We start from the raw sequence: 72089 nt of genomic DNA, 5'->3' as shown, positions 1-72089 counted from the left end.
TTCCCATTCTTGGGTCCTTCGAGGGAGGCGCTCAACACAACGAACAAGGCAATTGGACTATAATGCTTGAACACTCTCACTTAGCCATAGAATTCTATAATTTTAAATTTCGGCGAAGCCCCTAGTGTTCAGAAGACCGAGTTCGGGGCGCTATCCACGCCTAGGCCGGACAAAGCCGACTCCTCGCTCTAAGCGGCATAAGTCTTTAGGGACTCGAAAACCCCTCGAACAGCGACCAGCTCTCGCCTCATCATGACGGTCAGTTTTAGCTTTCTCTACTGAGGTGCTTAGCTCAGCTCAACCGGGGCACAATCGCAGTAGTTCTCCTAGTGCTACCTTAGCCGATATAGCGGAACATAAGGTACCAAAACATAGGAGCCGGGCAAACCCAACTATTGACCCAAGACATGATTCAGAGCCGATGCATATAATGCTATAAGTTCGGGGTGCTGCACTTGTGAAAGTGTTCGGACTTCTCACACCATACTGTGGGGTACTTAAGCCCCTGGCGTATTGGCCGTACCAAAGTGTACGGGTGCAACATGTCATTAATGAACATATATTCGTAAAAGAGATTAATGTGATAATAGACAAAAGCTATGAATTGTTTATTTGAGAAGGCTGCGATCAAAGCAGAACGATACAAATAGTGCGATAAAAGAAAGGTGGGACTATTTAACATGTCCTTTCCAGGGGCAGGCTGTGGAATGGTATGCGAAACAGGTATACTGCTCGTTATAGAGACCACCTGGGAGTTCCATAATGCGGCGTAGCTTTCTTCTTCCCTGGTTCTTGCATCGTTTGTGCGGCAATTGTACTGCCGGGTAGGCCTTCCCAAGAATGGAGTCCTAAAAGTAAGAGAAAATTAAGAAATCGGCAGCCCCTAGTTTGGTTTAAGGCGTGTTTTCGGGCGTGTTGTGATGGTGCCCCTCCCCCTGTGCCCATGGTATTTCCAGAGCGTAGTTATGTACGTGCAGCACTGGTTTTGCAATTTCGCGAGGGTTGCGGTTGGGGCCGCATTGCTACGCTTGCTCGGAACATGCCAGGCGGTCTTGTTGTGGGTTACTCCGGGTGCGCTTGAAGGTGTCCGGACGTTTACTAGCCGGACTGGAGAATTGCCTTGAAAGGCTGCTTTGCACTTCTGCTGTGAGAGCCGCCGTATGCTCCTCCATTCGGAGAGAGCGTTCGGTGTTTCCATTGACCGTAATGACTCCTCGAGGGCCTGGCATCTTGAGCTTGAGGTATGCATAGTGCGGCACCGCATTGAACTTCGCGAATGCGGTTCGTCCGAGCAGTGCATGATAGCCGCTACAGAACGGGACTATGTCGAAGATTAACTCCTCGCTCTGGAAATTATCCGGGGATCCGAAGACCATTTCAAGTGTAACTAAGCCTGTACAGTTGGCCTCTACACCTGATATGACGCCTTTAAAGGTCGTTTTAGTGGGCTTAATCCTTGAGGGATCTATGCCCATTTTCCGCACTGTATCCTGATAAAGCAGGTTCAGGCAGCTGCCGCCGTCCATACAGACTCTAGTGAGGTGAAATCCGTCAATGATTGGGTCTAGAACCAATGCAGTGAATCCGCCATGACGGATGCAAGTGGGCTGGTCCCTTCGATCAAAGGTGATCGGGCAGGAGGACCATGGGTTGAACTTTGGGGCGACTGGCTCCATCGCGTATACGTCCCTTAGCACACGCTTCTGCTCCCTCTTGGGGATGTGGGTTGCGTATATCATGTTCACCTTCCGCACTTGTGGGGGGAAGCCCTTCTGTCCACTATTGTTCGGCGGTCGGGGCTCCTCCTCGTCGTCGCTATGTAGTCCCTTGTCTCTGTTTTCGGCATTTAACTTGCCAGCCTGCTTGAACACCCAACAATCCCTGTTGGTGTGATTGGCTGGCTTTTCGGGGTGCCATGTATCTGGCACGAGCGGTCGAGTATTCAATCCAGACTGGACGGGCCCGAAGTGTTTCTTTTGAATGGCTTTTTCCGCTGACCGGATTTAGAGCCTCTGAATCCGGCATTAACTGCCGTATCCTCAGTATTGTCGCCGTTAATGCGGTGCTTTTGCTTGTTGCGACGCGACCTGCCACTGTTGTCCTTGGTATCCGAATTACCAGGGCTCTTGGTCATGTTATTGCTACGAGCCAGCCAGCTGTCTTCTCCCGCACAAAAGCGGGTCATGAGTGTCGTTAGGGTTGCCATAGATTTCGGTTTTTCCTGTCCTAGGTGCCGGGCAAGCCACTCGTCAAGGATGTTATGCTTGAAGGCTGCTAGGGCCTCTGCGTCTGGACAGTCGACGATTTGATTTTTCTTGGTTAGGAACCGTGTCCAGAATTGTCTGGCCGATTCCTCTGGCAGCTGAATTATGTGGCTTAGGTCATCGGCATCTGGTGGTCGCACATAGGTGCCCTGGAAATTGTCGAGGAATGCGGCTTCCAGATCCTCCCAACAACTAATTGATTCTGCTGGCAAGCTGTTAAGCCAATGCGGAGCTGGTCCTTTAAGTTTGAGTGGGAGGTATTTGATGGCATGTAGATCATCGCCGCGGTCCATGTGGATATGAAGGAGATAATCCTCGATCCATACCGCAGGATCTGTTGTGCCATCGTATGACTCGATGTTTATGGGTTTGAAACCCTCGGGGATTTGATGATCCATTACTTCATCTGTGAAGCATAGTGGGTGTGCGGCGCCTCTGTACTGGGCTATATCACGACGTAGCTCAAATGAGCTTTGTCTATTGTGTTCGGCCCAGCCGGATTTACTGTATCCGGCGTGACGATTATCGTCTCGTGCCATGGGGCGCCCACGTGATCCGTAGATTGATCTTGTTTGCTTTGCCTTGTCCTCCAATATATCTCGCAGGTCTGACGCATTTCCCCATGCCTTGGTATTTTTTGAGTGGCGCCGGGGTGCGGCTTGAGTGGAGGGCCGAAAGGCCTCTCTGTCGCGGCCACAAGGTGGCCGGTCGGCCGCATCATGCGTTGGTGATGTGGGTGCTTCCTCCTCTGATCGGGGTAGCAACCTGCGCTTTGGGTAGCTCTTGGAGGGGCGTTCGATTTCATACTCTTCGGCCGCAAGGACTTCAGTCCATCTGTCGGCTAGCAAATCTTGATTAGCTCTAAGCTGCTGATGTTTTTTCTTGAGGCTACTCTCCATGGCCATAAGCATGCGCTTGAAGCGCTCCTGTTCGACGGGATCCTCAGGCACGACAAATTCGTCGTCGTCAAGGCTTGCCTCGTCATCGGAGGGAGGCATGTGATTATCGTCCTCGACCTCTCTGTCTGCCGCTCTCTCATGAGGGCTGGCATCTCCATCCTCCTGTGATGAATCTTGCTGGAGGTGGTTTTCTTTGGCACTGTCCGGAGTGTTATTATCTCCTGTACCGGAATCACCGTTTTTTCTTTGGCGGGATTTAGAGCGGCGCCGCTGACGCCGGCGCTTAGGCTGTTTCTTGGAGGGGTCATCCTCCGCTGTTCCATCGCCATCGCCTTCTTTTGGGGTGTCCACCATGTATATGTCATATGACGAGGTGGCTTTCCAGTGCCCTATAGGCGCTGGTTCCTGGTCGTCTCCTGCATCGGCGTCCATACCGTCGATGTCTTCAGAGTCGAAATCTAGCATGTCGGTTAAATCATCGACAGTGGCTACGAAGTGGGTGGTGGGTGGGCGTCGAATTTCTTCATCGTCTGTATCCCAACCTTGCTGACCATAGTCCAGCCAGGACTCTCCTGATAAAGAGAGAGACTTTAGTGAATTCAGAATATCGCCGAAGGGCGAGTGCTGAAAGATGTCCGCGGCAGTGAACTCCATGATCGGCGCCCAATCGGATTCGATTGGTAGGGGCGCGGAGGGCTCGGAGTCCGGAGAGGAGTCCGGCTCCATGGAGTCACGGGCTTCGCAGTGGATAGGGCTGGTGTTCGGCTCGATCGCCATAGAGATCGCAGCCCCCGAGGCGGTGTCCAACCACCCGTTCTCGATCGGCGCAGTTGGCTCCGAACTAAGGGTCGGAGCTGATGCGGGTGCGGCCTCTAGGGCACTGTTCGGCGACAGAGCTAGATCATGCCTATCGTGACAGTGTGGCGTGCTCGGCTGTGGCTCGAATCCGTTGAAGATCAAGTCTCCATGGATGTCAGCCATGTAGTTCAGAATTCCAAATCTGACCTGATGGACAGGGGCGTAGCTTTCGATCTCCTCCAGATGGACAAGCGAATTGTCCCGCAGTGCGAAGTCGCCGAATACGAAGATTTGTCCGGGGAGAAAAGTCTCACCCTGGACCATGTCGTTGTTGATGATCAGAGGAACCATCGAGCCTAAAAAGTGACGACATAGAGGAACTCTCAATGAAAGCACCAATGTCGGTGTCAAAACCGGCGGATCTCGGGTAGGGGGTCCCGAAGTGTGCGTCTAAGCGGATGGTAACAGCAGACAAGGGGCACGATGTTTTTACCCAGGTTCGGGCCCTCTCGATGGAGGTAAAACCCTACTCCTGCTTGATTAATATTGATGATATGGGTAGTACAAGAGTAGATCTACCACGAGATCAAGGAGGCTAAACCCTAGAAGCTAGCCTATGGTATGATTGTTGTTCTATCCTACAGACTAAAACCCTCCGGTTTATATAGACACCGGAGAGGGCTAGGGTTACACAGAGTCGGTTACAATGGTAGGAGATCTACATATCCGTATCGCCAAGCTTGCCTTCCACGCCAAGGAAAGTCCCTTCCGGACACGGGACAAAGTCTTCAATCTTGTATCTTCATAGTCCAAGAGTCCGGCCGAAGGTATAGTCCGGCTATCCGGACACCCCCTAATCCAGGACTCCCTCAACGACCAACAAGGTGATCACGCAAGCCGATTTACGCCGATTGGGACGATGGCGTTGGCTTACCGAAGAGACCATGTGACGCAGTCGAAGTCAATTACATGCACATGTAAAATAGTGCAGGCTAAAGATCCTCACGTAATTAATTTATGAAAGATAATTTATTTAAAGATATGTGGCCTGGCGCCGAACTCAATGTAGATGCAGGGCGTCGGCGTGATGCGGTAAAGGCATGGCAAAGCCCGAATTCACAGGTCGGTCCGAGTTCCGGATGCGGCATTCGCCGAACTATGTACGGAAACTGACCGAACCACCACGCGACCGTCGTTAATGCGGCCGCTGTTTGATAGACCTGTGTACAGATGATGGGACAAACCAGAGTAATAATTCCTTGGGAAAGATAAACCCAAACAAGCAAAAATTGCTAGGATTAATAGCACCTGGTTTATTGGTTGTAGCAGTCCGAAGAAAGGTGACTCCCAAAATTGGGACTCGATCCGCACATCCATTGCCTGATGGGCGGTGAAGCAACGGCATGGCGATGCTGGTAAAGGTTGGCTCACCGAGGCAAAGCCTCCGGTCTAGCTAACGTGACAAAGCTGGTCGGCTGACGACACCGACGTCTCCAGAGTAGGTTGATGAAGGGATGGCGAAGCCCCCGGTTCAGACGAGGTGATGGAGTAGGTCGGTAAGGACGTTGCAGCTACAATGTCAGCTGAGCTGTTGAAGTAGTTCGGCGTGATGAACATCGGCTTGAAGAAGCAACGGTGCGGCCATGCCGATGCAGGTCATAACTCATGACGCGGTCAATGTCGTATTGACGAAGTGACCGTGCGGCGATGCCGATGTGCCCGCTCTGTGTGATCCGTGGGGCGGAGAGGTTGGTGATGATTTATCCATCGCGATGCCGAACTCATGTTTGGCTTGCCGAGCCATTGATCCGAAGAAGTTGAGCTCGGCTCAACAAAGCGACGACGTGTCTAGCGCGGGTCGGCAGCCGTGGAGCAACGTTGTCGGGCTGGTTTAACACCGACACGATGGTGAAGATCATATTGGAAAAGACTTTAAAATTAGTGGGATCGTGTTTGGGAACAAACAAAATACCCCATACAAAACTTCCTTCAAAAAGCATGTCCAAAATCCCGTTCATAAAAAACACGAACTCGGGTCGGATTCATTCTCGCGCAAAAAAACAGATCTTATAAGTGCTGCACTAATTGGAAGGTTCCCGGAGTTTGGAAGGTCGGATCGAGCTGAAATTTTGAGGGGTGATAGATATAGGAATTACGCAGCCGATCAACGGTTGTATTTTCCAAAGGACGTCCGAGCTATGTCCTGGACATGACGCTCCAAACTCGTCCAGATTCCCATCCAGATTCGACGGGGCTCTCGTATACCGGAGACCGGCGGAGATTGCTCCATCGGAACGCGACGAAATTTTGTAGTGTTGTTGTAGAATTAATTCCGCACATCTCCATCGAAGGAATCGTCAAAGAGATGCTCGAGGAGGTGGTGGTGGTGGATACAGATTCACTGTTCGAAAAAACAGCACGGTCGCCCGAGGGCAATGTTGACGTTGAGCCCCCGAGCTCCATGGATGATTCCTCCATGATCTTGATAGAGATCGGAGTTGATGTTGATGAAGTCCCTCATCCGAACATGATACTTGGAGGTAGGGCACAGTCCTCGGTCAAGCCAAAGTGACCAGTCGAGGCGGCGATGAAGACGCCGACGTGGCAGTTGATCTGCAGGCGAGCCATTGATCCTTTTGCTGATCACACTGCGAAATTCTCAATGAAAGCACTAATGTCGGTGTCAAAACCGGTGGATCTCGGGTAGGGGTCCCGAACTGTGCGTCTAAGGTCGATGGTAACAGGAGACAGGGGACACGATGTTTACCCAGGTTTGGTCCCTCTCTATGGAGGCAATACCCTACTTCCTGCTTGATTGATCTTGATAAATATGAGTATTACAAGAGTTGATCTACCATGAGATCGTAATGGCTAAAACCTTAGAAGTCTAGCCTGTATGATTGTGATTTTCTATCAACTAGCCTGGCCTCAGCTTATATAATGTACCAGAGGCCTAGGATAACAAGAGTCAAAGTCGAATACGCCGGTAGAGAGGAGTCCTTGTCTTGATCACCAAGTCTTGTGGAATCTTCCTCGTGTATACATCGGTTGTCCGAACTGGCCCATGAGAAAACGGCCATGGGGGTCCTCGGCCCAATCCAACTGATCGGGAGACGACGTGGTGAGTACCCCCTAGTCCAGGACACCGTCAGTGACCAACCAAGAAACGAATAATCTCATAAGCAAGCATTAAGCATAATTAACACCGAATAACACACCACAAGTAGGATGTAATTTCATTGCATAACTATTGACTTTCGTTCTTGCATAGGGAGTCACAAACCTTAACACCAATATTCTTACTAGATCATAATTACTCATCAACATGACTCACATATCACATCATTATATCTCAAAACTATTACAAGGAATCAAGTTTATTTTGTCCAATGATCTTCATGAAAGTTTTTATTATATCCTTCTTGGATATCTATCACGTTGGGACTAATTTTCATGTGTTGCTTTTGATAAGCTCAGACAAATATAAGCGAAGATCATGAGCATAAAAAGTTTTCTTTCTCTCAAAATAATTTAAGTGAATCAAGAGAGAATTTCTTCAAAAATACTAAAGCAACCCGTGCGCAAAAAGAACTTCATTGATAGGATGTGAGTGCCGCTTACCTAGCCTCTCTCACAACTATTTGAGGACTATATTTTATTTAAAAACATTCAGATATAAGTATTTTATTAAAACAGCAAGCAAAACAAAATAAAGTGACATTCCAAGGATAGAATACATCATGTGAAGAAGCAAAAACTTAGGCTTAACCGATACTAACCGATAATTGTTGAAGAAGAATGGTGGGATGCCTACCGGGGCATCCCCAGGCTTAGATGCTTGAGACTTGTTGAAATATTAACTTTTGGTGCCTTGGGCATCCCCAAGCTTGAGCTTGTGTGTCTCCTTAATTCCTCTCATATCACGGTTTTCGTAAATCTCAAAAACTTCATCCACACAAAACTCAACAAGAACTCGTGAGATAAGTTAGTATAAATCAATGCAAAAACCTTATCATTATCTATTGTAGCAAATAACAAAAATTATTATTCAACATCGAGTACTAAATGCCTCTGCATATTTAATAGTCCTATCCTCAAATAGTGTTGGGTAATGCAGTAATTTCAAAATTTTCCTATGCACACGCAAGATCATGGTGATGCATAGCAATGAGAGGGGAGAGTGTTGTCCATGTACCCTCGTAGACCGAAAGCGGAAGCGTTATGACAACGCGGTTGATGTAGTCATATGTCTTCATGGTCAACCGATCCTAGTACCGAACGTACGACACCTCTGCGATCTGCACACATTCAGCTCGGTGACGTCCCACGAACTCATGATCCAGCAGAGTGTCGAGGGAGAGCTTCGTCAGCACGACAGCATGATGACGGTGGTGATGAAGCTACCGGCGCAGGGCTTCACCTAAGCACTACGACGATATGACCGAGGTGGATTATGGTGGAGGGGGGCACCACACACGGCTAAGAGATCAATGGTCAACTTGTGTGTCTATGGGGTGCCCCCTGGCCACGTATATAAAAGATGGAGGGAGGAGGAGGCCGGCTGTCGGTGTCAAAACCGGCGGATCTCGGGTAGGGGGTCCCGAACTGTGCGTCTAGGCGGATGGTAACAGGAGACGGGGGACATGATGTTTTTACCTAGGTTCGGGCCCTCTCGATGGAGGTAAAACCCTACTCCTGCTTGATTGATCTTGATGATATGAGTATTGCAAGAGTTGATCTACCACGAGATCGAAGAGGCTAAACCCTAGAAGCTAGCCTATGGTATGATTGTTGTCCTTGGTCCTACGGACTAAACCCTCCGGTTTATATAGACACCGGAAGGGGCTAGGGTTACACAGAGTCTGTTACAAGGAAGGAGATCTACATATCCATATTGCCAAGCTTGCCTTCCACACCAAGGAGAGTCCCATCCGGACACGGGACAAAGTCTTCAATCTTGTATCTTCATAGTCCAATAGTCCGGCCAAAGCATATAGTCCGGCTGTCCGGATACCCCCTAATCCAGGACTCCCTCAGTAGCCCCCGAACCAGGCTTCAATGGCGATGAGTCCGGCGCGTAGATTGTCTTCGGCATTGCAAGGCAGGTTCTTCTTCAAACTCTGAGTACCTGTTAAATAGTGTCCAGCTTCTCATAAATGTTGCGCCTCTCGGCTTCTGTGTCCAATTATGGCCATCTTTCACGTGTCAAGCGAATGTGAGGAGCCAGGGCGTTTTTATATTTACCACCCTAGCTATGTGAATGAACTGTCTATTTAAAGAGACGAGGATTCTCATATCCAAACCACACCATCCTCCCTCAGCGAGCATTCATCGGAGCGCGCCCGCAAAAAATCCATTCTAGCATGGCCGGCCAGCGCAGCTCCTCCTCTCGCCCCCGCAGCCCCAAGCCGGAGATTGGGAGAGGTGTTTCGTCCCGCACAGCCAATTAGTGAAGCTACAGACCCAGGGATTTCTCCCCCCAGCGTATATGGTCCCGGTTCGAGCCGGGCTCGCCACCTATAATGGCGGGGAGCAAGCGGAGAGCTTTCCCAACCCCTCTAAGGGAGAGGGGGTACGCTTGTCCCTTATTTGTTAAGGGGCTTCGGATTTCCAATCCATCCGTTTCTCCGAGGGCTCCTGGAGTTCTACGGCCTCCAGTTGCACAACCTCACCCCTGCCTGCATATTGCATATCACTGGCTACGTAGCCCTTTGCGAACTGTTTCTGGGATGCGAAGTTCATTTCGCGCTGTGGAAGAAGTTGTTCTGCCTTGTGCCCCGTACATAGAGGGGATCAATATATCAAGTGGGCGGAGCCGAAGTATGGCGCATCGCCGGGACCGGATACCTATCCGGTACCCCAAAGAAGACGTCCGAAGACTGGCTTTCAGAGTGGTTTAATATGGAGGACGTCCCCCTTCCGGATCCTATTCAGATCGGCCTTCCCGAGTATGATAATGCTCCTTTGAAGAAGCGCCTGAGCTGGCGACCACGGAGCCCTCAGGAGGAAGATGATAGAGACGTTCTTTACCTGATGGGCCGGATAAAGATATTGGCTCAATCAGGACTGACCATAACCGAGGTTATGTCAATATGCATTATGCGGGGGGTGCAGCCGCTCCAATATCGAGGCCACCCTATGTGGGATTTCAACGGGGAAGATGATGCCACCCGCTGCGGCCGTAAGGGGCCGGACTCTATTGCTGCCCTAGCAAAAATCATGTCCGGTTTGTACAAGGGAGAGGAAGAGGATTCCTCTGCATCAAGCCGCGGGATGGATTCTCCATGTACAACCCTCCGAGCTGGGTAAGCTGCCAATTTTTACATCCACCCCTTCCGCATTTTTGCCGCAAATATTTTATCTCGTCATTTCATCGCAGGAACTGCGTAAGGCTGTAAGGGAGATCCACAGCCCACCTCCAAAACCCGAGGATCCTGAACGGTCCCTCGACCCCGGCCCTAAAGAGGATCCGGACATATTCGTGGAGCTGATTGACAGGGTATTCTACCAATTGAGCTGCGATGACGCCATGGTGGCCATTATAGCCGACTACCCCGGGCTACTCCCAGCTTCGCAGGTAAATGAGACCGAAGTCCCAACCTTTGAAAAGGATTTCCTTTTATGCACTTCACCTACCATATACAAACGAGGTTTTATAGGGAAGGCCCTCGGGACGCCAACAAGGGGCTCCGAGGCCGGACAGGCTAAAAAGGAAAGCGTTCCGGACAGAGACGCCGGCGCAGAGGTATGATGCAACACCTCACTCCGTGGTTGTCGTCTTAAAAACATAATAACACCCATGTTTCCTAAAAGGAAGAACGCTCGACGGACTATATCCGGAGAGGTTGCCGATCACGCTTCTACCAGTCGGGCTCCAGGGCCGGACACAGAAGTGGAAGCTAACACGAGGCAAACGATGGATGCTCCTTTTACAGAGGATGCGGATAAGATATCCGCTACGAATTCCGAAGTGGAGAGCGCCATGAAACATAGGCGTCGCCGAGCCGTACTCCGTGACGCTTGTTTCTCCCAAGAGGCGTTTGATGCCTTCAACTCAGGAGATGCATATATCCGTGCAGCTCAAAATGGTCTAGCTAGAGCCACGGACCAGTATGTAAAGGATATACGGGTAAGAAAATTTGATGATTATATATAGCAGTAGCCCCTGGGACTTGAAACAATTAGAATAACTGATTTAAGGATCATTTATTGTGCAGGTTCTTACAGAGAAGAATACCCAATTGTCTCATGAGCTTGAAGAGTGCAAGGCCCAGCTACAGGCCGCAGTTGCCGCATTGAAGGAGTCCGAGAAGGCCTCCTCTGGTAACACTTGTTTCAAAGAATGATAGATACCATATAGAGTGCGGTATCCCTGCAAATCTGACAATAAATATTGCAGATGACGCCGGAGTGAATCCGGATGAGCAACATGTCGGACGTCAGCTAAAGGCTGGCGAGAACGTGCTTACAAAAGTTAGGCAGGAGAAAAACGATCTCCAGGATGCCAATACCCAGCTGAGTGTGGAACTAAAGGATGTTCGTGCCCAGCTATCGGACTCTGTGAAGGAGAATAAGCGTCTTCGACGCGGCATTTTCAGTAAGTGCTTGAGCGAACTTGTTAAAAAGAGTTCGGCGAAGAAGCCAGCTAACAGAGTTATGTCTGTAGGTATGCTGACGGGTCGTCCCGCGGATGAGATGCCCGGGTCTGCGGGTGATCTTCTACCAGAGCTCTCACAACTGCACGAACAAGTTCGGCAGGTGATGCAAGGCATTGCCTAGGCCTTATGGCCATCCGTCTCCCTGCCCGAAGGCCTTGGAGAGCTTGCGGAGAAGCTCAAGGGAGCGCGGCGGCGCTTCCAATTATGGAAGATATCGGCCTGCCTTCAAGGTGCCATGGAAGCCTGGGCCATGGTGAAGACGCGGTATACCAAGGCTGACCCAAACAACATGGCCGAGGTTAGACCTGTGGGGCCTGATGGGAAAGAGATCCCTTTTAGCTTAGTGTATGTGCAAGTAGAATTAGCCACAAAGTATTCTCAACAGGATTGTAGGCTAGACAGCCTGTTGGATGGTATAGAAGAGGAATTTAGTCAGTCTAAGTGACTATGTAATGAAAGTGACATGTATAATGCCTTCTAGCCGGATTGTAAATCATTTGTCATGGCAGACCTTTTCGCTTTAACCTCGGGACCCGATAGTCCGGAGTGTATCCGAATACCCACTCAGTTATATAAGAACCGGGGCATGCGTGGAAACTAGGCGTAGGGGTCATTAGTGCTAGACAAGTATCCAACTATTTATGTTATATTACATGGGTAGTAAGAAACATCTTCCAGGGAGAATAGTTCCGTTAAGGGTTCCTTTCCCTGGGTACGCATGCCCTAAAGTGCATGTCCGGACTGCAAAAAGAGATGCAAGGAAAAAACATCTGCGGGCACATATGGAAAATAAATAAAAATCATCTTTTCTTCACCGACCGAATATTCCCTTAAGAACGCTAGCTTTCGGCTTCACCCAGTCTGAGGTACACATCTGGCTGACCCGGCAGTAACAACCGCAGAGGTGCTCCCCTTATGCCCTAACCGAATTAACGGGAACGTAGGGAATAAATACAAGAGCCAGGCAACCCAGCTTGGCCAAAACTTAAGTCATATCGATGCATATAATGGCAAAGAAAAGGTACATGCGGAAGAATAACACATGTGCGGGGCATGAAGCCCAGATAAATAATTAAGCTTCTGTGTAAGAAGCTCCCAGGTATAATGAGCGCGGTTAGCGCGTCAATAGTGTGCAAGAAAGGCACAAGTTGGCCTTTGAAGGCCTATAGAAAGAAAATAAGAGAAAGAGAGAAAGAAAAAACAAATAATTTATATGCAAAAAATGGACAGAGGAAGGAGACAAACATAGAGTCCGGCACTAGGTGTAGAATCTTCGGAGCCTCGCTGCGTTCCATGGGTTCGTCTCAAGTCGGTTATCCGATGCATCCCGCAGACGGTACGCTCCACCGGTCAGAACTTGGTCAATAATGAAGGGACCTTCCCATTTGGGCTCGAGCTTGGTCTTTTTCTTCTCCGGCGGGCGTAGAACTAGCTCGCCAACGTTATAAGTTTTGGCCCGTACTTCTCTGCTTTGGTATCTTCGAGCCTGTTGCTGATAGAATGCGGAACGGGCTTTTGCCACGTGGCGCTCCTCCTCCAAGGTGTCCAGACTGTCCTGCCGATCGAGTTCGGCTTCTCTTTCTTCGTACATGCGCACTCGAGGTGAGTCATGAATTAAGTCGCAGGGCAGAACCGCCTCTGCGCCGTACACCATAAAGAAGGGTGTGTATCCGGTAGTATGATTCGGCGTGGTCCGCAGCCCCTAGAGTACGGAGTCGAGCTCCTCTACCCAGTGCGTGTTAGATTCCTTTAAGGACCGCACTAATCTGGGTTTGATGCCGCTCATGATAAGACCATTTGCTCGCTCAACTTGACCGTTAGTTTGGGGGTGATAGACAGAAGAATAATCGAGCTTGATGCCCATGTTGCTGCACCAGAGTTTTACCTCATCGGCCGTGAAGTTCATGTCATTGTCAGTGATGATTCTGTGGGGGATGCCATAACGGTGTACAACCCCGGATATGAAGTCTATCACCGGTCCGGATTCGGCCGTTTTAACAGGTTTGGCTTCTATCCATTTGGTGAATTTATCCACCATGACCAGTAAGTATTTTTTTTCTTATGGGTTCCCCCTTTAAGGGGTCCAACCATGTCAAGCCCCCTGACTGCGAAGGGCCAGGTAATGGGGATTGTTTGGAGGGCGGTAGGTGGCATATGGCTTTGGTTTGCAAAGAGCTGGCAACCGACGCAGCGTTGGACCAAGTCCTGTGCATCTGCCCGGGCCGTCGGCCAATAAATACCTGTATGGAAGGCCTTGCTTACAAGGGCCCGGGCTGCGGCGTGGTGGCCGCCGAGTCCGGCGTGAATTTCTGCCAAAAGCATCCGCCCTTCCTCTTTGGAGATGCACCTTTGTAGGACTTCGGTAGTGCTTTTCTTATACAGCTCTCCCTCGTGGACCCTGTAGGCTTTAGACTGCCGCACTATGCAGCGTGCCTCATTTTGGTCCTTGGGAAGTTCCTGCCTAGTTAGGTAGGCCAGGAATGGTTCTGTCCATGGGGCAATGATGGCCATTATTACGTGGGCTGAAGGTGTTATTTCGGTGGCAGAGCCTCCGATTATGTTAGAGTGTTCGGTATCGGGCATTGTGGCTGGGTCCGGACTATTGTTGCTGGTGTCCCCTTCCCATACCACGGATGGCTTAAACAACCTCTCCAAGAAGATGTTGGGTGGGACCGCATCGCGTTTTGCGCCGATGCGGGCGAGGATATCCGCCGCCTGATTGTTTTCCCGAGCCACATGATGGATTCAAGCCCCTCGAACCGAGCTGACATCTTGAGGACGGCGTTGCGATAGGCCGCCATTTTCGGATCCTTGGCATCGAAGTCTCCATTTATTTGGGATATTGCGAGGTTCGAATCCCCACGCACCTCTAGGCGTCCAATGCCCATGGAAACTGCCATCCGAAGACCATGTAACAGGGCCTCGTATTCGGCTGCGTTGTTGGAGTCTGTATATAGTATCTGGAGTACGTATTGAACTATATCTCCGGTTGGGGACGTCAGGACGATGCCAGCCCCTAGACCAGCCAGCATTTTGGAGCCGTCGAAGTGCATGATCCAATTGGAGTATGCGCCGTACTCTTTAGGGAGTTCGACCTCCGTCCATTCGGCGACAAAGTCGACCAATACTTGCGACTTAATGGCTCGCCGAGGTTTGTATGTTATGTCGAACGGGGGGAGCTCAATGGCCCATTTGGCAATCCGGCCTGTGGCGCCGCGGTTGTTTATAATATCATTAAGTGGCACTTCTGAGGCTACTATAATTGAACACTCTTGAAGGAAGTGTCGCAGCTTCTGGGATGCCATGAATACCGCATAGGCTATCTTTTGATAATGTGGGTACCGTGATTTGCATGGAGTGAGGATAGTGGATACATAATATACCGGCTTTTGAAGGGGGAATTTATGTCCATCCGTTTCTCGTTCGACGGCGAGCACTGCGCTTACAACCTGATGAGTTGCCGCAATGTACAATAGCATTGGTTCGCCGATGTTTGGCGTGGCCAGGATTGGGTTGGTTGCCAGTATGGCTTTTATTTCTTCCAATCCAGTTGTGGCAGCATCCGTCCACTCGAAGTGTTTAGTGCGCCGAAGAAGGCGATAAAGGGGTAATGCCTTTTCTCCTAAGCGGGAGATAAAGCGTCTTAGAGCCACCACACATCCGGTTAATTTATGGATTTGTTTGAGGTCCGTTGGGATGGCCAACTGTGACAGAGCTTGAATTTTGGCCGGATTTGCTTCAATTCCTCTACTGGAGACAATGAAGCCCAGGTGCTTTCCGGCTGGTACACCGAAAACGCATTTTTCCGGATTGAGCTTGATGTCGTATGTTCGGAGGTTGTCGACTGTGAGCCTCAAGTCGTCTATTAGAGAGTCAACGTGTTTGGTTTTGACAACCACATCATCTACGTATGCCTCCACTGTTTTGTCGATCTGTTTCTCCAGACAGGTCTGAATCATGCGCTGATATGTCGTGCTAGCGTTTTTGAGCCCGAAAGGCATTGTGTTGAAACAGAAGGGGCCGTATGGTGTGATAAATGCCGTTGCGGCTTGGTCGGACTCCGCCATCTTGATTTGGTGGTAGCCGGAGTATGCGTCGAGGAAACACAATTGTCGGTGTCAAAACCGGCGGATCTCGGGTAGGGGGTCCTGAAATATGCGTCTAGGCGGATGGTAACCGGAGACAAGGGACACAATGTTTTACCCAGGTTTGGGCCCTCTTGATGGAGGTAAAACCCTACGTCCTGCTTGATTAATATTGATGATATGGGTAGTACAAGAGTAGATCTACCACGAGATCGAAGAAGAAAGCTCTCCCCCCCCAGCGGAGGGAGGAAAGAAAAGGAAGGCCGCCCCAAGGGGGAAGGCCGAAGGGTCCAAGAAGAGGAAGACCCCTCCGCCGGACTACGCCCCCGACGCCGACGAGGACAAAGAGAAGTGGCCGGACAGGGCCAGGCGTCCGGCAAAATCGTAAGTGTTCGGATACCAGAGTAACTCATGATATTCCTTTTGTTGCACGGCTTTCACTAATGTCGAATATAATCATACAGCCCGCCCTGGGCGAACTCAACGAGTCGTCGAGCGGCTCCCTGGATTCATCGGACGTGAACTCAGTTCCGCCTGTTGTCTCCCCCCGCACTGCGGATGACGTCGAAGTGGCGTCGCAATGAGCTCCGGGGTAGGAGGAGGTGGTCCTGGAGGAGCCGCATGGCGACCTCCCGGACTCCAGGAGTAAGGGGGACAAGACCCCCCAGGGCTCCAGGTCCGGCTTTACGCCAGACACCGCGCCGGAATCTTCAACAGTTCCGGACTGCGGTAGGCAAACTCCTTCCAAGAGGAGCAAGTCTTCTGAGACGGCAGCCTCCGTCCAACCGGAGGCGCCGGACAATCTGCTGGATGTCCTTGAAGGCGCCTCCATCGACGAGGAGCACCGTACTATTATGAGTACGGTGATCCAGAAGGTTCAGTCCGCTAAGAGCGGACTGACTGAAGCTTGCGCTAGCCTTCTAACAGGCTTCGAGGTAAGTAAAAATATGTAAAAATATTACCGCATAGACAGTAGCCCCTGATGCTATGTTTGGCGTTCGGAAAGAAAAGCCGAATAGACGATCTAGTAAATTTCGCAGGAGTCTAACAAAAAGAGTCAATATGCGTATGCAGGCTTCGCTGCTATCCACCGCCGCACTGACCGCGGAGGTGGGTGTCCTAAAGCAGGACCTCGAGTGGACCGAGCAAGAGCTCGGCCTTGCCACGCGGCAGCTCGAGGAGAAAGAAGGTAAGAAATACCTTACTGAAAAGGGTGCCTATAGAGAGGCGTGATTGAAAAAATAACAGGATTGTACTGCTTATTGTAGGGGCCATGACTGAGGTGGCGACCCTCAAGCAGGCGCTATCTGAGGCCGAAAAGAAGACGGCCGCGGAGCGCTCCGAGCGAGAGAAACTTGGGGCTCAAGTCGGCGAGGTGCAGCGAGAGCTTCAGGCTCTCATGAAAAAACATGAGAGTTTGGAGCTTGAGTCAAAGACCCAAGCATCCAAGCTTGCGGGGGCCCTTGAGACTACCAAGTCTGCCAAGGCCGAAGCCCAAAAGGCCCTCCAAGAGTTGGAGGAGGTGAAAAAGATAGTAGCGGGTAAGGCATTCTTTATGCAAAGCAGAAATATAAAAGTAAACTACTTGTTACTTACCCGAATCCGGAGCTCTCCAGGGGCATTCGCAGATCTTCCCCGCAGCGTATCCGACGCCGCCGCATTCTACCGAGCTGAAGAGGGCAGCTCGACAGAGAAGGTGTTCTGGTCTCAGTATGCTGAGGCCGGACACCCTGTGCCCTTGAGCGACCAGCTGAAACAGCTGGTCGAGCTCCACAAGGCGGCCGAACAGGCCATGAAAGGCTTCATAGTTCGGCTGTGGCCCGGAGAGGCCCTGCCTGGGAGCTACTTCGGGCTGGTGCGGCGGCTGGTGGAGGCCTGTCCCAGGCTCGAGGTCATCAAGCGCTCCGTCTGCATCGAGGGCGCCCGTAGGGCCCTTGCCCGTGCGAAGGTGCACTGGGGTAAGCTGGACGGTGAGAAGCTTGTGAGGGACGGGCCGCCACCGGGGAAGGAGCATCGCAAGCCCGAGAACTATTACAAGGATGTTCTTGCAGGTGCCCGCCTTGTGGCGGATGAATGTACCAAGGATGTAATTTTTGAATAAACTCGCTTGTTTTTATCCTGTGCGCTGAAAACTTGTTCATAGGCGCTTTAAGCAATGCTTATTGAATTTAAAATATTATTTTCTGTGCGGCCGTTTATCAAAAATTGAGAGATGGCCAGTCGTCGGCTTCTGCCCCCATGCCACTAGTGCTGGGGTGTTCGGTGATAAACCTGAGCGCTCTTTTTCCCATGGTTGGGTCCTTCGAGGGAGGCGCTCAGCACGACGAACCAGGCAATCGGACTATAATGCTTGAACACTCTCACTTAGCCATAGAACTTTATAATTTTAAATTTCGGCGAAGCCCCTAGTTCGGAAGACCGAGTTCGGGGCGCTATCCACGCCTTGGCTGGGGTTATCCAGCTCCTCGCTCGAAGCGGCATAAGTCTTTAGGGACTCGAAAAACCTCTCAAATAGCGAACAGTCTCTCACCTCATCATGACAGTCAATTTTAGCTTTCTCCACTGAGGTGCTTAACCCAGCTCAACCGGGGCACAATCGCAGTGGTTCTCCTAGTGCTACCTTAGCCGATATAGCGGAACGTAAGGCACCAAAACATAGGAGCCGGGCAAACCCAACTATTGACCCAAATCATGATTCGGAGCCGATGCATATAGTGCTATAAGTTCGGGGTGCCGCACTTGTGAAAGTGTACGGACTTCTCACACCATGTTAAAGGATACTGAAGCCCCTGGCGTACTTGTCGTACCACAGTGTACGGGTGCAACATGTCATAAATGAACATATATAAAAGAGAGTAATGCAAAAAATAGACAAAAGCTATGCATTGTTTATAGAGAGGCTATTTATCAAAGCCGAACGATACAAATAGTGCGGTAAGCAAAAGATATTGGACTATTCAGTGTGTCCTGACCAGGGGCAGGCCGCGGAATTGAATTTAAAACAGGTATACCGCTCGTAACAGAGACCACCTTGGAGTTCCATAATGCGGCATGGCTTGTCTGCCTCCCTGGATCTTGCATCGTTTGTGCGGCAGTCGAATTGCCGAACAGGTCGTCCTAAGTATGGAGTCCTGAAAGTAAAAAAAAGAATCCGGCAGCCCCTAGTATGTTTTAAGCCGTATTTTGGGCGTGCCGTTATTGTGCCCCTTCCCCTGTGCCCATGGTATTTCCAGGGCGTAGTTATGTACGCGAGGTACTGGTTTCGCTATGTTGCGAAAGCTGGGGTTGGGGCCGCATTGCTACGCTTGCTCAGAGCGTACCAGGCGGTCCTGCTGTGGATTACTCCGGGCGCGCTTGGCAGTGTCTGGCTTTTTAATGGCAGGACTGGAGAATTGCCTGAGAAGGCTACTTCGTACCTATGCTGCAAGAGCCGCCGTATGCTCCTCCGTACAGAGGGAGCGTTCGGTGTTTCCGTTGACCGTAATTACTCCTCGACGGCCTGGTATCTTGAGCTTGAGATATGCGTCGTGCGGCACCGCATTGAACTTTGCGAATGCGGTTCGTCCGAGCAGGGCGTGATAGCCACTGCGAAATGAGACTATATCGAAGATTAACTCTTCGCTTCGGAAATTGTCCGGGGATCCGAAGACCACGTCAATTGTTACTGAGCCTGTACAGTTGGCTTCTACACCTGGTATAACGCCTTTAAAGGTCGTTCTTGTGGGTTTAATCCTTGAGGGATCTATGCCCATTTTCCGTACTATATCCTGATAAAGCAGGTTCAGGCTACTGCCGCCGTCCATGAGGACTCTTGTGAGATGAAATCCGTCGATGATTGGGTCGAGAACCAATGCAGCAAAGCCGCCATGACGGATGCTAGTGGGGTGGTCCCTTCGATCAAAAGTGATCGGGCAGGAGGACCATGGGTTGAACTTTGGGGCGACTGGCTCCATCGCGTATACGTCCCGTAGCATGCGCTTCCGCTCCCGCTTGGGAATGTGGGTTGCGTATATCATGTTCACCGTCCGCACTTGTGGGGGAAAGCCCTTCTGTCCATTGTTGTTCGGCGGCTTGGGCTCCTCATCGTCGCTGTGCAGCCCCTTTTCTCTGTTTTCGGCCCTTAACTTGCCTGCCTGCTTGAACACCCAACAATCCCTGTTAGTGTGATTGGCTGGCCTTTCGGGGGTGCCATGTATCTGGCACAAGCGATCGAGTATTCGGTCCAAACTGGACGGGCCCTGAGTATTCTTTTTGAATGGCTTTTTCCGCTGACCGGATTTATAGCCTTTGAATCCGGCATTGACTGCCGTGTCTTCATTGCTGTCGCTGTTGACGCGGCGTTTTTTCTTATTCCGACGTGTCCTGCCACTTTTGTCCTTGGTGTCCGAATTACCAAGGTTCTTTGATAAGTTGTTACTGCGAGCTAGCCAGCTGTCTTCTCCCGCGCAAAAGCGGGTCATGAGTGTCGTGAGGGCTGCCATGGATTTCGGCTTTTCCTGTCCCAGGTGCCGGGCAAGCCACTCGTTGCGGATGTTATGCTTGAAGGCTGCTAGGGCCTCTGCGTCCGGACAGTCGACTATCTGGTTTTTCTTTGTTAGGAACCGTGTCCAGAATTGTCTGACCGATTCTTCTGCCTGCTGAATTATGTGGCTTAAGTCATCGGCATCCGGCGGTCGCACGTAAGTGCCTTGGAATTTGTCGAGGAATGCGGCTTCCAGGTCCTCCCAAGAACCGATTGAGTCTGCTGGCAAGCTGTTAAGCCAATGTCGGGCCAGTCCTTTAAGTTTGAGTGGGAGGTATTTGATGGCGTGTAGATCATCGCCGCGTGCCATGTGGATGTGAAGGAGATAATCCTCGATCCATACCGCCGGGTCTGTTGTGCCATCGTATGATTCGTTGTTTATGGGTTTGAAACCCTCTGGGATTTTATGATCCATTACTTCATTCGTGAAGCATAGCGGGTGTGCGGCGCCTCTCTACTGGGCTATATCACGACGCAGCTCGGAAGAGCTATGTCTGTTGTGTTCGGCCCGGCCGGATTTGTTGTATCCGGAGTGAAGATCATTGTCACGTGCCGTAGGGCGCCTGCGCGATCCGTAGATCGATCTTGTTTGTCTTGCCTTATCCTCCAGTATGTCTCGCAGGTCGGGCGCATTTTCCCGTGCCTTAGTTGAACGGTATTGGGGCATGGCTTGGGTGGAGGGCCGACAGGCCTCTCTGTCGCGGCTGCGAGGTGGCCGGTCTGCCATGTCATGTGCTGGTGATGTAGGTGCTTCCTCTTCTGATTGGGGTAGCGGCCTGTGCTTCGAGTAACTCTTGGAGGGGCGTTCGAGTTCATACTCTTCGGCTGCAAGGTCTTCAGTCCATCTGTCAGCTAGCAATTCTTGGGCAGCTCAAAGTTGTTGCTGCTTTTTCTTGAGGCTGCTTGCCGTGGCTAAAAGCCTGCGTTTAAAACGCTCCTGTTCGGCGGGGTCTGATGGTATGACGAATTCATCGTCATCGAGGCTTGCCTCGTCTTTGGAGGGAGGCGTATAGTTATCATCCTCGACCTCTCGGTCTGCCGCTCTCTCATGAGGGCTGGCTTCTCCATCTTCCTGTGTCGAATTCTGCTGAGGTGGGTGTTCTTCGGCGCAATCCGGGGTAGTATTATCTCCCGTGCCGGAATCACCGTTTTTGCTTTGGCGGGATTTAGAGCGGCGCCGCTGACGCCGGCGCTTTTGCTGTTTCTTGGGGGCGTCATCCCCCACTATTCCATCGCTATCTCCATCTTTTGGAGTATCCACCATATATATGTCATATGACGAGGTGGCCTTCCAGCGCCCTACAGGTGCTGGTTCTTGTTCGTCTCCTGCATCGTCATCCATGCCGTCGATGTCTTCGGAATCGAAGTCAAGCATGTCGGTTAAGTCGTCGACAGTGGCTACGAAGTGGGTGGTGGGTGGGCTTTGAATTGTTTCGTCGTCCGTATCCCAACCTTGCTGACCATAGTCCAGCCAGGGCTCTCCTGATAAAGAGAGAGACTTTAGAGAATTCAGGATGTCGCCGAAGGGCGAGTGCTGAAAGATGTCCGCGGCGGTGAACTCCATGATCGGCGCCCAATCGGATTCGATCGGCAGGGGCGCGGGGGGCTCGGAGCTCGGAGAGGAATCCGGATCCTTGGAGTCACGGGCCATGCAGAGTGCGGGGCTGGAGTTCGGCTCAATCGCCTCTAAGATCGCAGCCCCTGAGGCAGCGTCTAACCGCTGATCCTCGATCGGTGCAGTAGGCTCCGAATCAAAGGTCAGAACCGATGCGTGTGCGGCCTCCAAGGCGCTGTTCGGTGGCAGAGCTATATCATGCCCATCGAGACAGTGCGGCGCGCTTGGCTGTGGCTCGAATCCGTCGAAGATCAAGTCCCCGCGGATGTCAGCCGTGTAGTTTAGGCTTCCAAACCTGACCTGATGGCCAGGGGCGTAGCTTTCGATCTGCTCAAGGTGGCCAAGCGGATTGGCCCGCAGTGCGAAGCCACCGAAGACAAAGATCTATCCGGGGAGAAAAGCCTCACCCTGGACTGCATCGTTGTTGATGATCAAAGGAGCCATCGGGCCTAAAGGCGACGACACAGAGGAACTCTCAATGAAAGCACCAATGTCGGTGTCAAAACCGGCGGATCTCGGGTAGGGGGTCCCGAACTGTGCGTCTAGGCCGGATGGTAACAGGAGACAGGGGACACTTTGTTTTACCCAGGTTCGGGCCCTCTCGATGGAGGTAAAACCCTACTCTTGCTTGATTAATATTGATGATATGGGTAGTACAAGAGTAGATCTACCACGAGATCAAGGAGGCTAAACCCTAGAAGCTAGCCTATGGTATGATTGTTGTGTATGGAGTTGATTGCCTACGGATTACAACCCTCCGGTTTATATAGACACCGGATAGGGTTAGGGTTACACAGAGTCGGTTACAATGGTGGGAGATCTTGAATATCCGCATCGCCAAGCTTGCCTTCCACGCCAAGGAAAGTCCCATCCGGACACGGGACGAAGTCTTCAATCTTGTATCTTCATAGTCCAGGAGTCCGGCTGAAGGTATAGTCCGGCTACCTGAACACCCCCTAATCCAGGACTCCCTCAAACAGGATAAAGGATTGCCGCGAGGAAGACGCAATCTCAATTTTCTGCAGTAATTGCACGGACAAGGGAATCCTTAACGCCGTATGTCGTCGTGATATCACACGCTTTGCTGACTTGGCGTCCATAGTACAAAAATACTGTGCGATGGAAAGCGCTTGGAAAACCAAAATAAATTTTTGGGATAATCCGGCCTTGAATAGTAATCCCGTCCGAACTAAGAGGGTGCATTATCATAGGACACCCGGGATAAACACCAAAAAGCCAGAACCCTCTATAGGGCATGGAACCATACTAGAAAGATGGCTTGATGGACCCTGTAGAATTCACAGTACAGAGGACGCCACACCAACTCACAGCCTTAGAGCATGTTGCATACTCCGGCAGGTGGCCAAAATCGGCGAGGACCTCTTAATTCCAGAGGCCGCAGAAAGCCAGCCCAAGGACACCAGTACCATTCTCACAGTCTTCGAGACTTTCGCATCAAACAATGTGCGAAAAAGGACACTCCGTAGCCTCGCCGAAGTCTATCAAGTTGCAACAATAAATCCATGGAGCGACACTGCCATTACCTTCAACGCAAGTGATGAACCTAGATTCCGAATAGCCCGAGCACCAGCCGCATTGGTCCTCAGTCCCATAGTGGACGGCTTTCGCCTCACCAAGGTGCTCATGGATGGAGGCAGCGGACTGAACCTCATTTATGAGGAAACCCTTCAAAAAATGGAAATAGACTGGAACCGCATCGAGCGAAGCAGCACAACCTTTAGAGGAATAATCCCCAGTCAGGAAGCGCGCTGCACAGGAAAAATCACACTAGATGTGGTGTTCGGCACGCCAGATAATTACAGGTCCGAAGAAGTCACATTTCAGGTGGCCCTGTTCAAAAGCGGATATCACGCTTTACTAGGGCGGGAAGCATTCACAATCTTCCAAGAAATACCCCATTACGGGTACATGAAGCTTAAGATGCCCGGGCCGAACGGAATTATCACTCTAGCTAGTGATCCGGACATAGCACTCCGTGCCGAAAACAAGACGGCCGCATTAGCCCTTGAGGCACTATCCGAAGCCTTAGCGGCCGAGGAACTGACTGCGCTTCGCTCCACGGTTAACAGGGATGATGTGATACTCGACAAGAGATCCAAATCCACATCCTTCAAGCCAGCTGACGAAATAGTCAAATTCCAGGTCCATCCAACGGACCCCAATAAAATAGCTTCCATCGGGGCACGACTGAACCCTGATGTAGACGCCGCACTGCGAGAGTTCCTACAAGAGAACTGGGACATTTTCGCCTGGCACCCTTCAGACATGCCAGGGATCCCACGCAGGCTGGCCGAACACAGCTTAAATATCCTAAAAGGATTCAAACCTGTCAAACAAGCCCTTCGGCGTTTTTCCGAACCCAAGAGACAAGCTATGGGAGAGGAGCTAGCCAAGCTATTGGAGGCCGGATTCATTAGAGACATAAAACATCCGGACTGGCTAGCAAACCTGGTGATGGTACCAAAGAAGGACAAATCCTGGTGCCTGTGTGTCGATTTTAAAGACCTTAACAAGGCTTGCCCAGAGGATCCCTTCCCCCTCCCCCATATCGATCAAATTATTGATGCCACCACAGGAAACAACTCGTTGTGTTTCCTCGATGCATACTCCGGTTACCATCAAATCAAGATGGCAGAATCAGACCAAGCCGCAACAGCATTCATCACACCATACGGCCCATTCTGCTTCAACACAATGCCCTTCGGGCTGAAAAACGCCGGTGCAACATATCATCGCATGATCCAGACATGTCTGGCAAACCAGATTGGCAAAACAGTGGAGGCGTAGGTGGATGATGTGGTCGTCAAATCGAGACATGTCGAATCTCTAGTAGACGACTTGAGGCCTGCATTCGATAACCTCCTAAAATATGACATCAAGCTCAACCCGGAAAAATGCGTCTTCGGCGTTCCAGCCGGAAAACTCTTGGGCTTCATTGTATCCAGTAGAGGAATTGAAGCAAGTCCAGCCAAGATCCGAGCTTTGTCACAATTGGATATCCCAAAGGACCTCAAACAAATACAAAAATTAACCGGATGCATGGCGGCTTTAAGCCGCTTCATCTCCCGCTTGGGAGAAAAGGCACTACCCCTCTATCGCCTCCTTCGGCGCACCAAACACTTCAAGTGGACGGATGCCGCCACGGCCGGACTTGGTGAAATAAAAGCCATATTGGCAACAAACCCAGTCCTGGCCGCGCCAAACACCGGCGAACCAATGTTATTGTACATTGCAGCAACACATCAAGTTGTCAGCGCAGTGCTCGTTGTCGAGCGGGAAACAGATGGACACAAATTCCCCCTTCAAAAGCCGGTCTACTACGTATCCACTGTCCTCACTCCATGCAAATCACGGTACCCGCATTATCAAAAGATTGCATACGCGGTATTCATGGCATCCCGAAAGCTACAACACTACTTTCAAGAGTGTTCCATAACAGTAGCCTCGGAAGTACCACTCAACGAGATTATCAACAACCGCGATGCAATGGGCCAGATTGCAAAATGGGCCATCGAGATTCTCCCGTTCGATATAACCTATAAGCCACGGCGAGCTATTAAATCGCAAGTTTTGGCCGACTTCGTCGCAGAATGGACGGAGGCCGAGCTCCCTAAAGAGTACGGCACATATTCAAACTGGATTATGCATTTCGACGGCTCCAAAATGTTGGCCGGACTGGGGGCTGGCGTCGTCCTGACATCCCCCACAGGAGACACAGTCCAATATGTGCTCCAGATCATGTACACGGATTCCAACAATGCAGCCGAATATGAGGCCCTCCTACATGGTCTCCGGATAGCAGTATCCATGGGTATCCAACACCTAGAGGTACGCGGGGATTCGAACCTCGCGATATCCCAAATAAATGGAGACTTCGACGCCAAGGACCCAAAAATGGCAGCTTACCGGAACGCCGTCCTAAAAATGTCAGCTCGGTTCGAAGGGCTAGAGTTTCACCATATAGCCCGAGAAAACAATCAAGCAGCGGACGTCCTGGCACGCATCGGAGCAAAACGTGATGCAGTCCCCCCCAACATCTTTTTGGAAAGATTGTTCAAGCCATCCGTAGCATGGGAGGGGGAACCCGCAAATAATAGCCCGGACCCAGCCGCACCACTCGACGCCGAACAATCTGACACAATTGGAGGGTCTGCCAATGAAATTACACCTTCAGCCCACGTAATAATGGCGGTTATCGCCCCGTGGACAGAACCATTCCTAGCCTACCTTACTAGGCAGGAACTCTCGGAGGACCAAAACGAGGCCCGCTGCATAGTGCGGCGATCTAAAGCCTATAGAGTCCATGAGGGAGAGCTTTATAAGAAAAGCACTACCGGAGTCCTTCAAAGATGCATCTCCGAAGAGGAAGGGCGGAACCTTCTGGCTGAAATTCATGCCGGACTCGGTGGTCACCACGCCGCTGCTCGGTCCCTTGTTAGCAAGGCTTTCCGTACAGGCTTTTATTGGCCGACGGCCCGGGCAGATGCTCAGGACCTAGTCCAACGATGCGCTGGTTGCCAACTTTTGCCAACCAAAGCCATATGCCACCCAGCGCACTCCAAACTATACCCATCACCTGGCCTTTTACGGTCTGGGGGCTTGACATGGTCAGACCCCTTAAAGGTGGGACCGATAGGAAAAAATACTTACTGGTCATGGTGGATAAATTCACCAAATGGATAGAAGCCAAGCCTGTTAAAAGGGCCGAATCCGGACCTGTGATAGACTTCATATCCGGGGTTGTACACCGTTATGGCGTCCCCCACAGCATCATAACCGATAACGGTACAAACTTTACCGCCGACGAGGTAAAACTCTGGTGCAAAAACATGGGCATCAAGCTCGATTATGCTTCCGTCTATCACCCACAAACCAACGGCCAGGTCGAACGTGCAAATGGTCTTATCATGAGCGGCATTAAACCCAGACTGGTGCGGTCCCTCGAGGAATCTAACACGCACTGGGTAGAGGAGCTCGACTCCGTGCTATGGGGGCTGCGGACCACGCCAAATCGCACCACCGGATACACACCATTTTTTATGGTGTACGGCGCAGAGGCAGTTCTGCCCTGCGACATAATTCATGACTCACCTAGAGTGCGCATGTACGAGGAAAGAGAAGCCGAGCTCGATCGGCAGGACAACTTGGATGCCTTGGAGGAGGAGCGTGACATGGCAAAAGCCCGTTCCGCATTTTATCAACAGCAGGCCCGAAGATATCAAAGCAGAGAAGTACGGGCCAAAAATTACAATGTTGGCGAACTAGTTCTACGCCTGCCGGATAAGAAAAAGGACAAACTCAAGCCCAAGTGGGAAGGTCCATTCATAATCGACCAAGTCCTGACTGGTGGGGCGTACCGCCTGCGAGATGCGTCGGATAACCGACTCGAGCCGAACCCGTGGAACGCCACCCGTCTCCGAAGATTCTATGCCTAGCGCCGGACTCTGTGTTCGTCTCCTTCCTCTGTCCATTTTTTGCATTTTTCTGTCTTACATTTCTCTCCTTCCCCTCTTTTCTTTTATAGCCCTCAAAGGCTCATCTAGTGACACGCCACTCGCGCTCATTAAACCTGGGGGCTTCTTTAACAGAAGCTTATTTATACGGGCTTCACGCCCAACACATGTGTCAAACTTCCACATGTACCTTTTTCTTCACCATTATATGCATCGATATGACTTAAGTTTTGGCCAAGCTAGGTTGCCTGGCTCCTGTGCTTACCCCTACGTTCCGATTGTTCGGCTAGGCGGTAAAGGGAGCACCTCTGTGATTGTTACTGCCAGGTCAGCCGGATGTGTACCTCAGACTGGGTGAAGCCGAAAGCTAGCGTTCTTAAGGGAATATTCGGTCGGTGAAATAAAAGATGATCTTTTTACTCATTTTATGCGCCCCCAGATGCTTTTTTTCTGCGTCTTTTCACGCAGTCCGGACATGCACTTTAGGGCATGCCTCCCAGCGAAAGGTACCCCTAACGGAACTATTCTCTCTGGAAGATGTTTCTTACTAACCATGTAATATAACATAACTAGTTGGGCACTTGTCTGATAAAGCACTAATGACCCCTACGCCTGGTCTCCACGCATACCCCGGTTCTTATATAACCGCTATGGTATTCGGACACACTCCGGACCGTCAGGTTCCGAGGTTGAAGCAAAAAGGTCGGCAACGACAAACGATCTACAATCCGGCTAGAAGGAATTACACATGTCAATTCAAAATTACATAGTCATTCTGACTGATTGTATTCCTCTTCTATACCATCTAACAGGCTGTCTAATTTACAGTCCTGCTGGGAATACTTCACGGCCAACTCTACTTGGCCGTATACTAAGCTCACAGGGATCTCCTTCCCGTCAGGCCCCACTGGTCCGACCTCGGCCATGTGGTTCGGGTCAGACTTCGTAAAACGGGTCTTCACCATGGCCCAGGCCTCCCTAGCGCCTTGTCGACAGGACGATATTTTCCACAACCGGAAGCGCGGCCAAGCTCCCTTCAGCTTCTCCGCAAGCTCTCCAAGGCCCTCGGGCACTGAGTGGGCAGGCCATAAGGCTTGGGCAATACCCCGCATCGCCTGCCGAATTCGCTCGTGCAATTGCAAGAGTTCGGGAAGAAGGTCACCCGTAGAACCGGGCATCTCCTCTGCAGGACGACCTGTGAGCATACCTACAGACATTACTTTGTTAGTCGACTTCCTCGCCGAACTTTTTTTCGAAGTTCGTTCAAGCACTTACTAAAAATGCCGCGTCGAAGCCGCTGATTCTCCTTCGTGGAGTCCGACAGCTGGCCACGAACATCTTTAAGTTCGACGTCCAGCTTGGTGTTGGCATCCTGAAGATCATTTTTCTCTCGCCTCACCTTTGTCAACGTACTCTCACCGGCCTTTAGCCGGCGTAAGAGTTGTTGCTTGTCCGGATCTAGTCCGGCGCCATCTACAATCTGATTTGTCAGATTTGCACCGACACCGCATAATACTAATCTTTCAAAGTGTATCTTACCTGAGGGGGTCTCTTTGGGCTCCCCTGCTGCGGCTAGTGCGGCCTCTAGTTGGGCCTTGCACTTTTCCAGCTCCTGGGACAGTACGGTATTCTTCTTTGTAAGAACCTGCATATTAAATGATCCTTAAATCAGTTGCTCTAACTGCTTCAAGTCTCGGGGGCTACTGGCATATATATGTTTAACCAAAATTTTCTTACCCGTATGTCTTTTACATACTGCTCCGTGGCTCTGGCTAAACCATTTTGAGCGGCACGGAGGTACGCATCTCCCGAATTAAAGGCATCTAAAGCCTCTTGGGAGAAACAAGCGTCGCGTAGAACTGTCCGGCGACGCCTATGGTTCATGGCACTCTCCACTTCAGAATTTGTGGCAGACAGCCTGTCCGAATCCTCTGTCGGAGGAGCATCCGGTGCGCGCCTTGTGCTCGCCTCCGCTTCCTGGCCAGACATTGGAGCCTGGCTGGTGGAGGCGCGATTGGCAACCTCTCCGGATGTAGTCCGGCGAGGTCTCTTCGTTCTGAAGATAGCACGAACGTCAATATGCCCTGACAGAATAACACCAGGGAAACAGAGGGTGCGCTATACCTTTGCGTCGGCATCTCAGTCCGGACTGCATTCCTTTTTGTCCCACGGGGCCCTGCGGCCCCTCGTTGGCTAGCCGCCGCAGGTTCGGCCTCCTGCCTCGGAAATCTCCCCTGCAAAACACGGTTGTCGTCAGAAACACCGGAATACGTGAGAGTGGAATCTCTCTCAAGGGAATGAGACTCCGGTTTCTGTCACCTGGGAGGCCGGGGTTAACCCTGGGTAATCAGTCGTGATGGCTACCAAGGTATTGTCCTTGCTTAGCTGATAGAACACCCCATCGATAAACTCCACCGATATGTCTGGATCCTCTTCGGAGTCCGGATCGAGGGACCGTTCTGGGTCCTCAGGCTGTGGAGGGCGGCTGTTTATATCCTTTACCTCCTGTCGCAGTTCCTGCACTAAAGTCGTTAGACTACATATCTAACCGTGGGAGTATAAAACAAATGGACAAGCGCAATTGTTCACTTACCCAACTTGGAGGATCGTACATAGTAAATCCGGCCTGCGGGTTGACGCGGAGGAATTCCTCCTCTTCTCCCTTGTACAAAGAGGATAAGATCTTTACTAGAGCGGCAGCTGAGGCCGGCCCCTTACGACCGTAACGGGTGGCGTCATCCTCCCCGTTGAAATCCCACATGGGGTGGCCTCTATATTGAAGCGGCTGCACCCCCCGCATAATGCATGCGGCCATGACTCCAATCATGGTTAGTCTGGAATGAGCCAATAGTCTTATCCGGCCCATCAGGTAAAGGACGTCTCTGTCGCTTTCTCTCTGAGAGCTCCACGGACGCTAGCTCAAGCGTTTCTTCAATAGAGCACTGTTGAACTCAGGGAGACCGACCCGGATAGGGTCCGGTAGCGGGACGTCATCTATGTAAAACCATTCTGAAGGCCAGTCCTCGGACGCCTTCTTTGGGGTTCCGGATAGGTATCCGGTCCCCGCGATGCGCCATACTTCGGGTCCGCCCACTTGGTATATGGACCCCTCTTGAGAACGGGGCACCAAGCAGAATAACCTCTTCCACAGCGCGAAATGAGCCTCAACGCCTAAAAATAGCTCGCAAAGGGCGACGAAACCCGCAATATGCAATACGGAGGCGGGCGTGAGATTGTGCAGCTGGAGGCCGTAGAACTCCAGAAGCCCGCGGAGAAATGGATGAATTGGAAATCCTAGTCCCCTTATTAGATAGGGGACGAGGCACACCCGCTCTCCTTTAGAAGGATTGGGGGTGCTCTCCGCTTGTTTTCCGCCATTGTAGGTGGCGAGACCGGCTCGGACCGGGACCATGTATGCCTGAGAGAGAAATCCCTTGGCCTGAAGCGACACTAACTCACTATGCGGGATGGTGCAACTCTCCCAGTCCCCGGGTTTGTGACCGGAGGGGCGAGGGGAGGAGCTGCGACGGCTGGTCATGTTGGAATGGACCTTTCCTGGAAGCGCTCTGATGATAACTCGCGGAAAGGAGAAGATGTGGTTCGGACCTGAATCCCCATCCCGTTAAATAGGCGGCTCGTTTATACGGCTAGGGGTGTGGATGTAAAAATGCCCCAGATTTTGCATTCGTTTGACACGTGGAAGATGGCCATTATTAGGCGTGGAAGCCGAGAAGGACTACATTACAAAAATCGAACATTATTCCTACAGGTACACAAGATTTGGAGAAGAACCCGCCCTGCAATGCCGAACAATCTGCGCGCCGGACTCGTCGTCATTGAAGCCTGGTTCGGGGGCTACTAAGGGAGTCCTGGATTAGGGGGTGTTCGGGTAGCCGGACTATACCTTCAGCCGGACTCCAGGACTATGAAGATACAAGATTGAAGACTTCATCCCGTGTCCGGATGGGACTTTCCTTGGCATGGAAGGCAAGCTTGGCGATGCAGATGTTCAAGATCTCCTACCATTGTAACCGACTCTATGTAACCCTAACCCTATCCGGTGCCTATATAAACCGGAGGGTTGTAGTCCGTAGGCGATCAACTCCATATACAACAATCATACCATAGGCTAGCTTCTAGGGTTTAGCCTCCTTGATCTCGTGGTAGATCTACTCTTGTACTACCCATATCATCAATATTAATCAAGCAGGACATAGGGTTTTACCTCCATCAAGAGGGCCCGAACCTGGGTAAAACATCGTGTTCCCTGCCTCCTGTTACCATCCGGCCTAGACGCACAGTTCGGGACCGACTACCCGAGATCCGCCGGTTTTGACACCGACACCCTCGATGCGGCTATATCTCCCACGTGTCGAAGCACGACTTAGAGGCATAACCGCATTGAAAGCAATGTCGCAAGTGAGGCAATCTTCACACAACCCATGTAATACATAAGGGAAAGAGATACATAGTTGGCTTACAACCACCACTTCACACAAATACATGAATAAAGCATTACATCATCCAAATACAATCAAGGTCCGACTACGGAACCAAAATAAAAGAAGAACCCCACGTGCGACAAAGGTCCCGATCGACCCCAACTGGGCTCCACTGCTGATCAACTAGAATGAAGCAAGACAAAGGACAAGATCTTCAATGAGCTCCTCCTAAGCTTGGTTGCGTCATCTGCACGGACTCCACGGCACCTGCAAACTGGTTTTGGAAGTATCTGTGAGCCACGGGGACTCAGCAATCTCGCATCCTCGCAATCAAGACTATTTAAGCTTATGGGTAAGGTAAAGGTATGAGGTGGAGCTGCACCAAGCGACTAGCATATATGGTGGCTAACATACGCAGATGAGAGCGAGAAGAGAAAGCACAGCACGGTCGATAAAAGTATGATCAAGAAGTGATCCTAAAATAACCTACGTCAAGCATAACTCCAACACCGTGTTTACTTCCCGGACTCCGTTGGAAAGAGACCATCACGGTTACACACGCGGTTGATTCATTTTAATTAAGTTAAGGTTCAAGTTATCTACAACCGAACATTAACAAATTCCCATCTCCCCATAACCGCGGGCACGGCTTTCGAAAGTTCAAATCCCTGCAGGGGTGTCCAAACTTAGCCCATCACAAGCTCTAACGGTCAACGAAGGAATAGACCTCCTCCCGAGACGTTCCGATCAGACTCGGTATCCCGGTTCTACAAGACATTTCGACAGGGTAAAACTAAACCGGCAACAGCGCCCGAATGTGCCGACAAATCCCGATAGGAGCTGCACATATCTTGTTCTCAGGGCACACTCAGATGAGCTCTCCATACAACTAAAACCAAACCTCGAGTTTCCCCGAGGGGGCGCTGCACAGGACTCTAGTTTGGACCAACACTCAGAGGAGCACTGGCCCCGGGGGGGTAAAATAATGATGACCCTTGGGCGCGCGACCCCCAATGGAAAAGAAAAGGCTAGGTGGCGAACGGTAAAACCAATGTTGGGCATTGCTGGAAGAGCTTTACTCAAGGCGAACTATCAAGGGGTTCCCATTATTACCCAACCACGTAAGGAACGCAAAATCCGGGAACATAACACTGATATGACGGAAACTAGGGCGGCAAGAGTGGAACAAAACACCAGGCATAAGGCCGAGCCTTCCACCCTTTACCAAGTATATAGATGCATTAATTAAATAAGATATAATGTGATATCCCAACAAGTAAACATGTTCCAACAAGGAACAACTCTCCATGTTCCAACAAGGAACAAACTTCAATCTTCACCTGCAACTAACAACGCTATAAGAGGGGCTGAGAAAGCGGTAACATAGCCAAACAACGGTTTACTAGGCCAAGGTGGGTTAGAGGCTTGGTTCAACAATACGGGAGGCATGATAAGCATGTGGTAGGTATCGCAGCACAGGCATGGCAAAAGAGCGAGCAACTAGCAAGCAAAGATAGAAGTGATTTCGAGGGTATGATCATCTTGCCTGAGATCCCGCAAGGAAGAAGAACGAGTCCATGAAGAAGATAAATGGACGTAGACGAACGGTCCTCACAAACGCGACGTTACCGGAACCAACCCGAAGAAGCAAACACCAGAAAGAAGCACACAACATAGTAAACAACCAACATATGAACATGGTATGATATGCGAGACGCGGTATGCAATGCATATGCATGATTTGACAAGGAATGCATGAACCTGGCCTCAACTTGGAAATCCAAGTGTGCCACTGGAAAGATGAGATGAAATCTCTTGAAAACGATATAAAGATCACCAGAAACGGAGTTACGGTTTGGAAATGGCAAGCAATTCAAATATGACACCGGTCTGCGATTTACAGCTAGTAGTCAACTAAATGCAACAAGATGAACATGCTACAGCACTCAAACATGGCAACAAAATACATGGCAGGAATCCATTCATGATGCTTAACAAAAGTCTAGCACTGAGCTACGGCCAATTCATCCATTAATAGGTTCAAACAAACATGGCAAAAATGCATATGGTAAACAGATTTCAGACAGTGAAATTAACACTTGTCTGGAATTACAGATCAGGTAGCACAATTTGGAGCATGAAAAAAAATATGCTACAGGACATGAACATGGCAAAGTAAAGCATGGCATGGAGCTACTCAAAGAGCTTAACAAAAGTCCCTTAGTGACCTTGAGCCAAAAGGGATCAGAAAATACAATTGCAAGCATGTGAACATGGCAAAAACATAATCAGATCACAGACTTAGTGAAAAATGGAGCATGCTGAAACAGATATTAAGTAGGCATGTTTACGAGCTCGATGCACTCACTACAGAGCAAGGCATGACAATCTAATCATACACCCATCAAGAATACACAAAATACAAACTAGACATGGCAAGAAAAATAACATAGAATGCACGGATCAACTACAACATCCTCGGCAAAATCGCTAACAAGTAGACAATCTGCCCAGATTCACGAAATAGCAAAAGTAGAGATCGATTGACTCAAGCTAGGGTGCTCCATAATTGCAAACAAAAGCATGTATGGATAGAGCACTACAATATTAACAAAACATCCTTACTGATCATCCTCAAAAGAGACACGGATCACTAGGAAACAACATGAACATATGGCATAATGAGATAAACAGGTCAAGGACTTAGTGGAAATGCTAAGTCCCTGAAATCAACATTACCAAGTGCCTCACTTGGCAAGCTTGTGCTAGTCACCACACACATCACAAAAATACATGGCTTGCACCTCTGGAAAGATGGCAAAACCCTTAACAAAACATATGTAGAGCTCATGGGCATATCATGCACACAATAATCATGGCAAAAATGACAAATAGCTAAATGGAGCGGCAGATCTGACAATTAACTCAAGTAGCACTCTTCTAGCAGCATTTCGGGCATCAAGATGAACTCAAATGAAAATGATGCAATGAGATGAAATGATGTACGCTCTGAGACGAACATTTTTATATTCTATATGCATGAATCGGAGCTACGGATACAAAGTTACGATGCGATGAACAAGAGCAAAATATTATGGTTAGGGACGAAAAAGTCAACCCGCGGATCTCAGATCCAGATCGGATCCGGGCGGTTACTGTAGCAGGGCGCGGATGCCGAGGTTCGCCGGGCCGGAGTTCGTCAGGATGCCTGAGTCGAGGGAGAGGGGCGGCCGAATCCGGTGATGCACCGGCGAGGCGAGGCGGCGGACGGCGGGGCAGGGCGCCACGGCGGCGGCGGCGCGGATCGGCGAGTGGGTCGGCGGCGAGCCGGCGCGGAGGCGCGGCGAGCCGTCGCGGCGGCGCGGCGCGAAGGAAGAGGCGGCGACGTGGCGGCTTCCGACGGCAGCCGGCGGGAGGAGCCGCGGGCTCGGGCGGGAGGAGAGCCGGGCGGCTGGCGGCGGCGACCGGGCCCGCGCGGGCCGGATCTGGGCCCCGCGGGCCGCGCGGTGGAGAGGGAGGCGGCCGGCTGAGGTGGAGCTCGCCGGTTGGTTCGGGTGGCGGAGGAGGCGACGTGGCGGCTCCGGATTGGTCCGGGTGAGGTGGCGGCGGAGATTTCGTCCGGGCGCGAGGTAGAGGAAGGCTAGGGTTTGGACTGCGTGAAAATTTCGGAGGGGAGCACATATATATAGGTAGAGGGAGCTAGGAGAGTCCAAATGAGGTGCGGTTTTCGGCCATGCGATCGTGACCAAACTCTCTAGATGATGGAGAGGGTTTAGGTGGGTTTTTGGGCCAAATTGGAAGGGTGTTGGGCTGCAACACACACGAGGCCTTCTCGGTCCCTCGGTTAACCGTTGGAGTATCAAACAAAGTCCAAATGGTACGAAACTTGACAGGCGGTCTACAGGTAGTAAACCAAGGCCGCTTGGCAAGTCTCGGTCCAATCCGGAAATGTTTAATCCCCACACATGAAAGAAAGGTAGAACTGACGACCGGAGGAGAACGGAACGCCGGAATGCAAAACGGACAACGGGGAAAAAGCTTGGATGCATGAGACGAACATATATGCAAATGAAATGCACATGATGACATGATATGCAATGCATGACACGCAAGCAATGACAAGGCAACAACAACGAATATCTGGAGGACACCTGGCACATCGGTCACGGGGCGTTACAATACTCCACCACTACGAGGGGATCTCGTCCCGACATCTAGAATGGCACCGGAGGGACAACGGAAAAGAAAGAGAAGAGGTAAAACTAAGTTGCTTCTTTGACAAACGAGTGAAACCAAGGAACCTCGAGAGGTTGAGAAAATTTGAAAGAAAGAATACAACGAAGATGAATAAAGTTGAAAGCACCCCGTTAAGAAAGAGGAACAAGTAAGAACAAATTCGGGAAGCACTCCGGTTTAGAAGGTATGCAAGACTTGATAAGGCGAAAGGAACTTGAGCAAAAGGGCACAACACTCCGGTTAAATAGACAATCATGAAAAGAACGTAATCTTTGATGAAGCGAGATGGTGGTTGAAGAAAGCAACATCACAATGCCTCCGGAACAAAAGAATAGAAGATAGATAATTGAAATAGGAGAATGGGGAAGAAAATGCCAACTTCTGTCACAAAAGAGCTTGAAAAGGCATCCTTAGGAGAAGGTTCGAACGGAATTGTTGGAAAACCAACAACGAAAAGAGTAAGCTTGATATGGTCTTATGGAATACATCTCAAATTATGAGGTGACAACCTGCCACTCACGGGAAGCAGAATTGGATTGATATCAACAAGGAGACGAGAAGCTTATTTCACCGGGAGGATAAATGAAGAACTTGGGTCTTATATGAGCACCATAAATAGCAACAATCCTTAGGGGCGGTTTTAGGTGAAATATAACCCAAGATAGCTCCAATGACGAGATTGATGGATTTAAAATATCCCAATCTTGACAACATGTGAATCATGAAAACATGAACTCAAATTATCAAGAATGACATAATACCACCTCCAATGATACGGTAGATAGAAATGCACTCCGGATAGCAAGATGAAGAAAACTTGAGCTTCTTAGAAAAGAATCTTAATGAACACTTCGAGAAGGAATTACGTCCTTGATGAACCAACATGTAGAGCCTCCATGAAAAACTCCGGTAAACAAAAGGATAACGAAAAGAAAGAGAAGTTGGGAACACAAGGTGAAACCTCGTAATCATTTAGATGGACCTCCGTGATAAAATAATTGAGAGAGATTTAAACTCCGGAAAAGAAAGAAGAGCACTTGAAACCCAGAATAAGTATGATGAACCACTCCGGAAAAAACAGGAATTGAACAAAACTCGATGAAACAAGAATAAGAATTATATTATGCTCGTCCTTCATCAATTAAATTGATGACAAACAATGGATTTGGCACACTACTTATTCTCGTAGAAAGGATTAAGAGAGATATAGCACAAACTTGGGAAGGTCTTCAATGAACCACCGGTAGAATTGAAATAACGAATAAAAGATAACGAATCACCGGGAAGAATTTGCGAAGGAATGAAAATTCTAGAGAGAATTTAGATACATGAGAACGAAGCGATCACGAGCTGATAAAAGAATACTTGAATGATGCACCAGTAAGATTTGGAGTATGAGAGCTGAAAAGCTGGAATGAATAATTCTGATATGATGGCCTCCAGAGAATCAAACTGAAAAGACTCCTGAATTGCTCCGGATAGGTGAAAAGAAATCTCACATTCGAAAATGATTATGAGAGGATGGTCTGGAACTAGAACCACGAATCTTGAAGAGAATGGAGCAAGATTTAAAAGAAACTCTTCTTTGGTCTTCAAAATCTGAGAATTACGACGAGAAACACCATCATGAATTGTTGAGACACTCTGGAATAGAGAAGAATAGAAAAGTTGAACCAATGATGAAAAGAATTTGAAAGATCTTGGAGAAATACATATGAAAGATGATGAATCATTCTTACGTCAAACTTTGAAATGGATTTGAGAATAACTCCGGTAGAAATTAGAAGAGTCAGGTAAGATCCTGGGAAGAAACCTGTGGGTTAGGGCCCACTGAAAAGAAGCACCGTTGAAAAGATTTAAAAGAGAGGATGCACCGGTAAGATTAAAAGGCTTGAATGGGATAACAGACTCAAGATGTCTTGAACACACCGGAACAAATGAATAGTGAAGAGTGGATGATTATGAGGTGCACCGTCATGATAAAACTTCTGAAATGAGGAAAAGGATATGATCAACACCAAAAGCTTGAATTGAATCCACCGGAGAAGGAAAATGAGTGAAGAGTGACGAACTTGAAGCTTCGTTAGCATCTTCTTGAGAATCACCGGATAAGGATATTGACGGAAAAGGAATGGAGAAGCTTCCCATCAATAAAAGGATACTTGAATAAGAAATCTGAGTCCTCGAAGAAGAAGGGTGGGTGGGTGGGAAAAACAAAGACCACTTGGAACGGATGAAACAAGCACCGTTGAGAAGAAATGATAATTGATCTTGTGAATGTTGAAGTGATCGGATCCACTTGAAGAGAAACACGCCGTTGAAAAGAAATTGAAATGAAAAATTCGATGATCGAGACGGATTTGTATTCACATAGGAATATGAGAACACCACTTGGAAAAGGTATGGAATCAACATTTGACTTCGAAGCAACTCGAATACCACAACTCAAAAGCAAAACAAAGGATTGGCTTGCGGAATAAGCCGGAACAAACATATGATAGAGATTTCGTCCGAAGTTTTCGTGGTGGGGCCTACACGGGCTCGATCGTACAGCACCATCATGTACAAGGCAGTGCACATGACATACGAAGCGTCCCCGTGTCGGCATAGCCAAGGACTCTTTAAGACACAACGAGACCACTGTAAAACCGACCGTGAATAGGCGGACCACTAGACGTCGAACCCCAATTTCAAATCATACATCTGTCGGAAAGATTTCCTAAGAGCTACTTGAATTCCCATTATGAAACTCCCGAAATTTTCCCAGTTATGCAATCAGGTGTTGGGGATACAGGGGAAGCATAATATCTCACCCAAAACTAGCAAATCCTACATCCAGCTGTATCCATCCTTCAACACATAACCAAGAAACCTTCGGAAATCGTCTACCTCAACCTTCGAAAAGCATCCGTTATACGAGTTATGGCAATACTCCCGAACTCCCGCCCCAGTACTGGGTGGCGTCGAGGTTATCTCACCAACGAACTTCATAAAAGAGATTTTCGATGTCGGCGTACTAAACTCAGGTATTCCAGAACTGCAACGATAAAATTATGACGACAACACCTCGGAGCTCAACTCCCTGGGACACTTCCACAAAACCCCTGACAGGAGGCACCAAGACAATGTTCTTGTCACAAAACCATCGGAACGATTCCAAGATACCCGTGTGATCCTAAAAAAAATTTAGTGAAATTTGAGAAGAGAAGAGTCAAAACTCTACGTCAGGATGCCTTACTAGAGCGATGAGGAGACTGGGGAGTAAAAAGAATTCCTAAACTCTCTGATATATAATCCTAAATGACTCAAAACATTTTTCTAGACACAACTCGGCTGCTAAAAACGATCAAGCAATGGGGCTCCTAAGGTCGGGGAAGGCTCTGATACCAACTTGTAATGCCCTCGATGCGGCTATGTCTCCCACGTGTCGAAGCATGACTTAGAGGCATAACCGCATTGAAAGCAATGTCGCAAGTGAGGCAATCTTCACACAACCCATGTAATACATAAGGGAAAGAGATACATAGTTGGCTTACAACCACCACTTCACACAAATACATGAATAAAGCATTACATCATCCAAATACAATCAAGGTCCGACTACGGAACCAAAATAAAAGAAGAACCCCACGTGCGACAAAGGTCCCCGATCGACCCCAACTGGGCTCCACTACTGATCAACTAGAACGAAGCAAGACAAAGGACAAGATCTTCAATGAGCTCCTCCTGAGCTTGGTTGCGTCATCTGCACGGACTCAACGGCAACTGCAAACTGGTTTTGGAAGTATCTGTGAGCCACAGGGACTCAGCAATCTCGCACCCTCGCAATCAAGACTATTTAAGCTTATGGGTAAGGTAAAGGTATGAGGTGGAGCTGCAGCAAGCGACTAGCATATATGGTGGCTAACATACACAAATGAGAGCGAGAAGAGAAAGCACAGCACGGTTGATAAAAGTATGATCAAGAAGTGATCCTAAAATAACCTACGTCAAGCATAACTCCAACACCGTGTTCACTTCCCGGACTCCGCCGGAAAGAGACCATCACGGTTACACACGCGGTTGATTCATTTTAATTAAGTTAAGGTTCAAGTTATCTACAACCGAACATTAACAAATTCCCATCTGCCCATAACCGTGGGCACGGCTTTCGAAAGTTCAAATCCCTGCAGGGGTGTCCCAACTTAGCCCATCACAAGCTCTCACGGTCAACGAAGGAATAGACCTCCTCCCGAGACGTTCCGATCAGACTCGGTATCCCGGTTCTACAAGACATTTCGACAGGGTAAAACTAAACCAGCAACACCGCCCGAATGTGCCGACAAATCCCGATAGGAGCTGCAGATATCTCGTTCTCAGGGCACACTCAGATGAGCTCTCCATACAACTAAAACCAAACCTCAACTTTCCCCGAGGGGGCGCTGCACAGGACTCTAGTTTGGACCAACACTCAGAGGAGCAGTGGCCCGGGGGGTTAAAATAGTGATGACCCTTGGGCGCGCGACCCCCAAGGGAAAAGAAAAGGCTAGGTGGCGAACGGTAAAACCAATGTTGGGCATTGCTGGAAGAGCTTTACTCAAGGCGAACTGTCAAGGGGTTCCCATTATTACCCAACCGCGTAAGGAACGCAAAATCCGGGAACATAACACCGATATGACAGAAACTAGGGCGGCAAGAGTGGAACAAAACACCAGGCATAAGGCCGAGCCTTCCACCCTTTACCAAGTATATAGATGCATTAATTATATAAGATATAATGTGATATCCCAACAAGCAAACATGTTCCAACAAGGAACAACTCTCCATGTTCCAACAAGCAACAAACTTCAATCTTCACCTGCAACTAACAACGCTATAAGAGGGGCTGAGCAAGCCATAACATAGCCAAACAATGGTTTGCTAGGCCAAGGTGGGTTAGTGGCTTGGTTCCACAATATGGGAGGCATGATAAGCAAGTGGTAGGTATCGCAGCACAGGAAGGCAAAAGAGCGAGCAACTAGCAAGCAAAGATAGAAGTGATTTCGAGGGTATGATCATCTTGCCTGAGATCCCGCAAGGAAGAAGAACGAGTCCATGAAGAAGATAAATGGATGTAGACGAACGGTTCCTCACAAACGCGACGTTACCAGAACCAACCCGAAGAAGCAAACACCAGAAAGAAGCACACAACATAGTAAACAACCAACACATGAACATGGTATGATATGCGAGACGCGATATGCGATGCATATGCATGATTTGACAAGGAATGCATGAACCTGGCCTCAACTTGGAAATCCAAGTGTGCCACTGGAAAGATGAGATTAAATCGCTTGAAAACGATATAAAGATCACCGGAAACGGAGTTACGGTTTGGAAATGGCAAGCAATTCAAATATGACACCGGTCTGCGATTTATAGCAAGTAGCCAACTAAATGCAACAAGATGAACATGCTACAGCACTCAAACATGGCAACAAAATACATGGCAGGAATCCATTCATGATGCTTAACAAAAGTCTAGCACTGAGCTACGGCCAATTCATCCATTAACAGGTTCAAACAAACATGGCAAAAATGCATATGGTAAACAGATTTCAGACAGTGAAATTAACACTTGTCTGGAATTACAGATCAGGTAGCACACTTTGGAGCATGAAAAAAATATGCTACAGGACCTGAACATGGCAAAGTAAAGCATGGCATGGAGCTACTCAAAGAGCTTAACAAAAGTCCCTTAGTGACCTTGAGCCAAAAGGGATCAGAAAATACAATTGCAAGCATGTGAACATGGCAAAAACATAATCAGATCACAGACTTAGTGAAAACTGGAGCATGCTGAAACAGATATTAAGTAGGCATGTTTACGAGCTCGATGCACTCACTACAGAGCAAGGCATGACAATCTAAGCATACACCCATCAAGAATGCACAAAATACAAACTAGACATGGCAAGAAAAATAACATAGCATGCACGGTTCAACTACAACATCCTCGGCAAAATCGCTAACAAGTAGACAATCTGCCCAGATTCACGAAATAGCAAAAGTAGAGCTCGACTGACTCTAGCTAGGGTTCTCCATAATTGCAAACAAAAGCATGGATGGATAGAGCACTACAATATTAACAAAACATCCTTACTGATCATCCTCAAAAGAGGCACGGATCACTAGGAAACAACATGAACATATGGCATAATGAGATAAACAGGTCAAGGACTTAGTGGAAATGCTAAGTCCCTGAAATCAACATTACCAAGTGCCTCACTTGGCAAGCTTGTGCTAGTCACCACAAACATCACAAAAATACATGGCTTGCACCTCTGGAAAGATGGCAAAACCCTTAACAAAACATATGTAGAGCTCATGGGCATATCATGCACACAATAATCATGGCAAAAATAACAAATAGCTAACTGGAGCAGCAGATCTGACAATTAACTCAAGTAGCACTCTTCTAACAGCATTTCGGGCATCAAGATGAACTCAAATGAAAATGATGCAATGAGATGAAATGATGTACGCTCTGAGACGAACATTTTGATATTCTATATGCATGAATCGGAACTACGGATACAAAGTTACGATGCGATGAACAGGAGCAAAATATTAGGGTTAGGGACGAAAAAGTCGACCTGCGGATCTCAGATCCAGATCGGATCCGGGCGGTTACTGTAGCAGGGCACGGATGCCGAGGTTCGCCGGCCGGAGTTCGTCAGGGCGCCGGAGTCGAGGGAGAGGGGCGTCCGGATCCGGTGATGCACCGGCGAGGCGAGGCGGCGGACGGCAGGGCAGGGCGCCACGGCGGCGGCGGCGCGAATCGGCGAGCGGGTCGGCGGCGAGCCGGCGCGGAGGCGCGGCGCGGAGGAAGAGGCGGCGACATGGCGGCTTCTGACGGCGGCCGGCGGGAGGAGCCGCGGGCTCAGGCGGGAGGAGAGCCGGGCGGCTGGCGGCGGCGACCAGGCCCGCGCGGGCCGGATCAGGGCCCCGCGGGCCGCGTGGTGGAGAGGGAGGCGGCCGGCTGAGGTGGAGCTCGCCGGTTGGTTCGGGCGGCGGAGGAGGCGACGTGGCGGCTCCGGATTGGTCCGGGTGAGGTGGCGGCGGTGGCGCGGACATTGTCCGGCGCGGAGGAGATTTCGTCCAGGCGCAAGGTAGAGGAAGGCTAGGGTTTGGACTGCGCAAAAATTTCGGAGGGGAGCACATATATATAGGTAGAGGGAGCTAGGAGAGTCCAAATGAGGTGCGGTTTTCGGCCATGCGATCATGATCGAACGCTCTAGATGATGGAGAGGGTTTAGGTGGGTTTTTGGGCCAAATTGGAAGGGTGTTGGGCTGCAACACACACGAGGCCTTCTCGGTCCCTCGGTTAACCGTTGGAGTATCAAACGAAGTCCAAATGGTACGAAACTTGACAGGCGGTCTACCGGTAGTAAACCAAGGCCGCTTGGCAAGTCTCGGTCCAATGCGGAAATGTTTAATCCCCACACATGAAAGAAAGGTAGAAATGACCACCGGAGGAGAACGGAATGCCGGAATGCAAAACGGACAACGGGGAAAAAGCTTGGATGCATGAGACGAACATATATGCAAATGAAATGCACATGATGACATGATATGCAATGCATGACACGCAAGCAATGACAAGGCAACAACAACGAATAACTGGAGGACACCTGGCACATCGGTCACGGGGCGTTACAACACTCCACCACTACGAGGGGATCTCGTCCCGAGATCTAGAATGGCACCGGAGGGACAACGGAAAAGAAAGAGAAGAGGTAAAACTAAGTTGCTTCTTTGACAAACGAGTGAAACCAAGGAACCTCAAGAGGTTGAGAAAATTTGAAAGAAAGAATACAACGAAGATGAATAAAGTTGAAAGCACCCCGTTAAGAAAGAGGAACAAGTAAGAACAAATTCGGGAAGCACTCTGGTTTAGAAGGTATGCAAGACTTGATAAGGCGAAAGGAACTTGAGAAAAAGGGCACAACACTCCAGTTAAATAGACAATCATGGAAAGAACATAATCTTTGATGAAGCGAGATGATGGTTGAATAAAGCAACATCACAATGCCTCCAGAACAAAAGAATAGAAGATAGATAATTGAAATAGGAGAATGGGGAAGAAAATGCCAACTTCTGTCACAAAAGAGCTTGAAAAGGCATCCTTAGGAGAAGGTTCGAACGGAATTGTTGGAAAACCAACAACAAAAAGAGTAAGCTTAATATGGTCTTATGGAATACATCTCAAATTATGAGGTGAAAACCTGCCACTCACGGGAAGCAGAATTGGATTGATATCAACAAGGAGACGAGAAGCTTATTTCACCGGGAGGATAAATGAAGAACTTGGGTCTTATATGAGCACCATAAATAGCAACAATCCTTAGGGGCGGTTGTAGGTGAAATATAACCCAAGATAGCTCCAATGACGAGATTGATGGATTTAAAATATCCCAATCTTGACAACATGTGAATCATGAAAACATGAACTCAAATTATCAAGAATGACATAATACCACCTCCAATGATACGGTAGATAGAAATGCACTCCGGATAGCAAGATGAAGAAAACTTGAGCTTCTTAGAAAAGAATCTTAATGAACACTTCGAGAAGGAATTACGTCCTTGATGAACCAACATGTAGAGCCTCCATGAAAAACTCCGGTAAACAAAAGGATAACGAAAAGAAAGAGAAGTTGGGAACACCAGGTGAAACCTCGTAATCATTTAGATGGACCTCCGTGATAAAATAATTGAGAGAGCTTTAAACTCCGGAAAAGAAAGAAGAGCACTTGAAACCCAGAATAAGTATGATGAACCACTCCGGAAAAAACAGGAATTGAACAAAACTCGATGAAACAAGAATAAGAATTATATTATGCTCGTCCTTCATCAATTAAATTGATGACAAACAATGGATTTGGCACACTACTTATTCTCGTAGAAAGGATTAAGAGAGATATAGCGCAAACTTGGGAAGGTCTTCAACGAACCACCAGTAGAATTGAAATAACGAATAAAAGATAACGAATCACCGGGAAGAATTTGCGAATGAACGAAAATGCTTGAGAGAATTTAGATACATGAGAACGAAGCGATCACGAGCTGATAAGAGAATACTTGAATGATGCACCAGTAAGATTTGGAGTATGAGAGCCGAAAGCTGGAATGAATAATTCTGATATGATGGCCTCCAGAGAATCAAACTGAAAAGACTCCTGAATTGCTCCGGATAGGTGAAAAGAAATCTCACATTCGAAAACGATTATGAGAGGATGGTCTCGAACTAGAACCACGAATCTTGAAGAGAATGGAGCAAGATTTAAAAGAAACTCTTCTTCGGTCTTCAAAATCTGAGAATTACGACGAGAAACACCATCATGAATTGTTGAGACACTCTGGAATAGAGAAGAATAGAAAAGTTGAACCAATAATGAAAAGAATTTGAAAGATCTTGGAGAAATACATATGACAGATGATGAATCATTCTTACGTCAAACTTTGAAATGGATTTGAGAATAACTCCGATAGAAATTAGAAGAGTCGGGTAAGACCCTGGGAAGAAACCTGTGGGTTAGGACCCACTGAAAAGAAGCACTGTTGAAAAGATTTAAAAGAGAGGATGCACCGGTAAGATTAAAAGGCTTGAACGGGATAACAGACTCAAGATATCTTGAACACACCGGAACAAATGAATAGTGAAGAGTGGATGATTATGAGGTGCACCGGTATGATTAAACTTCTGAAACGAGGAAAAGGATATGATCAACACCAAAAGCTTGAATTGAATCCACCGGAGAAGGAAAATGAGTGAAGAGTGATGAACTTGAAGCTTCGTTAGCATCTTCTTGAGAATCACCGGATAAGAATATTGACGGAAAAGGAATGGAGAAGCTTCCCATCAATAAAAGGATACTTGAATAAGAAATCTGAGTCCTCGAAGAAGAAGGGTGGGTGGGTGGGAAAAACAAAGACCACTTGGAACGGATGAAACAAGCACCATTGAGAAGAAATGATAATTGATCTTGTGAATGTTGAAGTTATTGGATCCACTTGAAGAGAAACACGCCGTTGGAAAGAAATTGAAATGAAAAATTCAATGATCGAGAAGGATTTGTATTCACATAGGAATATGAGAACACCACTTGGAAAAGGTATGGAATCAACATTTGACTTCGAAGCAACTCGAATACCACAACTCAAAAGCAAAACAAAGGATTGGCTTGCGGAATAAGCCGCAATAAACATATGATAGAGATTTCGTCCGAAATTTTCATGGTGGGGCCTACACGGGCTCGATCGTACAGCACCATCATGTACAAGGCAGTGCACATGACATACAAAGCGTCCCCGAGTCGACATAGCCAAGGACTCTTTAAGACACAACGAGACCACTGTAAAACCGACCCTGAATAGGCGGACCACTAGACGTCGAACCCCAATTTCAAATCATACATCTGTCGGAAAGATTTCCTAAGAGCTACTTGAATTCCCACTTATGAAACTCCCGAAATTTTCCCAGTTATGCAATCAGGTGTTGGGGATACAGGGGAAGCATAATATCTCACCCAAAACTAGCAAATCCTACATCCAGCTGTATCCATCCTTCAACACATAACCAAGAAACTTTCGGAAATCGTCTACCTCAACCTTCGAAAAGCATCCGTTATATGAGTTATGGCAATACTCCCGAACTCCCGCCCCAGTACTGGGTGGTGTCGAGGTTAACGAACTGCATAAAAGAGATTTTCGATGTCGGCATACTAAACTCAGGTATTCCAGAACTGCAATGATAAAATTATGACGACAACACCTCAGAGCTCAACTCCCCGGGACACTTCCACAAAACCCCTAACAGGAGGCACCAAGACAATGTTCTCGTCACAAAACCATCGGAACGATTCCAAGATACCCGTGTGATCCTAAAAAAAATTAGTGAAATTTGAGAAGAGAAGAGTCAAAACTCTACGTCAGGATGCCTTACTAGAGCGATGAGGAGACTGGGGAGTAAAAAGAATTCCTAAACTCTCCGATATATAATCCTAAATGACTCAAAACATTTTTCTAGACACAACTCGGCTGCTAAAAACGATCAAGCAATGGGGCTCCTAAGGTCGGGGAAGGCTCTGATACCAACTTGTAATGCCCTCGATGCGGCTATATCTCCCACGTGTCGAAGCACGACTTAGAGGCATAACCGCATTGAAAGCAATGTCGCAAGTGAGGCAATCTTCACACAACCCATGTAATACATAAGGGAAAGAGATACATAGTTGGCTTACAATCGCCACTTCACACAAATACATGAATAAAGCATTAGATCATCCAAATACAATCAAGGTCCGACAACGGAACCAAAATAAAAGAAGAACCCCACATGCGACAAAGGTCCCCGATCGACCCCAACTGGGCTCCACTACTGATCAACTAGAACGAAGCAAGACAAAGGACAAGATCTTCAACGAGCTCCTCCTAAGCTTGGTTGCGTCATCTGCACGAACTCAACGGCACCTGCAAACTAGTTTTGGAAGTATCTGTGAGCCACGGGGACTCAGCAATCTCGCACCCTCGTGATCAAGATTATTTAAGCTTATGGGTAAGGTAAAGGTATGAGGTGGAGCTGCAGATAGAGACTAGCATATATGGTGGCTAACATACGCAAATGAGAGCGAGAAGAGAAAGCACAGCACGCTCGATAAAAGTATGATCAAGAAGTGATCCTAAAATAACCTACATCAAGCATAACTCCAACACCGTGTTCACTTCCCGGACTCCGCTCGGAAAGAGACCATCACGGTTACACACGCGGTTGATTCATTTTAATTAAGTTAAGGTTCAAGTTATCTACAACCGGACATTAACAAATTCCCATCTGCCCATAACCGCGGGCACGGCTTTCGAAAGTTCAAATCCCTGCAGGGGTGTCCCAACTTAGCCCATCACAAGCTCTCACAGTCAACAAAGAAATAGACCTCCTCCCAAGACATTCCGATCAGACTCGGTATCCCGGTTCTACAAGACATTTCGACAGGGTAAAACTAAACCAGCAACACCGCCCGAATGTGCCGACAAATCCTGATAGGAGCTGCACATATCTCGTTCTCAGGGCACACTCAGATGAGCTCTCCATACAACTAAAACCAAACCTCGAGTTTTCCCGAGGGGGCGCTGCACAGGACTCTAGTTTGGACCAACACTCAGAGGAGCACTGGCCCGGGGGGTTAAAATAATGATGACCCTTGGGCGCGCGACCCCCAAGGGAAAAGAAAAGGCTAGGTGGCGAACGGTAAAACCAATGTTGGGCATTGCTGGAAGAGCTTTACTCAAGGCGAACTGTCAAGGGGTTCCCATTATTACCCAACCGCGTAAGGAACGCAAAATCCGGGAACATAACACCGATATGACGGAAACTAGGGCGGCAAGAGTGGAACAAAACACCAGGCATATGGCCGAGCCTTCCACCCTTTACCAAGTATATAGATGCATTAATCAAATAAGATATAATGTGATATCCCAACAAGTAAACATGTTCCAACAAGGAACAACTCTCCATGTTCCAACAAGGAACAAACTTCAATCTTCACCTGCAACTAACAACGCTATAAGAGGGGCTGAGCAAGCGGTAACATAGCCAAACAACGGTTTGCTAGGCCAAGGTGGGTTAGAGGCTTGGTTCCACAATATGGGAGGGATGATAAGCAAGTGGTAGGTATCGCAGCACAGGAAGGCAAAAGAGCGAGCAACTCGCAAGCAAGGATAGAAGTGATTTCGAGGGTATGATCATCTTGCCTGAGATCCCGCAAGGAAGAAGAACGAGTCCACGAAGAAGATAAACGGACGTAGACGAACGGGTCCTCACAAACGCGAAGTTACCGGAACCAAGCCGAAGAAGCAAACACCAGAAAGAAGCACGCGACATAGTAAACAACCAACACATGAACATGGTATGATATGCGAGACGCGGTATGCGATGCATATGCATGATTTGACAAGGAATGCATGAACCTGGCCTCAACTTGGAAATCCAAGTGTGCCACTGGAAAGATGAGATTAAATCGCTTGAAAACGATATAAAGATCACCGGAAACGGAGTTACGGTTTGGAAATGGCAAGCAATTCAAATATGACACCGGTCTGCGATTTACAGCAAGTAGCCAACTAAATGCAACAAGATGAACATGCTACAGCACTCAAACATGGCAACAAAATACATGGCAGGAATCCATTCATGATGCTTAACAAAAGTCTAGCACTGAGCTACGGCCAATTCATCCATTAACAGGTTCAAACAAACATGGCAAAAATGCATATGGTAAACAGATTTCAGACAGTGAAGTTAACACTTGTCTGGAATTACAGATCAGGTAGCACACTTTGGAGCATGAAAACAATATGCTACAGGACCTGAACATGGCAAAGTAAAGCATGGCATGGAGCTACTCAAAGAGCTTAACAAAAGTCCCTTAGTGACCTTGAGCCAAAAGGGATCAGAAAATACAATTGCAAGCATGTGAACATGGCAAAAACATAATCAGATCACAGACTTGGTGAAAACTGGAGCATGCTGAAACAGATATTAAGTAGGCATGTTTACGAGCACGATGCACTCACTACAGAGCAAGGCATGACAATCTAAGCATACACCCATCAAGAATGCACCAAATACAAACTAGACATGGCAAGAAAAATAACATAGCATGCACGGTTCAACTACAACATCCTCGGCAAAATCGCTAACAAGTAGACAATCTGCCCAGATTCACGAAATAGCAAAAGTAGAGCTCGATTGACTCATGCTAGGGCTCTCCATAATTGCGAACAAAAGCATGGATGGATAGAGCACTACAATATTAACAAAACATCCTTACTGATCATCCTCAAAAGAGGCACGGATCACTAGGAAACAACATGAACATATGGCATAATGAGATAAACAGGTCAAGGACTTAGTGGAAATGCTAAGTCCCTGAAATCAACATTACCAAGTGCCTCACTTGGCAAGCTTGTGCTAGTCACCACACACATCACAAAAATACATGGGTTGCACCTCTGGAAAGATGGCAAAACCCTTAACAAAACATATGTAGAGCTCATGGGCATATCATGCACACAATAATCATGGCAAAAATGACAAATAGCTAAATGGAGCAGCAGATCTGACAATTAACTCAAGTAGCACTCTTCTAATAGCATATCGGGCATCAAGATGAACTCAAATGAAAATGATGCAATGAGATGAAATGATGTACGCTCTGAGACGAACATTTTGATATTCTATATGCATGAATCGGAGCTACGGATACAAAGTTACGATGCGATGAACAGGAGCAAAATATTAGGGTTAGGGATGAAAAAGTCAACCCACGGATCTCAGATCCAGATCGGATCCGGGGAGTTACTGTAGCAGGGCGCGGATGCCGAGGTTCGCCGTTCGAAGTTCGTCAGGGCGCCGGAGTCAAGGGAGAGGGGCGGCCGGATCCGGTGATGCACCGGCGAGGCGAGGCGGCGGACGGAGGGGCAGGGCGCCACAGTGCCGGCGGCCCGGATCAGCGAGCGGGTCGGCGGCGAGCCGGCGCAGAGGCGCGGCGAGCCGTCGCGGCGGCGCTGAGGAAGAGGCGGCGACGTGGCGGCTTCCGACGGTGGCCGGCGGAAGGAGCCGCGGGCTCGGGCGGGAGGAGAGCCGGGCGGCTGGCGGCGGCGACCGAGCCCGCGCGGGCTGGATCTGGGCCCCGCGGGCTGCGCGGTGGAGAGGGAGGCGGCCGGCTGAGGTGGAGCTCGCCGGTTGGTTCGGGCGGCGGAGGAGGCGACGTGGCGGCTCCGGATTGGTCGGGGTGAGGTGGCGGCGGTTGCGCGGACATTGTCCGGCGCGGAGGAGATTTCGTCCGGGCGCGAGGTAGAGGAAGGCTAGGGTTTGGACTGCGCGAAAATTTCGGAGGGGAGCACATATATATAGGTAGAGGGAGCTAGGAGAGTCCAAATGAGGTGCGGTTTTCGGCCATGCGATCGTGATCGAACGCTCTGGATGATGGAGAGGGTTTAGGTGGGTTTTTGGGCCAAATTGGAAGGGTGTTGGGCTGCAACACACACGAGGCCTTCTCGGTCCCTCGGTTAACCGTTGGAGTATCAAACGAAGTCCAAATGGTATGAAACTTGACAGGCGGTCTACCGGTAGTAAACCAAGGCCGCTTGGCAAGTCTCGGTCCAATCCGGAAATGTTTAATCCCCACACATGAAAGAAAGGTAGAAATGACCACCGGAGGAGAACGGAACGCCGGAATGCAAAACGGACAACGGGGAAAAAGCTTGGATGCATGAGATGAACATATATGCAAATGAAATGCACATGATGACATGATATGCAATGCATGACACGCAAGCAATGACAAGGCAACAACAACAACCTTTGGACTGTCCTGCTTGTGGGAGTAGGCGGGGCCCCTGCATGCCACCCGTAGTTGGACGATCAATCTTCTGTTTAGTACTTCAACATAGTGATTTCCTGGTAAGGATTCACTCATGTCACATCAAGTAAATCTTATTGATTTACTTTCTAAATCTTATTGATTTAATGTCATGTTTTCTTTCTTTTCCTGCAATTTTACGATGCAGGTTTTGCCATGTGACATTCATCACAGAATAAACCGTTTGGTTTGCTCTACGATGGCTATTTTTGCAGGTTTCACTTCTTATGTCGTGTCAGTAACGAAGGCATTGTCCATCACTTATATTACTGGAAAAAATTGGATCAGTCTATTTTCTGAGTACAAGCTGAATCCCTATGATGAACTTCAGTTTGGTTTAACAAAAACTCCACAATTAGTCCTTCTCGCGTTTAAAAGAAATGAAGAAAAAAACTGGATTACGGTCACGAAGCCTAGTCAAGTTAGAAAGCTGATCATAGCAGATCAGACACGATCGTCGCTGTCTCGCAAATTGGTACCACCTTCAGCAACGGATCGAGCACCAGCAGTTGCTCTAGCACTGGCAGTGGCAGCAGCTCAGTTTGATCCAGCTGAGGATTGGGCACCGACCGCGTCAGCGGATCAGGCTGATCTACCAGAGGATCGGGCATCGACACCTGCATCTGCTCCGACACCGGCACCAGCTCTACAAGGAGCACCATCTCCGGCAGCAGCGGCGGCTTCGGCACCTGCACCAACACTTGCACTTGCATCTGCTCCGGCCCGTGCAGCGGCAACCGAATGAGCAGTTGCACTGGCGACAGACTGGGCTGCAGTTCGCACTTCATATACCAAAGTCCTTACAAAAACCGACATGTCCACCTTCTTGGTAAGCATTGGCCGCCCAAGTATTTCGTTCTTTTTTCTTTCCATGTTTTTTTGCATGATTCACTGTGTTGATCTAACTGTTTGGGTATGTCTTCTTGTTTGCAAACAGAGAATTCCTAGAGCAACGAGGGAGTCGTTCAGCAATCTGGGCGACAGCGGCCAAGTTTCTCTTACCATGCTCAGCCTTGGTGTGAATGAACCTGCTCAATATATTGTAAGTACAAAGGATGGTCAAGGTTAAAATCTAAATCATATCTTGCGGTAGGGGATGATCTCAAAATCGAACTTTCTCGGCAAGGAGAGCTGGTCCAAATCAACTTTGAAATTCTTCAGTAGCAGCACGCAACTGTCGAACTGATCTATCCTACGAGAGATTTTGATGTAATAATCTGGCATGGTGAAACAAGTGTCCTGTGTGTATAAGTAATACGACAGTATTATTTATCACATGGTACATCGTTGATAGAATTGCAACTCTCTTTGCTGGTTAGGAACTGTCATTCGATTTCATTCCAACAGCTGCCGTGCTTTATTCAATTTTGTGTATTCGCCTTGCGACAGCGTCTAAAACCAGTGCCGAACCGATCGCTTGCAATATGAAAAGCGTTGAGGTAGCACACATGGGCCCCAAACATGCAGGGTGGGCCTGTGGCCCAAAGTCCAGAACCGTGAGCCTGTATGAGTATCATATTCTCAGCTGAACCCCCATAATGCCCGTGCGTTGCACGTAACATCAAGATGCATTTGTATGAGTATTTTATCTTGTGAGAGAAAAGGATGAACGAGGGAAGGCCTTATTTGCAAATGTGGATAGGTGTGTGGGTACCTTTTTGCAAAATTGCCGTAGTTTCCTTCCTATCCGTCAGATATAAATCGGACGGCCTATATTGCAGGATGGCAGGCACACTATCATCACCAACTCATTTATATTGTGTTAAAAACAACTCTGTTTTTTATAATTATATATGTTATATATATTCCCCTTGATTTTTCTTATGTATAAAGTTGTGATATAAAAGATTTGTATATTTCTTTACAAGGGGAGTATCTCTCTGTCAAAAATATATTTTTGTGTAACTAGTTACTCCTGTCTTTCTACTTCCTTTCGCTGATATGTGGGGCATCCGGCAACGGGGTCCACGTGCCATATGCACAAATTAGAGTGCATAACTGCACGGTAGACACACCCCGATCATAGCGCCGCAGTAATGCCCAATGAGCCGTCAAATCACAACCCCCCCTTCCAGCTTTAGCAGTAAGCTGGACGGACGAAGCGGCAATATTTCACTGGGCCTGAATCCCCTTCTCTCTCGTCTGCTTGTTCAGACAAAAACCCCTCTTGGCGATTGCATAGGGTTTTCTCATGGAAACCATGTACGAATTCTTTATCCATCCCCGATAAATCCAAGGCCCTTGGTCGCGGGTAATCCTAGGATGCCAGACGCCGCCGTTGATGCATTTTTCTTCCTACTGAATCTATTGTGTTTCATTTGCAGTGCCCAAAGTGTGAGGACCCTACAGGTTTCTGCGCCCTCAGCGAGACGCCGCACTTGTTCCTTCTCATCCTAACACAGGATTTTAAAACGCGCACAGTATGTTCCTAGAATCCTCTTTTCTATCCGGGAGGGTGGGTTTTTTTTAACATGCTATCGACTAATTTGGAAATTTGGATTGGTCTATTTGGATAAAAGGTACTACCAGTACGATGGTCAACACTGACGTGAAGGAGGAAGTTATTTCTAGATTTGGATAGGGAATACATTGTGTTCTCATATTATTTTTCCTGCAGTGCATTATTTGATCTGCCAGAACACATGTACTCAAGATGCTCGGCCTTGCCATAACTGAATACACCAGTTTAATGGTCACAGTGAAGACAAGCCATGGATATAAGTTCCGAGTTGGGTTCATGAACCAAGAAGATCGCTGCTTTTTTTATGGCCAAACATGGATAAACTTTCTCAAGTGTTACGAACTGAAAGTTGGCGCACGAATGTTGATGGAAATAGGAGAATCTGGTCTCATCTTCACTGCGATCTTCCACCCTGACATCGTTCCAATTGTTCATCCATGTTAGTTTTGTATCTGGTTCTTGCTTGTTGCCTCGATTACTTCTTAATCCACCTATTCTGTCTAACTGATCACAATTTAACTTTAGAAGTAGCAATGAATCTCTCACGAAGATGCTACTTATAACTAATATTTTCTTATAATTGGTGGCACGTGTAGGTTTTTTCAGAGTTAAGCAAGCTGCTCGTTTGTTATTCTGTAACAACTCGGCTGTTACTGATGGCACTGAAGTTGACTGGGACGACATCCACATGTTCCTACACTTTATTGATCGTCTTGAGGTCCTTGTGGGGTGTTCCAATGGTGGAAGGCCACGTGGGATATGTGTGCCACTGTTGCACTCGTTGAACAGGTCCAACTGTGTCGAGAAACTTATGGTACGAGCTATTTTCTGTTATATATGTTGTTCATAAACTATTGCTTATACACAGTTTTACAGTTGTGATCTTCTTGAAACAGAAACTGCCCAGTTCTATTGTTCCTATACAGATGCGTGACCATGGTCGGCTCAGACTTGCGCTTGGTCACAACATGATGTTTATGTCGACCTACTCCATTCCCCTTGGAGGTGAAAAGATACTTATTCATGGGTGGTCTCAAATAATGAAGGCCCGCCCATCTTGGAGAATAGGACAGAAGATTATGTTCCTGCTTTTCCATGGCTCTAAAGCGAATATCCTGTTTATTGACCACATTGCGAGATGAAGCCGCTTTCAGAAGGTTGTGGATGCACGGGGTGGCGCCTGGGCCTTGTCCTGGGGCTTGGCGGCTTCACCCTTGGTTAACTGTAGGCAAAGTAGCACTGTTCGAGGCGTGCTTTGTACGGTTGAACCTGTATAAGTACTCATACTGCGTTTAGCTATGGTTGTTAAGTGCCCCTGCTGGTTTCAGTTAAGGTTGTTAAGTACTCCTGCTGCTTTTACAGTCTGTCGTGTTTCTTTAGTCCTGTCTTCCTCCAGTCGCCAAAACCAAACCAGTGCCAATGGGGCCGCCTGCTTCCACCTCCCACGGCTGGCTGCGCCTCGGTGCACGCATCGCCGCCCCATCGTCTCCTAAATCGTTAACGCCGACGTCCGAGGCCTCGTCGTCATCCTCCGCGTGCTTCGGTGCACTCGCCGCAGCGCCGCCCTCTCGTTGTCAACATGGTCAACAAACAACAGGAATCGGCAGAAGTACATGGTGAGGATGACAGTACGGGCCCACCATGTTAGCGTATGGAAAAATAAAATGCTTCCTCCTAGTGTTTTCCTAACATCTGGGACCCACGACATTGTGAGTGTTTATAGTCAATAGACAAGAGAACAACACAAGATCGGTTGACACCTAGGACGTAGCTGCTCGAGCAGTATTTTTTTTGTTATTGTTGAGACGGAGCAGGGTTTGAACTGGGTTGTGGCCCGTCTAGCCCAGGCTTATATTTTATGTTCACCATGTGACCAGCCCAGCTATTTTTTCTTTGTGAAAATGAGCCCAGTTTATTTTTTCTGAAGAATGCCCAATCCAGGCCTATTTATTTTTCTACGCCCTAATGGGCTGCAACTCTTTCAAGATGTTTGTAAATCTTGAAAGTAATATGAAATGGGTTTTAAATATAAAAACAGATGACAAATTGGCAATTACTTTATAATTTCTGAATTTTTTTCACATTTTCAGATTCCTATTTCACTGGGCATTAACCTAATTTAAATATATCTTCAAAGTACTTTAAATCTGGCTCGACATTTCGGTATTAAAAATAGTTTGGAACCCATAGAAATATGCGAAATTGGCCCTGGCCAACCAAAAAAATGGACTGCAATAAATTGCATAAGAAGTCGAAGTGAGCTATATATAAATTATTAAAAAAAAGAGGGAATGGTCTGACTTATGGGCCTATTAAGTTGATGTGTATGCAAGATTTTTTTAGTTATTATATACGTCAACAAATGATTCTAGCAGACATAACCATTGGATGTCAATCCAACGGCTGTCGTGTTTCTTCAATCTCTGATCTTCTTACTCTAGCCGCCAAATCCAGCGCTGGCGGGACCACCTGCTCCCGCCTCCCGTGCAGGCCTCACCGCCCCTACTACTCCCACCGCTGGCCAGGGCATCCCTCTACTCACCCACACCCCTTGTTATTCTGCGGCGACGGCAGCCTCACACCGCAACCGAACCAGTGAACCCTCATACTCCTCTTCGCGTGGGCATCCACTGCAGCGTCTTCCCCAGCTCCGTGTCGTCCCCTTCCTAGGACTCGCCATTGTCCACCGCCCTGGTGCTCTCGGCGCGGCATGGTCAACGTGGTCAAGGAACGACTTCCATCGGAAGAGTACTGTCGTGGAGAGGCTGACAGCCAGGTCCACGGCAGCCGCAAGCAAGTGCCTCCTTATTACGTGGAAAATAATTATTCCTCCACCTGACAGCAGGGACCCACCGGACGGGCCACCGTATTTGGCGAAAAAATTGTTTCCCCTTACTGATGGGACCCACCGGATGGGCCACCGTATTTCGCGAAAAAACGCTCCCCCCGCTGTCAACTCGGACCCACCGGAAGTGCCTCCTTATTACGCACAAAAAAATGAATACTCCCCCTGCTAGTTGGGACCCACCTTGGTGGGAGGCTGACTTGTGGGCCTACTAACTTCACGGGGACAGAGTGCTTTGTCAACTTAGTCAATATGAACGATTCTAGCTCCAGTGACCGTACGATGTCTATCCAACGGCGTAGTGCTTCTTCAACCTCTGGTCTTCTTGCTCCAGCCACCCAAAGCAGCGTCGGTCGGGCCGCATGCTCCTGCCTCCCGTGGCCGGCTGTGATGCCGCGGAGGCCTCACCGCCCCCTACTACTCCCATCGCTGGCCAGGTCATCCCTCTACTCACCCACACACCCTGTTAATCTACGGCGACGACAGCCTCACACCGCAGCCAAACCAGTGAACCCTCGTACTCCTCTCTGCATGGGCATCCACTGTCGTGTCTTCCCTGGCTCCGCATCGTCCCCTTTCTAGGCCTCGCCGTCGTCCACTGCCTTGGTGCTCTCGGCGCGGCGTGGTCAATGTGGTCAATGACCGACTTCCATCGGAAGAGTACTGTACATGGAGAGGCTGACAGCTGGGTCCATAGCCGCAGCAAGGAAGTGCCTCCTTATTACGCGCAAAATAATTATTCCTCCACCTGACAGCGGGGACCCATCGGACGGGCCACCGTATTTCGCGAAAAAAATGTTATCCAGCATCACATCCACGACAAGTAGACCGAAACGATTCTGCATCTACTACTATTACTCCACACATCGACCGCTATGCAGCATGCATCTAGAGTATTAAGTTAGCACAAACGGTATTGCAATGCTAGGAAACAAGGCCTAGGGTTCATACTTTCACTAGTGCAAGTTCTCTCAACAATAATAACATAATTGGATCATATAACTATCCCTCAACATGCAACAAATAGTCACTCCAAAATCACTAATAGCGGAGAACAAACGAAGAGATTATTGTAGGGTACGAAACCACCTCAAAGTTATCCTTTCTGATCGATCTATTCAAGAGTCCGTAGTAAAATAACATGAAGCTATTCTTTCTGTTCGATCTATCATAGAGTTCGTAGTAGAATAACACCTTAAGACACAAACCAACCAAAACCCTAATGTCACCTAGATACTCCAATGTCACTTCAAGTATCCGTGGGTATGATTATACGATATGCATCACACAATCTCAGATTCATCTATTCAACCAACACAAAGAACTTCAAAGAGTGCCCCAAAGTTTCTACCGGAGAGTCAAGACGAAAACGTGTGCCAACCCCTATGCATAAGTTCACAAGGTCACTGAACCCGCAAGTTGATCACCAAAACATACATCAAGTAGATCACGTGAATATCCCATTGTCACCACAGATAAGCACATGCAAGACGTACATAAAGTGTTCTCAAATCCTTAAATACTCAATCCGATAAGATAACTTCAAAGGGAAAACTCAATCCATTACAAGAGAGTAGAGGGGGAGAAACATCATAAGAACCAACTATAATAGCAAAGCTCGCGATACATCAAGATCGTGCCGAATCAAGAACACGAGAGAGAGAGAGAGAGAGAGAGATCAAACACATAGCTACTGGTACGTACCCTCAGCCCCGAGGGTGAACTACCCCTTCCTCGTCATGGAGAGCATCGGGATGATGAAGATGGCCACCGGTGAGGGTTCCCCCCTTCGGCAGGGTGCCGGAACAGGGTCCCGATTGGTTTTTGGTGGCTACAGAGGCTTGCGGCGGCGGAACTCCCGGTCTAGGTTATGTTTTGGGGGTTTCTGTATATATAAGAGGTTTTGGCGTCGGGAACAAGTCAGGGGGTCTCCAAGGCGGCCACGAGGTAGGGTACAAGACATATGTCAACTAGTGACCTTCTGTCAGTGACCCTGGAAGAATTGGTCATAGATCTATGACCATTTGAGACCAATTGGTCAAAATCTGTTCGGGGGGCTCCAAACCCTAAACCATTGCGACCATTTTGGTCAGAAAGGTCGTAATTTCCTTACACGAAATGGTCATAAAGCAAACAGCGTTGGTCCGCTGCCTTATCTCTAGTTGTTAACGACCAATATAGATGGCCATAGCCTTGTAAATTGTGGTGGGTTGTGATGACTAGGCGCCATCTCATCAGTTTTGCCTACGTGTCATGTCCATGTGTCAATTTTTGCCCTAGGCTGTGAAGCAACCTATATTTCTGTTATTCCAAAAAATTCCAAAATAATTGGGCATTATTTACTATCCAAATCATTGCCTCATGACAATATTCAACTCCATTTGCCTAGTAAATCTTCCTCGGCAAATTTCCAAAAAAATTGTTCAACTCGAACTGTTGTGAACGAAGTACTAGCTAGGCATATCCTAATGAGCTAAATTTTTTCCACATCTTCTATATTCCCAAATCATAGCTCTCCACAAAATTTGAGCCCCATCTAACAATACATGTGAGTGTGGCTTCAACATTCATATTTCTGTCCAGTGTGGTACGTTGCAAAGCAAGTGACACCTAGGATCCTCCATTTGAGCTGCAAATTTTCCAAGATAGTGTCCTTAGTAGATGATCATCCTCAGCCAAAACTCAAGCCCATTGGCCAAGCGCATTTCCCGTACCACTAATCAAACACTTGGGTGCTAATTCATGTTTGAGCTCAGTTCAGTCTCCTCGTGAGATTCTTCTATTGCCTTCTCCTTCCTGACACCTATCAGGGGAGTGCCCAACCCACTAGACATGCCTAGGCCGCCCGGAACGGGTGGCAACACCATGGTCACGTGGTGACCACGCGGCGGGCATGCGAGTCTATGCGCTTTGGAGTTGGGGCCCTGGGACACCATCCAAACCTCAACATATCGCCACCAAACCATTTATTTCTGATTAAATAGATACTTATGTACCTATAAATATTTTTTGTAAAAAATAAAGAGCAAACTATGAGGCAGCTGTATTTCAAATTTGACCCGTTTCCTACTAAATCGGCGGAAATTTGTCTTTTTCACCAGAGGTGTATAGGTACTTTTGACGACCAACCATTTTGTCAATTTTACATTAAATATGGCCTAATATATTATAAAAATGACCTGGTCCCATTTTGCAACAAATATACGGTAGGTCCTTCACAAAAAAAACTCATTTTGGGCACTCGAAAAATGGAAAATTGATTTTTCGTCCAAAGAAAATAAAAACTCCCTTAGGCAACATTGTTTGCCATTCCAATATGCACCCTTGTGCACATTATGAGATCATTTGAACAAACTATGCCATGAATGTGGCCATAAGATTGATCATTTGGCTTGAAAGCCATGAATCTTCAGAGATGATAGCTCATTTCTGAGAACACTTTTTTAAAAGAATTGCCGTATTACAAGTTTATTATTTTTCCTGGTAACTTGGTCACATATAATGACACAATGCGAAGGTTTTCCAATATTTTGAAAAAAAATTCGGTCAAAATGGCGGGAATGACCGTTCCTAGCTAGTGGTCAAATCTTAGAATTTATTGGTGTTTCTCTGATTAAATATATACTTATGTACCTATAAATGATTTTTGGAAAAAAAAAATAGCAACCTATGAGGCAGCTGCAGTTCAAATTTGACTCGCTTCCTACTGAATCATCAGAAATTTGTCTTTTTCATCAGAGGTGGATCAAAACTTTTGACACCCAAACATTTGGTCAATTGTTCATTAAATATGGCCTTGTATTTTTGAAAATTGATTTGGTCCAATTTTGCAACAAATATATGGTAGGTCCTTCACAAAAAAACTTCTTTCGGGCACTTGGAAAATGGAAAATGAATTTTCTGTGCAAAGAAAATGAAAACTCCCTTAGGCAATATTGTTTGGAATTCCAAGATGCACCCTTGTGCACAATATGGGATCATTTGAACAAACTGTGCCATGAATGTGGCCATAAAATTGATCATTTGGCTTGAAAGCCACGAATCTTCACGCATGATAGCTAATTTCTGATGACAATTTTTTAAAATAATTGTCATATTACAAGTTTGTTATTTTTCCTGGTAACTTGGTCACATATGATGACACAATGCGAAGGTTTTCCAATTTTTTGATTTTTTTTAAAAAAATTATGCCCGTTTCAAAATGGGGTCAAAACAGCGGGCATGACCGTTCCTAGCTAGTGGTTGAATCTTGAATTTTTTTGGTGTTTCTCTAATTAAATAGATACTTATGTACCTATAAATGATTTTTGAAAAAAATAAAGAGCAAACTATGAGGTAGCTACAGTTCAAATTTGACCCGCTTCCAACTGAATCGGCGGAAATTTGTCTTTTTCACGAGAGGTGGATCAAAACTTTTTACATCCAACCATTTGGTAAATTGTGCATTAAATATGTACTATTATTTTATAAAATTGATTTTGTACAATTTTGCAACAAATATATGGTAGGTCCTTCACAAAAAACCTCTTTTCGGGCACTCGAAAAATGGAAAATGAATTTTCCGTCAAAAGTAAATGAAAACTCACTTAGGCAACATTGTTTGGAATTCCAAGATGCACCATTGTGCATAATATGAGATCATTTGAACAAACTATGCCATGAATGTGGCCATAAGATTGATCATTTGGCTTGAAAGCCATGAATCTTCACGCATGATAGCTCATTTCTGAGAACACTTTTTTAAAATAATTGACGTATTACAAATTTATTATTTTTCCTGGTAACTTGGTCACATATGATGACACAATGCGAAGGTTTTCCAATTTTTTAATTTTTTTAATTCTTTATGTCCGTTTCAACATGCGGTCAAAAACGGCGGGCTTGACCGTTCTTAGCTAGTTATTGAATCTTGGAAATATTCTAGTGTTTCTTTGATTAAATAGATACTTATGTAACTAGAAATGATTTTTGAAAAAAAATAAAGAACAAACTATGAGGCAGCTGCAGTTTAAACTTGACCCGCTTTCAGCTGAATCGGCGGAAATTTGTCTTTTTCACGAGAGGTGCATCAAAACTTTTGACACCCAACTATTTGGTCTATTCTGCATTAAACATTGCCTAATATTTTAGAAAAATGATTTGGTCCAATTTTGCAATAGATGTATGGTAGGTCCTTCACAAAAAAACCATTTCGAGCACTCGAAAAATAGAAAACAGGTATTTTGTGGAATGAAAATGAGAACTCCCCAGATCAACATTGTTTGTCATCACAAGATACACACATGTGCACAATATTATTTCATTTTAACAAACTATAAGTGGTTAATATGTTGAATGTTTGCCCTAAATAAAAGGATAAAAACTATAAGAGAAACATAGGCTGAATTCTGATTGGTGGAATTCGTTGTGGCATGGATCGGTGACGTGGCAAATATCCGTCCATCCATCCAACCATACATCAATCCATCCGTCGATCCAACCCAGTGCAGCCTCTCTCTCACACGCGCGTGAACCCTAGCCAATCCAGATCCCTCCCCGCCCCCACTCCTCTCCCCGATCCAGATCCCTCTGCCGCTGCCCCGTCCTCCCCTTCCTTCCGCCGCCCATCTCTCCCCTCGCCTCCGCCACCCACCTCTCCCCTCGCCACCGGTCTGCACCCTCCCCTCCCCTCCACTCCTCCCTCGCCTCCAGCCAGAATCGTCCATTTTCCTCGTGATCTGGGCCTCCTGCAGATTTCACTTATTGCTATCCGTTGAGGAGATGGCCGTCCTGGTCCTTGAACAATACCTACGACACAGAGACATTTCTGAGCCTACCAGGTTTGTCTCGAACGACAGATTCATCAAACACGAACTTTACATCGGTCTCTCATTTGCAAGTTATTCCGCATAGCTCAGACATCCATGGTGGAGGTTTATGTTGAGCGATTCTCTGAGTCGTATGATCAGTCGTCAGCGTATGAGGATGTGCCAGATTTGTTGCATTACACGCTCGTTTCCTGGATGGCCCGAAACCGGGCGTTTGCAGAAGCCGAAGGATTTTGACACAGCCTATGACCTGGCTTTACTTCATGAGGATCTGGGAAAAGGATTGATACCGATGAATTCGAGTGGCAGCAGGAGAGCTACGCCACTTCCCTTACCTCTGCTGCCGAAATCCAAGCCTACTAAAGTCACAAAGCTCCAGGAACAACCAAAGCACGTTCAGACTGAAGGCAAGTGGTCAGCACTCCGTCAGTACCGACGAGCCAAGGGATTATGCTTCGTTTGTGGAGAGAGATGGGTTCGGGGTCATGTGTGCAAAACTTCAGTGCAGTTGCATCATGTTCAAGAGTTGATCTATTATATGCAGTCAGAACCAGTGCTAGAGTCTGAAAATTCTGTCAGTGAAAGCATAACAGCTTCATTCCATCAAATGCAAATATCAGTGGCTGCTGTAGGGTAGGGATTCGAATGCAGTTAGAAGTGCAGTTACAGAACAGAGTAATGGTGTTACTAGTGGATTCTGGAAGTGCAAATTCTTCATTTGTATCTGCACTCGATGAAAATATGTGGTGTGGATAATTTATCTTTTTCACCACGGTCAACAATTTAAGCTCATTAGTAAGTTAACGAGAAGTTTTAATTAGTCTCGTTCTCTTTTTGAGTAATACCATTGCAATATGAACACACTCAAGTATTTTATTCCCTTTTGAGTAATACCATTGCAATATGAACACACTCAAGTCTGGGCCATTTTCTGGCTAAAATTTCCAGCAGCATAACAGTATAAAAGAGTTATATGGCAATGGACGAATAAGGATTGTGATGAACAAAAAGTCAAGACTACCAACTGCGAGAGATATGTTCCACAACAAAAATTTAACACGACAGCAACTCAGCTATTCTGACACCATGACAAACTAACTAAGCCGTGAATGATTTCGTCTTGCTACTCACCACCATCTTTCCTTCTTCAGCAACTGAATATCGACGGGTCATCGACGCACCTCTCCTGGAGATGAGCCCACAATGCTCATCAACCCAGTGGCCATCATCTCTTTGTTGCCATCCACCTGGTAGTCCTTGATTGAAGCAAATACCGACTGCTACTCCTTCCTGTCAGAGTGAAATTCAGGGCACGCATCAGATTATCAGTGGCACCTACTCAAATATAATTTGAAGCGTAGGGTATTGTTTCACTATGGTGTGAGGTCATATATAGCATACTGTAGGGGAGATGATTCCGGTGACGAGGCGAGGCCGGTCTTCATGGCAAGTCCAAGATATGTCAGATCGAAGAGCAGTTTGTCCCACGAGGGGCAATTCAAGCCACATTTAAGTGACCTAATCTGCGGCGGAAGCTCAGTCTTTGTTGTTCTCCTACGATGCTGATGGCATGGTTCTGCGCTTTGAACAGGAAGACGAGCAGGGTGGATACGATGACGGACGCCAAGGGAGCACACACTGAGATCCAGAAAAACTTTGGCCATCTCATGCTCTGCACATACACACGCACGCATAATATCAGATGAACAAGTATTACTGCAGAACTGAGAATCAGTGATTGAAAAAGAAGAAACAGATCTGATTTTAGGATCTAGAAATGGGAAATTTTGTATCAGTTTCAGCATAGACAAACCCATAGCAAAAGCAGTCCAGAATGAAGTGAGATGGGCAGGGTTGCCACCAGCACCGGCTATCAAGAACTTTACTACTAAGAATGAACTGAGGTAGACTCAACAACTGAAAGGAGTAGATGATTTAATTTTAGGTTCTGGAAATGGGACGTTATCTGTCAGTTCCAGAGCGAAAGCAGAGTGAAACAGGGTTGTTACCAGCACTGGGTACTCAAGTGCTCAAGACCTTTACTGTCCCCAGCTAATATTTCATTTGGAAAGAGGTCAGTGCTGAAAGAATATGTGACTGCAGAAGTATAGAGCAAAGTTCAGACTTTGCAAACTTTGCAGGTTGAACAAGTACTTGAATTGTGTGAATTTCTTAATTTTCTTTGTCAAGACCATTTTGTCGAGGCACCAAAATTAGTTTGCCTTGAGAGGCGCAACGCTATTCCTCTATGTATAGCTAGCATATATAGATCAAGCAGTAGCAGTAGCAGTTGCACAATTATGGACTTGGCAAGCTTAATTTCTGAAGCCAGCACGCATGGATTCAGTCATACAGCAAGAATGCAGATTTGATTTTAGGTTCAAAAAATGAAAAAATATGTGTAAGTTTCAGCATACACCAACTCACCAACCCGTAGCAGAAGCAGTTAAGAATGAACTTGGTTAGACAGGATTGCCACCAGCACTGGCTGTTAAATGTATGGCTCGAAACCCTTATTGTTCCTAATTTTCATCTGGAAAGAAATCAGCTCCCTCGAAACAAAATTTAGCTACAGAAGTAGAGAATAAAGATGAGATTTCTCAAATTTAATTGTGTGAATTTAATTCCCAAATTTTCCCTTTTTTTTGTCAGAGTCGAGGGACGAAATTAGTATGACATTGAGAGTTACACCAGTATTCCTCTATAGCTAGCATAAAAGATCAGTAGTAGTTGCACTAGACGGCCTTTAGGGCGCTTGATTTCTCAAGCCAGCACCTATAGGCTACAGGTTCAGTCATTCAGCTGTTTAGCTGATGTGTCAAGAATGCGGGTTCAGTGAACTTAAGGTCACAATAGCTAGCTGCACGACGTACCCTGGTATGTACTCCTAGGTAGCATTTGGTGTTTTTCGCGCGTAGGACAGCAGGCGATCAGCGCCGGTCATCGTGACAATTGAAGAAAGGGAGCGCGCGGGTGCAGGTACGTACCACATGTCTGGCCGCAAGCAGAAGCACCAGAAAGCATGCCCTCATCAATATCGTCTGCGACGACCACTGCACATATACACGACATCAAGCATCAGTCAAGCATGCACACCATACATGCATATGGTTCAGTGTTAGCTAGATGGATGGGTGGATGGATGACCTCGTTGGTGTGCTGGAAGACGGATGCCATGACGGGGACGATGCCCAGCAACTGAATATCAACGGGTCATCGACGCACCTCTCCACTTGTGCCAAATACAAAACCAAGTGTTGGCTACAGCTACAAATGTACTACCACCCCCTGATCACCATCAAACTCTCTCCACGCTTACATACAAGTGTTAAGGCTGCAAGGAAAACAAAAATATTAGATAAGTGCGCAAGTAGTTCCAAAAGACAAGAAAAATATCACCTTTCTCACGGAATGATGTTTGAAAACTACTCCCTCCGTCCCATACTATAAGATTGTTCTGCAAGCTGCTTTAGCTTGTAAAACGATCTTATATTATGGGACGGAGGGAGTAGATTTTACAATGCAAAAGAGGCAGGGTCAGAAGAAAAGTCCAAGGCAGAAGTAGTTTTTTGTTTACAAGCTACATAATAAATCTAAAATAACCACTTAGTTTTGATAAAACAAAGAGGTAGGATTTTCATAGCATGAAGTATCTATAGTATAGTAATTCCGAAAATAAAATTGCTGTAAAAGGGCAAGAGTCATAGGAAACAAAGCTTTAGAAGAGCTTGTGCACTCAGCAATCAAAAAGGTTCTTCCATGGATAATAAGCTCAAACAAATAATAGGGCAACAAAGAAGCCAAAACCATGAGGCAATCTAAAACACTTTGGATCATGTTTTATACATAACAAAAAGAAGAGATCAAACTAGAAACTGGATCACACTTTGGAGTCCATCCAAAATAATCATTTGTGTGGAGAATTAGTAAAAGCAAACGATGCAGTGGAGCATAATGTGAGACATGTCTAACAGAGAAAATGCTTGGTATGCAGCTTTCACATGCAAGTAGACCAAAACAAATCAGAGAACGTCGACTATGTTCATCAATCATAGGCAATAAATTGAAAACAAGCAGATGTAACAGTAAATACGAGTTCCAAGTCTAGTTTCCACTAATTGATAAAAACACACCTAAATTAGATCTCAGGGGCTAAATCCACTCAAACGGTGAGCACCACCACAGCCCAAAAAAACTAGAAATTGCCATGGCGAACTTACCACGGCACGATGGCTGTGGACATTACCACGGCATGATGGCCGTGGACACACAGAGCAGAAGAGAAACAGTGACACTAATTATCACAACAGACCATCACTACAGCCTCAAATCCCAAAAATAAAGCACAAACAGATAGATAGCAAAGAAAACTATGCATTGACAAACAAGATGCCTCCACATGAACTTTAACGAGATCCTAGCTACTGCAATACTAAAATAGTAACCAGGGATACCATATCCAACAGTGCAGGTGGCTTTTAGAACCAAACAACCAGAGGAGAAAAACTGGCGGGATTACAAGTGCCTAACCAAATACTAAAGCGGAACTTGCAAAAATGAACTTGAAGCCAAATAAGCAAGAGTAGAAGTGGAGGTGCTCAGTTTAATAATTTTGAATGGTTTGAGCTTGTCTTCACTAGTAAGCACATACATCAGGTTAACGAGAAAAACATCACCGCAGCCTCCAAATGTAGAAACAAACTTAGATCAGAAACAGAAAAGGGCCAGAGCAAAATAATTCTTTTTCCTTAAGCAACAATAGAAATGGAGGCGCCCAGTTTAATACTTTTGAATGGTTTGAGTTTGTCTTCATCAGTAAGCACATCTCAGGTTAACGAGAAAAACATCACCGCAGCCAGCAGATTTTGTAACAAACTTAGATCAGAAACAGGGAAGCAACAGATCAAAAAGGTCAGGTCAAAGAGAAACATATCACCACACCCTCTATATTTCGTAAAAAAAGATCATAAACAGAAAGGGAACACAGCAAAAAATGGGTCTCTTCTAAGTAAAAGTAGAAGTGGAGGCACTAAGTTTAATAATTTTGAATGTTCTGCATTAGTGAGCACGTCTCAGGTTAACGAGAAAGGCATCACTGCAGCCTCCAAATTTCATAACAAATTAAGATCAGAGGCAGAACAAGAACATAGCAAAAGGAAGTTTCTTTTCTAAGCAAGAGTCTAAGTGGATGCGCTCAGTTTAATAGTTTTGAATGGTTTGAGTTCGTCTTCATTAGTAAGTACAACTCAGGTTAACTCAGGTACTCCTCCTCTCCCGGTGCAGCAGCGACTGTGGAGGAGCATCTCCGTCCTACTCGACGAGCTGCACGACGGTGCCGCGGAGGTAGCTGAGTTGCCCGGCGAAGATGTGCGCGACGGGCTTGAGGTTCGTGTCCCCCGCCAGCGCCGCCCCCACGCCGTTCGGGGCCAGCCTCGCCGACGCCATCGCCTGTAGGTTGGAGTGGTGCGGATCTGAACTCGAGGAGAGGAGATTTCGGGGTCGTCAGGAATGGCGACGGGAGTCGAAGGGGATCCTTCCGCCAAGGGAGAGAAGGTGGTGAGGGGAGGGCAGGGAGGGTGGGCGGCTGTGGGTAGCACGGCGACGAGGTGGCCGGTGGGTGAGGCGGCGGCGGCGATGTGGGTGGGAATCGGGAGAGGAGAAGAAACAGACAGAGAGTGGGCTTGGGCTCAGACTAGCTACAATGGGAAGTGAAAATATCTGGTACTCCATACTTGGGGTACTCCCAGTACTTCAAGTTAAAAAACAAATCTTAAATGTTTCCAAAAATTCCGAAAAAAAATGTAAATGTTCGCAAGGAGTGTGTTTACAACCCTTGAAAAATTTCAGGTCTAAACTCAAAATGTACATTGAGAAACAAAAATGTGAAATCCAGATGTGAATAGTGTCAATGTTGATTTTGTCTTTTTTACATTATTCATGTCAGATTTCACATTTTTGTTTCTTAATGTACATTACGAGTTTGGACCTGAAATTTTTAGAGGTTGTAGTTACATTTCTTATGAACATTCACGTTTTTTTAGAATTTTTTAAAACATTTATGAATGTTGTTTCTAAACTTGGAGTACCGAGAGTACCTCAAGGATATGTTACTAGTCTATATTACTATCTCCATAGTGGGTAGCTAAATCTTATATGCACACTAAAAAGAAACCGAGAGAGTAACTAGTTGTGTTACCACATGACTCTCTTTCTTCATTAATTACTTATCACATTATCTATTTTGCCTAGATATGTGTTATGTCACCATCTATGTTACTCCCACTGTGGGTAGTCTCAGGGTGTGGGTGAGGGTTGGGGGTGGGTGTCTAGGTTAGATGTTCTCTTTTCATTTCATTTCAATTCAAAGTCTGGAACCGCGCAAAATTTCGGCCTCCTCCCTTCTCTCTTCTGACTTGAGTGGGAAATATTTCACGATGCCTCCTTTCTTTCGCTCTTCTGACTCGAGCGGGAAATATTTCGCGATGCCTCCCGCATTTGCACATGCTTTGATAGGACGGGTGGGAACCGTGGACGGACGGATGATACCTGCGTGTCTTTTGCACTACACAACAGAAACAAAGCAAGGGGGGGGGGGGGGGTGGGGTTCCTACCTCCTCATTGGTCAACTTGCCCCTCCCACGGATTGCCCTCATAGATCTGATCCCAGCCACTCTTTTCTTCGAGATCCGACGACACAGGCCTCATGTCATGCGGATCACGCCAATAACATATGTCAAAGTTTTTTACCACTCCGCCCTAAGTTTCTTGATGGATTATTATACGAAATTGGGAAAACAAATCTAGAAAACAACTTTAGGATATATATATATATATGAAATAAAAAATGAAATGATTTTTTAACTGCAACTTTTGAAAAGAATTGTCAGGTGGGACCCCCTAATCAATTGTGCATCTCATCGAACCAGCCATTGAGTCGGCAAATTGACTTACATGTGGATCCCGTGATGCTTAAAAGCTCTTTTGTCCTGTCAACATTTCATTTAGTTGGGGTCAAAAATGATGTTGGTTTCGTTTGGACTTTATCGATGATTCAATAATTTCTTTAGGTCGGGGAAGGAGTATGACGTGTAGGACTTATCGTCACGTGGTCGACATCGTGAGATGACATGCATGGAAACAATCACAGGGGCACCTTGGCATCATCTCATATCGTATGTGCACTGGGCCAAAGGGGGTCATGGTCAAGTTTAATTATCAGTTGTAACTACAAATTAATCATAACTAAGCATGAATGTCCAGTCATTGCAGTCGATAGATCATCAACATGAGCCAGAAATGCACGTTGTGATAAAGATTATCGCATGTATTTGAGTAGGGCTGAAAAGAAGGTTCATTATCGCATGTCACTTGTTATTCTAAAGAAAAGCCACTCGACAAACAGCAAGACACTAGTCAAATAGGTTGATTTGGCACACAAGGTTTTCGACATTGTTTTTCGTTGCATTAGAGTCAACAAAAAACACTTGATCCAAACGCAACTGTGCCACATGAGGCTATCCTACTTGGTGTTCTTTTTACTGTCACCACCAACTTTGTTGGCCTTGGGGATGAGCTATGACCCGGAAGAAGTCATGGTAAACGGTAAACTCCCAAATTCCAATTTCTTCCCTCTTCACATAACATAAACAATGAATAAGTTTGGAACATTTCCAGCATGTGGGCCCATGCTAAAAAATGTATTGCATGTGTTTTTATCCTATGTTCTGCACTGACTTTGGGTCCCACGCAATATACATTTAATTTATATTTAGATTTTGCATAAAAGTTGAGTCCCACATAATAAATACAAATTAAGTAAAAAATCTTACATATCAATCCTTCTTGTGAAATTGACTTACATGTGGATCGCATGATAATTAAAATATCTTTTGTCATGTCAATATTTTTTGTAGTTGGGGTCAAAACTGATGTTTGCTTCATTTGGCTCTAGGCGTATCGACGATCAACGGTTTCTTTATGGCCGGCAATAAGTGTGTGTGTTGGCCTTATCGTCACTTGCCGACGTCATGAGTCAGTCAGTCGAGTAGGAGACAATTGGCTTACCAAACGACAATATGTGAGATGATATGCATGGAAACAATCACGGAGGAACCTAGGCATCATCTCATCTCGTATGTGCACCGTTGCAGGGCAGGCTCCAAGTATGCGACAATAGGTGTGACATTCTTGACATGTCCTGAAATAATGATGGAAAAGTGAACTTAAAGTAGGCCCAACAAATCTCCCGTTGCACCGCCGATCATCTGGGACGTATGGGGGAAAGTTTAATTGTAGATATCATATTGCATACTCGATATCCAGGCCATGGCACACATGCTCTTATGTAAGCCACGAGTTTCTATAAGCACTTCTAGACTTTCGGACAGTTCAAAGAAAATGTCATCAATCGAGCTCGGCGAGAGCAGAGAGTCCTCCGTATAAGTAGGTACTCTCTCCGTTCGGAATTAGGTGACGCTAAAATGAGGGTATCTATTCACATTTTAGTGTTAGATACACTCCGGTTGAACGCCAACTATTCCGAACAGACAAAGATAGTACTCTCTCTGTTTTTAAATATAAGTCTTTCTAGAGATTTTAATATGGACTACATACAGATGTATATAGACGTAGTTTAGTGTATAGATTCACTCATCTTGCTCCGTATCTAGTTTATATTGGAATATCTAAAAAAACTTATATTTAGGAACGGAGGAAGTACTTAATAAAAGAACAATATACATCATAAAATATTTTAAAGTAAATTCAGTGTCAATAAAATGAACTAAATAAATAGTGTAGTTTTAATCCCAAAACATCAATTGAAAGATGATCTTTTTTAGGGATCTCATTAAAAAAGCGAATGTTCTCTCGCAAAAAAACAAACAAACGAATGTTGGGTGGAGATTTTCATTTTGAGAATTGGTCCCGATGTTTTATTTCTTCTAGAATTAAAATGAGGGAGGCATGTACTCCGTATACAGTAAGCTCAACGTCGCAGTCGCGGTCGCCTACGGGGAATACAACATGCGTGCGTCTGCCAGAGACCGACAACGTAGCTCCCCACACCCACCTACCGGAAAGAGAAACAGAGCATCGGGACGGTGGTTCGTACAGGTCGGCAGCGAAGGAACCGGAGGGCGGCCGGAGAGCAGTAGTGGTTCGTAGTCAGGGTAGAGTCGTGCATGTGGTGTCTTTGTTGGCGGGGTTGGTCGGAGTGTCGGCGCCAGCGAGGAGCAGAAGGGCGGCGGGGGCGACGAATCGATGCAATTGATCGATCGACGAGCACCGGAGGGAGGTCGGATCGGGTGTTGTACCTGTACCTGTACGCGCGAGGAGGGAATGGAGTGGGGAGCTACCGGAATTGACGCGACGACGACAGAGGGTGGAGGGGAAGGAGGCGAGCTCGGGAGGCTGGAGGTCGAAAGGGGGTGGGGGGAGAGAAGATGGGTGGCGGTGTCGGGAGGCGGATTTTTGGCCGGCAAGTAGCAGGGCAACCGTGGGAGGAGAGCAGGTCCATGCGGCGCGGGAGTGGGAGCTGAG

At 47.4% G+C, this 72089-nt stretch overlaps 1 protein-coding gene across 3 annotated transcripts; it reads right to left on the bottom strand.

Moving 5' to 3' along the window:
• Positions 1-63404: 63404 nt before the first annotated feature.
• On the bottom strand, positions 63405-68264 carry LOC125539968 (putative sulfate transporter 3.3). 3 transcript variants are annotated; one of them, XR_007297123.2, is made up of 4 exons: positions 65697-68264; positions 65537-65602; positions 63951-64221; positions 63405-63839 (listed from the first exon to the last, which is right to left on the bottom strand). XR_007297123.2 is itself a non-coding variant. In XM_087545072.1 (3 exons), exons 1-3 carry the CDS (start codon positions 65724-65726, stop codon positions 64048-64050), a joined length of 270 nt encoding a protein of 89 aa, XP_087401198.1. In that variant the 5' UTR covers positions 65727-68264; the 3' UTR covers positions 63405-64047. The 3 variants fall into 3 exon arrangements, 1 of the variants encoding a protein (XP_087401198.1); XR_015617542.1 differs by having other exon boundaries at positions 63405-64221; positions 65423-65602; XM_087545072.1 differs by having other exon boundaries at positions 63405-64221.
• Between the last annotated feature and the right edge of the window lie 3825 nt (positions 68265-72089).

The sequence above is a fragment of the Triticum urartu genome, chromosome 2A (assembly GCF_056163025.1).
Source record: "Triticum urartu cultivar PI428250 chromosome 2A, HENAU_Tu73, whole genome shotgun sequence".
Lineage (NCBI taxonomy): Eukaryota > Viridiplantae > Streptophyta > Magnoliopsida > Poales > Poaceae > Triticum > Triticum urartu.
Note: the sequence above shows the minus strand (reverse complement) of the source record. Positions and strands in the feature narration are given on the sequence as shown.

What these genes read in the sequence shown, in the direction of transcription:
- LOC125539968 (XM_087545072.1), bottom strand. Translation starts at nt 65,726, where the DNA reads ATGGCATCCGTCTTCCAGCACACCAACGAG. An exon ending in TCTTCCAGCACACCAACGAG is followed by an intron (nt 65,603 to 65,696) that starts GTCATCCATCCA and finishes GTATATGTGCAG; the next exon opens with TGGTCGTCGCAGACGATATT. An exon ending in TGCTTGCGGCCAGACATGTG is followed by an intron (nt 64,222 to 65,536) that starts GTACGTACCTGC and finishes GTGTATGTGCAG; the next exon opens with AGCATGAGATGGCCAAAGTT.